Below are 72,089 nucleotides of genomic sequence, written 5' to 3'. Positions count from 1 at the left end.
CCTAGTGGAACAAGAGTTTCTTAAGGGCCATGGATAATCCTTGTTTTTCTTACCATTTTCTGCTTAGATAGGATTTACCATTTCTAATTCATTCCACTTTTTTTTACAGTAGTTTCTTTAGGATTATCTAGATGGGTGTGTCTAGGACTCATCTAGATGTGACATAACTATGTCATATCTAAGTATGACATCATCATTGTTTGTGGCCCATTTTATTAGTTTGTTTATTTTTGTTTGCTTTGGGTTTGTTTATTTGTTCCGGGTAATCACTCCAGCCTGACGGGACCCAGCCCGGACAACAAAACTAGCGCACATATTTCTCGCTTGAAGCGAGTTGTAAGAACAGGTTGTCCGCGAATCAACCTGTGGTTGAGTTGGTTAGGTGGACAGTGGTATTTCCAACCCACCAGGGTTCAAATCCTGGTGCTCGCATTATTTCTGGATTTATTTCAGGATTTCCGGCGATGCGCTTTCAGTGGGAGGAGACGTTCCCGTCGACGACGAGGCGCCTACGGTGACTTCGTAAATCTCAAGATGATATGCCGGCTCAGTCTCTCGGAGGTGCTCATAGGGGTAGAGTGTGCGTGTGTGCGTTCATAAAGGTGAGTGTATGCGCGTGTATATGAGCGCTTGTGTCTGTACTGATGCTAAAAAAAGAACAGGTTGCCCGCTACGCAGCAACACGATACAGTGCACGTTCTTACCCCAGCCAGCTAAGCTACACATTATTCTATCTCAGAAAAAAAGAAGCTAATACGTAACGTATTACCTCTTCTAGAACTGAAAGGGCTAGTTACGCATCTGGTAAAAAAAAGCGATGGAAGCAAGCTTTCCATTCCTTTACATTTAATTTTTAGTTTTCTCTGTTCTTTTGGGTGAATTACACATGTTAGAGAATATAAAGTGTCTGTATGGTAAAAAATATTTCTGGATAAAAAAATGTTAATACGTGCTGCTTGGTTATGTACATGTTGAATCGTTCGGTTATTGTTTTCCATACTTTTGTTTGTAGTTTCAGAAAAATATAAATACATATTTTCCAAAAAAATATAGTTTTGTTAAAAAATATAAAACATTCACCGCGCATTAAAACAATGTATGTGCAACTTAAAAATGATGATAGCACTTAAAAAAATGTTCGTCGTGGTATTTGAAAGATGTTTAACACGTACTAGAAAAAATGTACAAAAAATATGTGTCTGAAAAAATGTACAACCAAGACCCTACAAACATACGCCCTTAGTTGCAAGTCGGCGGTTGACTTACAACTAGGGCAACTATAAAAAAATTACAACGCGTTCCAATTGTGAGTCCATGACTGACTTGCAACTAGGGCTGCTACAAACATACGTCCCCTAGTTGCGAATAAATGGTTGACTTGTAACTGAAGTAACAACAAAGAAATACGATTCGCCCTAGTCGCGAGTCGATGGTTGACGTGCAACTGAGGACCCATGATAAAAAATACACACACACACACCTTAGTTGCGAGTCGGTCATCGACATGCAACTGGGGACCCTCGACAAAAACACACACACGCGCGCACACTCTAGTTGTGAGTGGTTATCGACATGCAACAGGGGACCCTTGATAAAAACACACACATATACTCCCCTTAGTTGCGAGTCGATGGGGGGCTTGTATCTTGGGACCCTCGATAAAACACACACCCTTCCCTAGTTGCAAGTCGATGGCCAAATTGCAACTAGCGGTCATTAACAAACACAGACACCCTAGTTGCGAGTCGATGGTTGAGATGCAACCAGGGGCCACACAAAACACATACGCACACCCCCTAGTTGTGAGTTGATGGTTGACGTGCAACTGGGGACCCTTGACAAGAACACACACATACACACACACACACCTAGTTGCGAGTTGATGGTAAACTTGCAATTGTGGGCCACGAATAAACACACACACATACACACCCCTAATTGCGAATCGATGGGCTACTTGCAACTGGGTGTCCTCAACAAAACACACACCCCCTAGTTGCGAGTCGATGCTTGACATGCAATTGAGGACCCCATGATAAAGAGACACACACACACCTTAGTTGCGAGTTGATGGTCAACTTACAACTGGGGACCCCTTGACAAAAAGACACACATACATCTCTAGTTGCGAGTTGATGGTCAACTTGCAACTCGGGGTTCTCAAACAAACACACACTTCCTAGTTGTGAGTTGATGGTCGACATGCAACCGGGGACCCTTGATAAAAAGACACACACACCCCTAGTTGTGAGTCGGTTATCGACATGCAACTAGTGACCCTCTACACACACACATCCTAAGTTGCGAGTTGATGAGTAACATGCAACTGGGGGTCCTCAATAAACACACACCCCTCTAGTTGCGAGTCGATGCTTGACATGCAACTGGGGAGCCCTTGACAAAAAGACACACACACACACACCCCTAGTTGCAAGTCGGTTATCGACATGCAAATTGGGGACCCTAGGTACACACACAAACACACCCTACTTGCGAGTCGATGGTCAACTTGCAACTAGGGGTCCTCAACAAACACACGCACCCCTAGTTGTGAGTCGATGCTTGACATGCAACTGGGGACCCCGTGACAAAAATACACACACACACACACACTAATTGCGAGTTGATGGTCAACTTGCAACTGGGGACCCCTTGACAAAAAGACACACAAACACCCCCTAGTTGCGAGTTGGTTATCGACATGTAGTTGCGGACCCTTGACACACACACACACCCTAGTTGCAAGTTGATGGTAAACTTGCAATTGTGGGCCACGAATAAACACACACACACATCCCCTAGTTGTGAGTTGATGGTCAACTTGCAACTGGGGGCCACGAATAAACATATACACACACACACCCCTAGTTGCGAGTTGATGGGCAAGTTGCAACTAAGTGTCCTCAACAAAACAAACACACCCTAGTTGCGAGTCGATGCTTGACATGCAACTGGGGAACCCTTGACAAAAAGAAACACACACACACACACCCTAGTTGCGAGTTGATGGTCAACTTGCAATTGGGGACCCCTTGACAAAAAGACACACACACACACACTCCTAGTTGCGAGTTGATGGTCAACTTGCAACTGGGGTCTCTCAACAAACACACACATCCTAGTTGTGAGTTGATGATCGACATGCAACTAGGGACCCTTGACAAAAAGACACACACACACACACACCCCTTGCGAGTTGGTTATCGACATACCGTTGCGGATCCTTGAGACACACACACATACATAGGCGCACACACACACACACACCCTAGTTGCGAGTTGATGGTAAACTTGCAATGGTGGGCTACGAATAAACACACACAAACACACACATCCCCTAGTTGCGAGTGGATGGTCAACTTGCAACTGGGGAAACGAATAAACACACACACACCCCTAGTTGCGAGTCGATGGGCAACTTGCAACTGGGTGTCCTCAACAAAACACACACCCTAGTTGCGAGTCGATGCTTGACATGCAATTGAGGACCCCTTGACAAAAAGAGACACACACACACACCCTAGTTGCGAGTTGATGGTCAACTTGCAACTGGGGACCCCTTGACAAAAAGACACGCACACACACCTTTAGTTGTGAGTTGATGGTCAACTTGCAACTGGGGGTTCTCAAACAAACACACACCTTCTAGTTGCGAGTTGATGGTCGACATGCAACCGGGGACCCTTGATAAAAGGACACACACACCCCTAGTTGTGAGTCGATTATTGACATGCAACTAGTGACCCTCTACAAACACACACACACACACACACACACACATCCTCAGTTGCGAGTCGATGAGCGGGTTGCAACTGGGGGCCACAACAAAACACACACACGCACCCCCTAGTTGCGAGTTGGTTATCGACATGCAGTTGCGGATCCTTGAGATGCACACACAAACACAAATAGACACATACACACACACACCCTAGTTGTGAGTTGATGGTAAACTTGCAATTGTGGGCCACGAATAAACACACACACACACACAAACACACATCCCCTAGTTGCGAGTGGATGGTCAACTTGCAACTGGGGGCCACGAATAAACACACACACACACATAGACACACACACTCACACACACACGCACCCCTAGTTGTGAGTCGATGGGAAACTTGCAACTGGGTGCCCTCAACAAAAGACACACCCCCTAGTTGCGAGCCGATGCTTGACATGCAATTGGGGACCCCTTGACAAAAAGAGACACACACACATCCTAGTTGTGAGTTGATGGTCGACATGCATCTGGGGACCCTTGACAAAAATACACACACACACACACACACCCTTGCGAGTTGGTTATCGACATGCAGTTGCGGATCCTTGAGACACACACACACACCCTAGTTGCAAGTTGATGGTAAACTTGCAATGGTGGGCCACGAATACATACACACACGCATCCCCTAGTTGCGAGTGGATGGTCAACTTACAACTTGGGGCCATGAATAAATACACACACACACACGCACACACACACACACCCCTAGTTGCGAGTCGATGGACAACTTGCAACTGGGTGTCCTCAACAAAACACACACCCCCTAGTTGCCAGTCGATGCTTGATACGCAATTGGGGACCCCTTGACAAAAAAAGGCACACACACACACCCTAGTTGCGAGTTGATGGTCAACTTGCAACTGGGGACCCCTTGACAGAAAGACGCGCACACACACCCCTAGTTGCGAGCTGATGGTCAACTTGCAACTGGGTGTTCTCAAACAAACACACACCTCCTAGTTGCGAGTTGATGGTCGACATGCAACCGGGGACCCTTGACAAAAAGACACACACACACACCTAGTTATGAGTCGGTTATTGACATGCAACTAGTGACCCTCTACACACACTCACACACACACAAACACATATCCTTAGTTGCGAGTCGATGAGCGGGTTGCAACTTGGGGCCACAACAAAACACACACACACGCACCCCCCTAGTTGTGAGTTGGTTATCGACATGCAGTTGCGGATCCTTGAGACAAACACACAAACACACAAAGACACACACACACATACCCTAGTTGCGAGTTGATGGTAAACTTGCAATTGTGGGCCACGAATAAAAACACACACACACACATCCCTTAGTTGCGAGTGGATGGTCAACTAGCAACTGGGGGCCACGAATAAACACACACACACACACACACACACACACACCTAGTTGCGAGTCGATGGGCGACTTGCAACTGGGTGCCCTCAACAAAAAATGTTAATACGTGCTGCTTGGTTATGTACATGTTGAATCGTCCAGTTATTGTTTTTCACACTTTTGTTTGTAGTTTCTGAAAAATATAAATGCATATTTTCCAAAAAAAATATAGTTTCGTCAAAAAATATAAAACATTCACCGTGCATTAAAATAATGTATGTGCAACTTAAAAATGTTGATAGCACTTAAAAAAATGTTCGTCCTGGTATTTGAAAGATGTTTAACACGTACTAGAAAAAATATACAAAAAATATGTGTCTGAAAAAATGTACAACCGGGGCCCTACAAACATACGCCCCTAGTTGCAAGTCGGCGGTTGACTTACAACTAGGGTAACTACAAAAAAATTACAGCGCGTCCCAATTATGAGTCTATGGCTGACTTGCAACTAGGGCCGCTACAAACATACGTCCCCTAGTTGCGAGTAAATGGTTGACTTGCAACTGGAGCAACAACAAACAAGTACGATTCGCCCCAGTCGCGAGTCGATGGTTGACGTGCAACTGAGGACCCATGACAAAAAGATACACACACACACGCACACCTTAGTTGCGAGTCGGTCATCGACATGCAACTGGGGACCCTCGACAAAAACACACACACACACGCACACACTCTAGTTGTGAGTCGGTTATCGACATGCAATAGGGGACCCTCGACAAAAACACACACATACACTCCTCCTAGTTGCGAGTCGATGGTGGGCTTGTATCTTGGGACCCTCAGTAAAACACACACCCTTCCCTAGTTGCGAGTCAATGGCCAAATTGCAACTAGCGGTCATCAACAAACACAGACACCCTAGTCGCGAGTCAATGGTTGAGATGCAACCAGGGGCCACACAAAACACATACGCACACCCCCTAGTTGTGAGTTGATGGTTGACGTGCAACTGAGGACCCTTGACAAGAAGACACACACACACCTAGTTGCGAGTTGATGGTAAACTTATAATTGTGGGCCACGAATAAACACACACACACACACCCTAATTGCGAGTCGATGGGCAACTTGCAACTGGGTGTCCTCAACAAAACACACACCCCCTAGTTGTGAGTCGATGCTTGACATGCAATTGAGGACCCCTTGACAAAGAGACACAAACACACACCTTAGTTGCGAGTTGATGGTCAACTTGCAACTGACCCCTTGACAAAAAGACACACATACACCTCTAGTTGCAAGTTGATGATCAACTTGCAACTGGGGGTTTTCAAACAAACACACACTTCCTAGTTGTGAGTTGATGGTCGACATGCAACCGGGGACCCTTGATAAAAAGACACACACACCCCTAGTTGTGAGTCGGTTATCGACATGCAACTAGTGACCCTCTACACACACACACATCCTAAGTTGCGAGTCAATGAGCAACTTGCAACTGGGGGTCCTCAATAAACACACACCCCTCTAGTTGCGAGTCGATGCTTGACATGCAACTGGGGAGCCCTTGACAAAAAGACACACACACGCACACACGCCTAGTTGCAAGTCGGTTATCGACATACAAATTGGGGACCCTAGGTACACACACACAAACACACCCTACTTGCGAGTAGATGGTCAACTTGCAACTAGGGGTCCTCAACAAACACACGCACCCCTAGTTGTGAGTCGATGCTTGACATGCAACTGGAGACCACGTGACAAAAAGACACACACACACACACACCCTAGTTGCGAGTTGATGGTCAACTTGCAACTGGGGACCCCTTGACAAAAAGACACACAAACACCCCTCCTAGTTGTGAGTTGGTTATCGACATGTAGTTGCGGACCCTTAACACACACACACCCTAGTTGCGAGTTGATGGTAAACTTGCAATTGTGGGCCACGAGTAAACACACACACACACACACATCCCCTAGTTGCGATTTGATGGTCAACTTGCAACTGGGGGCTACGAATAAACACACACACACACACACCCCTAGTTGCGAGTCGATGGGCTAGTTGCAACTAGGTGTCCTCAACAAAACACACCCCCCTAGTTGCGAGTCGATGCTTGACATGCAACTGGGGACCCCTTGACAAAAAGACACACACACACACACACACCCTAGTTGCAAGTTGATGGTCAACTTGCAACTGGGGACCCCTTGACAAAAAGACACACACACACCCCTAGTTGCGAGTTGATGGTCAACTTGCAACTGGGGTCTCTCAACAAACACACACATCCTAGTTGCGAGTTGATGGTCGACATGCAAGTAGGGACCCTTGACAAAAATACACACACACACCCCTTGCGAGTTGGTTATCGACATGCCGTTGCGGATCCTTGAGACACACACACATACATAGACACACACACACACCCTAGTTGCGAGTTGATGGTAAACTTGCAATGGTGGGCCACGAATAAACACACACAAACACACACATCCCATAGTTGCGAGTGGATGGTCAACTTGCAACTGGGGGCAACGAATAAACACACACACACACCCCTAGTTGCGAGTCGACGGGCAACTTGCAACTGAGTGTCCTCAACAAAACACACACACCCTAGTTGCGAGTCGATGCTTGACATGCAATTGGGGACCCCTTGACAAAAAGAGAGAGACACACACACACCCTAGTTGCGAGTTGATGGTCAACTTGCAACTGGGGACCCCTTGACAAAAAGACACGCACACACACCTTTAGTTGTGAGTTGATGGTCAACTTGCAACTGGGGGTTCTCAAACAAACAAACACCTTCTAGTTGCGAGTTGATGGTCGACATGCAACCGGGGACCCTTGACAAAAGGACACACACACACCCCTAGTTGTGAGTCGATTATTGACATGCAACTAGTGACCCTCTACAAACACACACGCACACACATCCTCAGTTGCGAGTCGATGAGCGGGTTGCAACTGGGGGCCACAACAAAACACACACACACAAACACCCTCCTAGTTGCGAGTTGGTTATCGACATGTAGTTGAGAATCCATGAGACACACACGCAAACACAAATAGACACACACACACACACACCCTAGTTGCGAGTTGATGGTAAACTTGCATTTGTGGGCCATGAATAAAACACACACACACACACACACACACACACACACACACACACATCCCCTAGTTGCGAGTGGATGGTCAACTTGCAACTGGGGGCCACGAATAAACACACACACACACACTCCTAGTTGTGAGTCGATGGGAAACTTGCAACTGGGTGCCCTCAACAAAAGACACACCCCCTAGTTGCGAGCCGATGCTTGACATGCAATTGGGGACCCCTTGACAAAAAGAGACACACACACATCCTAGTTGCGAGTTGATGGTCGACATGCATCTGGGGACCCTTGACAAAAAGACACACACACACACACACACCCCTTGCAAGTTGGTTATCGACATGCAGTTGCGGATCCTTGAGACACACACACACACACCCTAGTTGCGAGTTGATGGTAAACTTGCAATGGTGGGCCACGAATAAACACACATACACACACACATCCCCTAGTTGCGAGTGGATGGTCAACTTGCAACTGGGGGCCACGAATAAACACACACACACACACACACACACACACACACACACCTAGTTGTGAGTCGATGGACAACTTGCAACTGGGTGTCCTTAACAAAATACACACCCTCTAGTTGCCAGTCGATGCTTGACACGCATTTGGGGACCCCTTGACAAAAAGGGGCACACACACACCCTAGTTGCGAGTTGATGGTCAACTTGCAACTGGGGACCCCTTGACAAAAAGACGCACACACACACCCCTAGTTGTGAGTTGATGGTCAACTTGCAACTTGGTGTTCTCAAACAAACACACACCTCCTAGTTGCGAGTTGATGGTCGACATGCAACCGGGGACCCTTAACAAAAAGACACACACACACCCCTAGTTGTGAGTCGGTTATTGACATGCAACTAGTGACCCTCTACAAACACACACACACACACACACACATCCTTAGTTGTGAGTCGATGAGCGGGTTGCAACTGAGGGCCACAACAAAACACACACACACGCACCCCCTAGTTGCGAGTTGGTTATCGACATGCAGTTGCGGATCCTTGAGACACACACACACACACACACACACACCCTAGTTGCGAGTTGATGGTAAACTTGCAATTGTGGGCCACGAATAAACACACACACACACACATCCCCTAGTTGCGAGTGGATGGTCAACTTGCAACTGGGGGCCACGAATAAACACACACACACACACCCCTAGTTGCGAGTCGATGAGCGACTTGCAACTGGTTGCCCTCAACAAAACACACACACCCTAGTTGTGAGCTGATGCTTGACATGAACTTGGGGACCCCTTGACAAAAAGAGACACACACACATCCTAGTTGCGAGTTGATGGTCGACATGCAACTGGGGACCCTTGACAAAAAGACACACACACCCCTTGCGAGTTGGTTATCGACATGCAGTTGCGGATCCTTGAGACACACACACACACACATAGACACACACACACACACACACCCTAGTTGCGAGTTGATGGTAAACTTGCAATGGTGGGCCATGAATAAAACACACACACACACACATCCCCTAGTTGCGAGTGGATGGTCAACATGCAACTGGGGGCCACGAATAAACACACACACACACACACCCTAGTTGTGAGTCGATGGGCAACTTGCAACTAGGTGTCCTCAACAAAACACACACCCCCTAGTTGCGAGTCGATGCTTGACATGCAATTGTGGACCCTTGACAAAAAGAGACACACACACACACACATACACCCTAGTTGCGAGTTGATGGTCAACTTGCAACTGGGGACCCCTTCACAAAAAGACGCATACACACACCCCTAGTTGCGAGTTGATGGTCAAGTTGCAACTGGGTGTTCTCAAACAAACACACGCCTCCTAGTTGCGAGTTGATGGTCGACATGCAACCGGGGACCCTTGACAAAAAGACACACCCCCTAGTTGTGAGTCGGTTATCGATATGCAATTAGTGACCCTCTACAAACACACACACACACACACACACATCCTTAGTTGCGAGTCGATGAGCGGGTTGCAACTGGTTATCAACTACAAGTCGATGAGCGGGTTGCAACTGGTTATCAACTGCGAGTCGATTGTCGGCATGCAATTAGGGACCCTCGACAATTGACACCTAAATAGTCACGAGTAGATAATTGACAACTAGATAGTTGCACCAAAATATCCAACTGCAAAAAACTAGTGGCAAAATGATGATGGAAAAACTAGTGGCGAAACACTTACAAAAAAATTATAATATAAAAAAAAGAATAAAAAACACAGTGACATAACAAAAATATCCAAAGCACACAGACAAGTCATGTCGTCTTCTTCTTTAGATTTCGAAACAAATTAGTGGCGAAACTCTTACAAAAAACTAGTAGCGAAATGATGGTGGAAAAACTAGTGGCGGAACACTTACAAAAAAATTATAGTGTAGAAAAAAAAGAATAAAAGAACACAGTGACATAACAAAAATTTCCAAAGCACACAGACACGTCAGGTCGTCTTCTTCTTAAGATTTCAAAACAAATAGTGGCGAAACTCTTACAAAAAACTAGTGGCGAAACGATGGTGGAAAAACTAGTGGCGAAACACTAACAAAAAATTTATAGTATAGAAAAAGAAAAGAAAAAAGAACACAGGGCCATAAAAAAATATCCAAAGCACACAGACAGGTCAGGTCGTCTTCTTCTTCAGATTTCGAAACAAAAACAAATAGAAAAATGGAAGAACAATGGAGGGAACGGGAGAACTGGGGGAGCGGAACAGGTGAAAGGAGAGGGGCGACTCGGGTGGTGGCTAACGTATCGATCTAATGTACTCTTGTACTCTTGGGCTAGACTTCGTATATAGCCCATATCAAACAAAGGAGACGCCGGCCCAACAAAAAAACAAAAAAAAACAATTCCTCTCCGCTGTAGGCCTCCCGGCCCGACAAGAGGATACGAGGATCGATAGTGATGCGAGCAAACACTCGATCAAAACAAAGCAAACAGATCGGACGGCTGGACATTTAGATGTGAGATCACTAAAAAACATCTAGATGTGAATTTTTTTTTAAAGGGAAAGCCTATCGGTGTTTTATTTCACAGTCAAAAGAGTTACATCATTTATTACATAAGGAAGAATTAGTCATTCTGTATCTGGATTATCTGTTATAGTTTTGCCTTGGCTATTGCATTTTCTTTTCTTTTCTTGAGAAGACCTCGGCTGGTTGCATCTTTGCGAATTGGACCGAGAGGAGTCAGCCCATTCCCGTGGCCACACGAGCCCATCGTACTCCCTCTCTCACTCTCTCTCAATAAGACCTAGACGCGGCAGCTCAAAAAACAAAACAAAAAGACTAGACGCGGCGGCGCCCCAATCGAGTTCCGCTGCCGAATGCGCCCCCAAAATCCCTCGACAAAATCCCCAATCCTCAAGGCGCCGAGCCTGCCTCCGCCGCGCCGCCGCCGCCACCGGACGCCGTCGCCGGTGGACAACGCCATGCGCGAGATCTTCATGCGCCTACCGGCGGACGAGCCCGGTAGCCTCGTCCCCGCCGCCACCGTCTGCAGGAGCTGGTTCCGCATCCTCTTCGACGCCGCCTTCGCCCGCGACTACCGCGCGTTCCGGGGGGTGCCGCCCATGCTAGGCTTTCTCCACAACGAAAGCCCTGTGTACAAACGACCCTATTGGGTCTCCCACTTCGTCTCCACCACGGCCTTCAGCCCGCCGGAGTTCGAGGACCTCGAGGAGTACCAAGTCCTCGACTCCCGGCACGGCCTCGTCCTCCTCTACTCCCCTGAAATGGGTGAACATTTGTTGTCTCCCACCTCCTCACCCATGAGGGCTGGGAGATTCACGTTGACCCCAAGTGCCACGGCATCATGCGGTGGGAGGACGACGGCCCCGACGATGCGTCCAAGGGCATACGTTGTAATGCGGCAGTGCTCTGTGACAAGGACCAATGTGACCACCTCGACTGTCACGGCGGTCCTTTCCTCGTCGCCTTGGTGGGCTCCGACAATGCAGAAGGGTCAACGGGCCTCGCTACCGTCTACTCTTCAAAGACTCGTGAGTGGAGCGACGTGATCTCTGTTCATCTTCATGAACCGGATTTAATCTATGAGAGGGCGCACAGTGCTGTTGTGGGAAACAAGGTCTATGTCCCCTGTGTGGAGAGTACCTGTGTCTTGGAGTACGACATTGGTGAGCAAGAACTATCAGTGATCAGTGTGCCATATGAGGACCAGGACGAGAGCCAGCGTTACGTCGACCTCATGGGGGTGGAGGACGGCATGCTGCTGTTTGCGTCTGTGATGAAGCCTAGACTCTATCTATGGTCAATGGAGGCCGGTCCCAACGGAGCTACAGGATGGGCGCGGCGCAGGTTCATCGAGCTTGAACCATTGCTCCCTCGTTCTGTCCTCCTGGACAATTGGACCGTGTCAGCGGTTGGTTTTGTAACACATAGAGTTTGGGAAACTGCTCGACACCCTAAACGGGGTGTGGCTATCTCATTATATAGGAGTACCAAAGGGTACAATACAATTACAGATGTGTACAACGGGTCCATGTATAGATATACAATCTAACACCCTCCCTCAATCTTAACTATGCCCCGAAGTACAAAGTAAGTTAAGATTGCGCCTACAGCCTACAAACTGTGGTTGTGGAAGAGGCTTCGTGAAGATGTCAGCAAGTTGATCTTTTGATGAGATGAACTTGATACTGAGGAGCTTCTGTGCAACACGTTCTCGAACAAAGTGATAGTCTACCTCAATGTGTTTCGTCCGAGCATGAAACACTTGATTAGATGAGAGATAGGTAGCACCAATGTTGTCACACCAAAGCACCAAAGAACGAGCAGGAGGGACTCTCAATTCTCTCAACAAGGACTGAACCCATATGATCTCAGCAGTCGCATCAGCAACTGCTTTGTACTCAGCTTCAGTGCTGCTGCGAGAAACCGTAGCCTGCTTACGAGCATTCCAGGCGATCAAATTAGGACCAAGAAACACTGCATATCCCCCCGTGGATCGCCTGTCATCAGGACACCCGGCCCAATCTGCATCTGAGAAGGCTGAGATCTCATAAGATGGTGCAGGCTGGAGAAGTAAACCATAAGAGGCAGTGAAACAGACATAATGCAGAATGCGTTTCACAGCTGACCAATGAGACATCCTGGGCGCATGAAGATACTGACAGACACGGTTGACTGCATAAGAGACATCTGGCCTGGTGATAGTAAGATACTGCAGACCACCAACAAGACTACGATACTCAGTAGCATCATCAGGTGAAAGAAGATCTCCATCCAGGGCAGACAACCGATCAGTAGCAGACATCGGAGTGATCGCATGTTTACACTTCAGCATACCAGCACGACGCAATAGATCCAGAGAATACTTCTTCTGAGTAAGATTCAACCCAGCAGAAAGCGTGAGACCTCTAGACCAAGGAAAAAATGTAGAGCACCTAAGTCCTTGACAGCAAAATCCCCACTCAAGGCAGCCACAAGACGATCCGCAGCAGCAGCAGAGGAACTGATGAGGATGATATCATCAACATAAACCAGGAGATACATCGTAACCTCAGGACGCTGAAGAAGGAACAAGGGCGTGTCAGCAGTGGAGGGAAGAAAACCAAGAGCCCGAAGAACAGAGCCGAGACGTGCATGCCACGCACGGGGAGCCTGTTTAAGTCCATATAGCGCCTTAACAAGACGACAAAGATGATGGGGACATGCAGGATCCACAAACCCCGGTGGCTGACGCATATAAACGTCTTCCTCCAAAACGCCGTGCAGAAAAGCATTCTGCACATCAAGCTGACGAAGAAACCATCCACGGGTAACAGCCAGAGACAGCAGCAAACGAATGGTAGTAGGCTTGATAACTGGACTGAATGTGTCTTCATAGTCAAGACCATACCTCTGTTTGAAACCCTTAGCCACAAGCCATGCTTTGTAGTGCTCAATAGAACCATCAGCATGTCTCTTGGCTTTAAAAACCCACTTGGAATCAATGATATTAACACCAGATGTCGGGGGAACAAGATGCCATGTGTCATTCTGAAGCAAAGCCTGAAACTCATGTTCCATCGCAGCACGCCAATGAGGTATACCCAGTGCAGCTTGAAAATGGCGAGGCTCAGCAGTGGGATCTGCAGCAATATGAGCCATGCAAGCGGCAAGCCACGCAACAGTCCCGTCAGTGCGTTTCTTAGGCTGAAAAACCCCTGTCTGGCTGCGCGTGCGAGGACGAAGAACAGCGGCAGCCGGTTGTGGTGATGTGGCCGGGCTCAGCAGAGGCGACTGCAGAGGCGAGGCCTCAGCCAGCGAGCCAGCGCCCGAGCCAGCGTCAGGGCCGCCTGGCTCCAGAGAGAGCAGCGGCGTCAGGCCAGGCGTGGTAGGCCGAGCCAGATCCGGCGTTGGACTGGGTGAGGCCAGCCCAGCCGGCGCAGAAGGCCCAGCGGCTGGGCCAGGTGTCGCTGCAGACGACCCAGCCAGGCCAGGCGCGAGCGATGCCCGCGAGGCGGGCGAGGGCGATTCTGGCGAGGCGGGTGAGGGCGGCGCCCGCGGGTCGGGTGAGGGCGAGGGCGGCACCCGCGGGGTGGCTGCACCCGATCTGCATGGGACATCCATATCCACATCCCGCTCCGGATCATCATCATCCGGCACCTGTTCATCAAGTAGCTCAAGACGAGCACCACGTCCAATACCTGCAGCATGATTAGGAAGCAACACAGGTGCATTTGTAACATCCACAAATTGATCAGGCACAGGTACGGAAGAGTGGACAGGTGGCATAGGAGTTTCAGAGTTATTCGGAAGTGCATGAAAAGGGAAAACATTCTCATCAAAAACAACGTCACGAGAAATGTAGACGCGATTGGTGGGAACGTGTAGGCATTTGTATCCTTTGTGAAGGGAACTATACCCAAGAAACACACACTTTTTAGACCGAAACTCTAACTTACGCTTGTTGTATGGACGCAAATGGGGCCAACATGCACACCCAAACACTTTGAGAAAAGTGTAATCTAGAATTTCGTTGAGCAAGAGTTCAAGAGGAGTTTTCATATTCAGAAGTCGTGAGGGTAGCCTGTTTATCAAGAAACAAGCGGTGGAGAAGGCATCACTCCAAAACCGAAACAGAACGGGGGCATGAGCTAGCAAAGTAAGACCAGTTTCTACAAGATGACGATGCTTACGTTTGGCGGTGCCATTCTGCTGATGTGTATGAGGACAAGACACACGGTGCGAGATCCCAAGCCTGTTGAAAAAAGTGTTGAGGTTGTGATATTCACCCCCCCCCAGTCGGATTGGACATGAATAATTTTTTGCTTAAGAAGACGCTCAACATGTGCTTGAAACTGAATGAAAACATCGAACACATCAGATTTTCTCTTAATAAGATAAAGCCAAGTAAACCGGCTATAAGAATCAATGAAACTGACATAATAATTACGGCCACTAACGGATGTTTGGGCATGACCCCATACATCAGAAAACACAAGCTCAAGAGGATGGTTCACAACACGACTAGACTCTAAAAACGGAAGTTGGTGACTCTTGCCCTGCTGACAGGCATCACAAATTGTTTCAGCAGTTTTATTGGACACAACTGGTAGTTCATGACGATGTAGCACATGACGAACTATAGGAGCAGCAGGGTGACCCAGGCGTGCATGCCAATGTGTAGACGACACACGAACACCGTTGAACGCCTGAGGAGAAGAGTGCATAGGAGATGTAGGTGGCGCGTCAAGTGCATATAAGCCATGGTGAAGACGACCACTAAGCAGAATGACCCTCGTGTCCCGATCCTTGATAAAGAAACGAAAAGGGTGAAACTCAGCAAGGACATTATTATCACGAGTAAGTTGAGGAATAGACAACAAACTACGTGTAGCAGTGGGAACACGAAGAACATTAGAAAGATGCAGTTTGCGAAAGTTATGTGTGAGGAGTGAGGCCTGACCAACATGGGAGATGTGCATACCTGCTCCATTGGTTGTGTGCACCTGATCATGACCGCGATATGGTTCCTTGGTGGAAAGCTTGGCCATCTCGTTGGTGAGGTGGTTCGTGGCTCCCGTGTCCATATACCACGTAGGATCGATGGAGTAGGACGGGGTGCGCCCATGATCATGACTCATCACCGCGGCAGCCTGTTTTTCATTCCCCTTGCCATTGTTACCCAGGTCGAGGAAATCTTGCTTGTAGAGTCGATGGCACCGGGAGGCGATGTGACGCTCAAGGCCACACAGCTGGCAGGCCTGCTGAGCACCACAGCAGGGGCAGCAAGCCACCGGACGGGTGCCGCCAGTGATGGAGGGCGGGGCAGTGCGGGCCTGCGAGGATGAGGCTGCCGGTTTCCCGCCAGGCGATGGTGACGGCTTCTGCGGCTTACCGCGGGTCGCGGCGTTGGCAGAGATGAAGCTCGGGGAGGCACGACGCGCTTTGATGCGCTGCTCACGACCAAGAAGACGTGCATATAGCTCTCGTGGCGGAAGTGGCGCTTCACGACCATGAATATTCTTGACGAGATTGTCATAATCATCATCAAGACCATTGAGCACGTGGGTGCTAAACTCCTCATCTCCAAGAGGCTGACCAATTGAGGCCAATGTGTCCGCGAGACCCGACATCTTGTTAAAGTACTCGGTGATAGAGAGACCATCAAGTTTAGTCTCCCCCAACTCGGTGCGTATGGCATGAGCACGCGCCGTAGACTATGAGGCGAAGCTGCTGTGAAGTGCCGACCAAGCATCTCGGGATGTCGCGGCGAAGATGACCAGCGACGACACGCTCGGAGTGAGCGATGACTGGATAGCGGAGAGAATCGCCTGATCCTGAGCCACCCACACATGGTGCGCCGGATGATACGGCGGCGGGCACGGGATGGAGCCATCGACGTACCCCTCCAGGTAGCGGCTGCGAAGGAGGGGTAGCACCTGAGCCCGCCAGGACAAATAATTATCCGGCATGAGCTTCACCGGAAGGAGGTGTGAGAAGTAAAACGACGTCGGTGCGGTCATGTGATCCGCATGAGGCTGTGCCGGTGGCGCGTAGCAGCCCATCATCGGGTCCGTCTCCGGGTTGGGGGCGAGCGCCAGTTGCGCACCAGCGTACGGAGACACGGAGTAGGCGCCTACAGGGGCGGAGCCAACACCCGAGCCAGCCGGAGCTCCGGGGGGCACAGATGGCGCAGCCCTGTGAAGCAGTGCAGACGGCTGCACACCGTAGGGCTGGGGATGTGACGCCCCAGTGCAGCCAGACGCCGGCGACGCGCCATAGGGCAGCGGCCAGGCGGACGAGGATGGAGGCGCGGCGCCGAGGGTTGAGGCAGGGGCGCCGAACCAAGGGGCTCCATAGAGTAGCGACGACGGAGGCGCGGCGCCGAGTGGTGAGGTAGGGGCACCACACGGAGGTGCAGGGCCGCGGAACCCCGGCGGCCCAGCGGCAACGGCTGAGGAGAACCCGCCAGATGGGATCGGCGGGGGCAGGTCGCCCGTCCCGCTCGACCCGATCGGGGAGGCTGCGGGCGGCTGCCGCCAGGGCGTAGCCAGCGGGCGGGAGGCCATGAAAGGCGACGAGGAAGCGAGCGTTGGGGCCGACGCGGCGTCAGCGATGGCAGAGGCCGAGGAGTCGGCGGTGGCAGGGGCCGAGGCGGCGGCGGCGTGAGGGGCAGCAGAAGACATCGAAACCCTAAACTGATACCATGTAACACATAGAGTTTGGGAAACTGCTCGACACCCTAAACGGGGTGTGGCTATCTCATTATATAGGAGTACCAAAGGGTACAATACAATTACAGATGTGTACAACGGGTCCACGTATAGATATACAATCCAACAGGTTTTGCGGAAGGTGTCGGTGTCATCTTCGTGAGCACACAATCTGGGTTGTACACAATTGAGCTCAGTTCAAGACGATGCAACCACGTAAATGTAGAGGGACACATCAAAAAGGCCATGCCCTACATGAGCTTCTACATTGGAGGTACAGACTAGCAAACACTGAACACACCACTTACTTAGATTACAGTGTTTTTGCTTGTAGCTTAGATTGTTGAATAATTTAAGTCTAAGAGCTCCCAATGTTGTATGTGATTCCTAAATGTTGATGCCTATGCACAGTCTTTTCTTTCAAGTTTTCTGCATAACTAGATGGATATCTGTATGTAGGTCTGCTCGGGTTTTTTTCTTCCGGTTTTTGGGTGATCTGTAGAGATGTAGGAACCCATCCTTTGTGCTGTTATACTATTCAGGTGTTGAGGCGTGCTGCAGACCTGGGTGATTGTAGGCAACAGTAGCTTGTGATTTTTCATTCCATGTTGTCTTTGTGTTGAACTGTTGATACAAGCCAGAGAACAAATTCAGTAGCTGTGAGGAATTGGCAGATTAACTAGCAACTGACAAGTTAATTTCACGGTGAATGTATAGTTGGTGATTTATGATTCGTTGGCTGCACTAGTATATATGTTGCGATGTTTCGGCTTTACAAGCCGGTTAACCTTAGTCAAAGATTTGCTCATCAGGTCCTAAGGGCAACTCTAGCACAGTCATTATGTCCACCGAACTGCATAATAACTGCCATATGGAGCACAAAACCACAAAAAAAACAGCTTTAATAGAGTAGCCATCCACAATTCAATCGACATATTTTTGGGAGCTCCCTCCATAAAATGGCCTCCCAGCCTCCATATTTGGATGCCATGGTGGCCTTGTTTGAAGCTCGCTCCAAACCCAACTACCAGCGGGGGAAGGAGTTTCATCTTCCTCCTCCTTGCACCCCGGCCAGGTTTTGAAGCTCCCTACGGCCAGTACATGCACCACCGCTCACAGATAATCTACGGCGAGGGAGGGACCGACCGCTGACCACCTGTCATATTAATGGCGCAGCTGCTCTCTTGGATTCCTGTGGCGGCCCGTCGGATGGTCGCCATGCGGCGTCATCTCTTGGCTTGCTTCTGAGTCCGGGAGGTGTGTGAGCAGCACGGCCACGTGTTCCTCATCGAGAAGCGCGTCCCTTGATGGCCACCCACCTCCCCATCTGCCCCCCTTAATGGTGCCCGTGGCGGTCTATAGAAGACCAGCGCCCTCCCCTCTCTAGCTTATCCTTTCCACTCTCCAGTGCCCCCTAGTTCCCTTTCGCCCGCCTGCAATCCACCACTTCCTCGTCAATGGAGCAGCGGAAGGAGCTCCCCCTCATCTTCAATTTTGGAGTTATTTACCCAAAACCACCACACTTGGGGCTAGGGTAACAGATTGGTACCACATATGAGCCAGGGCACAAAGAACCACCAAATTTGCGCCTAATGACTAACACGGAGCACTGATTGTCTCATTTACTCACGAAAACAACGAAACCAACAGGTCGCGTCCACCGGCCGGGCTGATGTGCCATGCCTTCATGGATAATTTGGTGAGGTGGCCAAAGGCCCCACCTGCCGGCCTCTCATCTGTTCCACTCTCCTCCTCCCCTCTCTCTCTCCCCCAAATCCTCTCTCTCCTTGCCCCATGGCCGCGTGGTCGTCCGACAGGTCCTTCATCGGCGAGCTGTAGGAGGGAGCACGAGGTTCTCGCTGTGCTCGTCCCACTGCCTCCCCTGCTCTAGCAGATGCGGTGTCGTGCCGCTCCGTCGAGAGGCGCTAGTCAATTGGCCAGATGCAGACATGGGAGGGAGCGGCGGTGCCGTGCCACGTCGGCGAGCTGTAGGAGGGAGCTCGCTGGAGTGACTGGTGTTGCCGCCAGAGGTGGCGCTCAACGATGGCGAGGTGCGCGGGTAGGGCCACGCGAGGGTACGACTATAGGCGTGTGTCCGTGCGGTCGAGGTTAGCCATGGCCTCGGGCCTCGGGCATGAGTGGGACGAGCGGCTGCCGGATCTCGCGGGAGTGGTGCGGGGCTAGCTTGAGCAGGGGCTCGTCTGCCATGGCCATGGAGCTCCCGGCTCGCACGGGCGCAGATGGCTCGGGTGTCCACACCGACAGGAGCAACATCGGCCTTCGAGGACTCATGGTGCCCGTCCCCCCACCACCATGGTGCTTGCCGCTGAATCGCCGGTGCTCGATGTAATGCCCCATAGAAAGACAAATAGGAAGAAGATGATCATGTAGTCATTGACATGCGGGGTCCGCGTCTCATTTGCCACCTCAGTTGTTTAATGCTTTTTTTGTGCTTGGTCTTTACCATGTCAGCCCGACCGGTGGGCCCGCCGTAGGTTTTGTTGTTTTCATGAGTAAATGAGACAATCAGTGCTTCGCGTTAGTCGGTAGGTGCAAATTCGGTGGTTCTTTGTGCCCTGGCTCATTTGTAGTATCAAGTTGTTACTCTAACCTCAAGTGTGGTGGTTTTGAATAAATAACTCTCAGTTTTGAAATAAGGAGAAGCGGAAGAAGCCGGATCCCCTGGCTCCCTTTTGGAACTTGTACGACGAGGCCATGGATGAGGGTCGGAAGTAGGACACGAAAAGGGAGCAGCGGATTTGGGACCACGCGCCCGCCCTACCAACGCATGGCCGTCCTGGAACGAGTGCGCCGAGGCCCTTTTCCGGGCCAGCGAAGCCCGCAATGCCGTGACGCATGGCCGGACTGGGACGACGCTGTCGAGGCTAGTTTCTGGGCCATTGAGACCCACATTCCATGCCGCCCCCACTCGGGTGTCCAGCCGTGGCCGCAACTGGTTAGCTACTTAGTTTAATTAATAACTAGTTGTTCTATGAATGTGAGTCGCAGTGTGACTTATTTTCTGCCGGAATGAAATCAATGCTTCAAGTGACGAGGAGTAAGAGATTTAGGTCTATGGTCATTTTTTGATTATATGGAGCATTTGGAGAGAAAGAAACAGCAGGGTTTTTGACAGAAACTTTACCCATGTCCAGCAATTGTTCGATCAGATCATGGCTGATGCTAGACAGTGGCGGTAGCTAGTTCTGACCACTTTCCTTCGTAGATGATCAGGTCGGTTGCTGGGCCATCTTGCTTGTTCTTTCAGTCTTTTGGTCATTTTTGAGTCAGAATGCAAACCTGGTTGTATCTCTCCTTCTTTTGATATAATACATGCAGTCCTCTTGCATGGTTCAGAAAGGAAAAGATTGGCTAGGGCAGTTTGCTGTGATCAGAGCTTTGCCGTGAGCCAAGAGATCTCAGGCACCCAATCCAAACCTCCTTGGGGTGTTTTGGATAGGATAATCTAGTCCCATGTATGCACTAGGCACTTGCCAGCGAGCCTGCCCAAATTAATGAGATAATTTCATTAGTGTGTACCTCCAATATTGCAGTAGTTCCAGGTCGAATCATGTTGTGTTAGACTGTATATACGTAGCCTCTGTATATCTGTATTGTAACATTGTATTGTATCCTTTGGGTACCTCTATATAATAAGATAGCCACACTCCAGGTTAGGGATGTCGAGCAGTTCCCAAATCATATGTTTAACATGGTATCAGTTTAGGTTACGATGTCTTCCGCTGCCGCCGTCACCGCCGCTGTCGCATCGATTTTGGTTCCTCCCGCCGCCGCCGCGGTGCCGGCTCTCGCTACTGCCTCGCAGCCCTCTCGCGATGGCCCATGGTGTCTTGTCGTCGCCTCGCTCCCCGATCGGATCGGGAGACCGCGGCGCCACCCCGGTCGGTGCTCCCTCTGGCGCTGCTCCTCCTGCGGGCGGCCTTCCCGCGATCCATGGTGGGCCGCCGCCGCCGTCGTCTTGGCCGGCGCTGCCCCAACCCTATGGCGTGCCGCCCCTGCAGCAGCCCTACGGCGCCCCGCCACCTCACTCCTACTACGGTGTGCCGCCGCCGCAACCCTACTCGGCGCCCGCGCCGCCTCAACCCTACCTGGCGTCTTCCCTGCACCTGCACGGAGCTGCGGCTGCATCGCCGCCCGTGGCTCGGCCGCAGCCGACCACGGTGCCCTCGCGACACCCTACCACGGTGCCCCTGCGGCACCCTACGGCGCCCCCGCGACACACTATGGTGCTCCCAGGGCGGCGTCCCCCGGCTCCTACCCGCCCTACCCGGTGTATCCCTTGCATCCTGGGGCGGCCTCGTCGATGGGCCTGTATGCATCGCCGCATGCCCATGTTGATTCGGCCACGGTGCCTGCGCCGTTCTACTTCTCGCATCTGCTGCCGGTGAAGCTCGCGCCGGACAACTACCTGTCCTGGCGTGCCCAGGTGCTCCCTCTTCTGCGGAGTCGCTATCTGGAGGGCTACGTTGACGGATCCACCCCGTGTCCGCCCCCTCATCACCCGGCGTACCACACCTGGGTGGCTCAGGTTCAGGCCATCCTCTCCGCCATTCAGTCCTCGCTCACCCCGAGCATCTCGTCGCTGGTCATCTTCGCCGCTACATCCCGGGAGGCGTGGGCGGTGCTTCACACCAGTTTTGCCTCTCAGTCTCAGGCGCGTGCTCACTCTATATGCACCGAGCTGGGTGAGACGAAGCTTGGTGACCTCAGTATCACCGACTACTTCAACAAGATGCGGGGTCTCGCCGACACGTTGGCCTCAGTTGGCCAGTCGCTGCAGGATGAGGAGTTCAACACCTTCATGCTTAATGGCTTGATGATGATTATGACAATCTCATCGAAAATGTTCATGGCTGTGATGACCCGCTTCCACCTCGTGAGCTCTATGCACGTCTGCTTGGCCGTGAGCAGCGCATTAAGGTGCGCCGAGCCTCCCCCAGTTTCGCCTCCGCCAATGCCGCAACTCGTGGCAAGCCCCAACGGTCATCATCTTCAGGAGGCAGACCGGCGCTGCCTTCACAACCGGCCTCGCGGGGCAGTGCTCCGACCATCATAGGTGGTAACCGGCCGGTGGCGTGTTGTTCTTCTTGTGGTGCCCAACAGGCCTGCCAGTTGTGTGGTCTTGAGCGCCACATTGCCTCTCACTGCCATCATCGCTACAAACAAGATTTTCTGGGCCTCGGCAACAATGGCAAAGGGAACGACAAGCAAGCCGCCGCTGCCGTGACGAGTCATGATCATGGCCGTACTCCGTCTTACTCTGTTGATCCTACATGGTACATGGACACTGGAGCTACCAACCACCTCACCGGTGAGATGGGTAAGCTCTCCACTCAGGAGCCATATCGTGGTCATGATCAGGTGCACACCGCCAGTGGAGCAGGTATGCGCATCTCCCATGTTGGTCAGGCCTCTCTCCTTGCACACAATTTTCGCACATTACATCTCTCTAATGTCCTTCGTGTTCCTTCTGCTACGCGTAGTTTATTGTCTATTCCTCAACTTACTCGTGATAATAATCTCCTTGCTAAGTTTCACCCTTTTCGTTTCTTTATCAAGGATCGGGACACGAGGGCCGTTCTGCTTAGCGGTCGTCTTCGCCATGGCCTGTATGCACTTGATGCGCCATGTCCACCTTCCATGCTGTCCTCTCCTCAGGTGTTCAGTGGTGTTCGTGTGTCGTCTACACACTGGCATGCGCGCCTTGGTCACCCGGCGGCTCCCATAGTTCGACATGTTTTGCATCGTCATGATCTTCCAATTGTGTCCAATAAAACCGCTGAAACTATTTGTGATGCCTGTCAGCTGGGCAAGAGTCATCAACTTGCTTTTTTAGAGTCTAGTCGTGTTGTGGAACATCCTCTTGAGCTTGTTTTCTCTGATGTATGGGGTCATGCCCAGACATCCGTTAGTGGTCACAATTATTATGTCGGTTTTATTGATGCTTACAGCCGTTTTACTTGGTTATATCTTATTAAACGTAAGTCTGATGTGTTCGATGTCTTCATTCAGTTTCAAGCACACGTTGAGCGTCTTCTTAAGCAGAAAATCATCCATGTCCAATCCGACTGGGGGGGTGAATACCACAACCTCAACTCGTTTTTTAACAAACTTGGGATTTTGCACCACGTGTCATGTCCTCATACACATCAGCAGAATGGTACTGCCGAGCGTAAGCATCGCCATCTTGTTGAAACTGGTCTAACCTTGCTCGCTCATGCCTCCGTCCCATTTCGGTTCTGTAGTGATGCCTTCTCCACAGCTTGTTTTCTCATAAACAGGCTTCCCTCGAGACTTCTGAAAATGCAAACCCCTCTTGAACTTCTGCTTAATGAGACTCCAGACTACACTTTTTTCAAAGTGTTCGGTTGTGCATGTTGGCCTCACTTGTGTCCTTACAACAAACGCAAGCTAGAGTTTCGGTCTAAGAAGTGTGTTTTTCTCGGGTATAGTTCTCTTCACAAAGGGTACAAGTGCTTGCATGTTCCTACCAACCGCGTCTACATCTCTCGTGACGTAGTATTTGATGAAAATGTTTTCCCTTTTCGTGCACTTCTGACTAACCGTACCACTTCTACACCACCGGTGCCTGTGTCCACACCTACGCCTGATCAATTTGTGGATGTTGTATATGCCCCTTCGTTACTCCCTAATCATGCTGCAGGTATTGGACGCGGTGCCCGACTCAAGCTACTTGATGAACAGGTCACCGATGAGCTCCCTGGTCGGGACGTGCATGTGCCATGCATGACGGGCGACACCCGCCAACCCGTCACCGTCTCGCCTGCTTCGCGGGCGCCGGGTCAGCCTGGCTCCACGCTGGCCCCACGGGCGCTAGGCTCGCCAGCGCCAGCCTCGCCTGGCTCGCTTGCCTCGTCAGCACCAGTGGCCTCGTCAGCGCCCGCTTCACCCGGCGCGTAGGCCTCGGCAGCGCCAGCCTCGCGTGGCTCGCCCGGGCCACTGGCGGGTCTCTCGCCCATGCCGGCTACTGCCGCCAGCCCGGAGGCCCCGTCACCTGCTCCGGCCCGGTCCGCCTCTGCGCTGCCTCGGTCACTGGCGTGCCTAACTCGTCCGACTCGGTGCTGGCCTCGTCAACATCCTCTGCTGCACCGACTTCGCCAGTTGAACCTGCTGTCACTCTTCGTCCTCGCACACGGAGCCAGTCTGGTGTCTTTTGTCCAAAGAAGCAGACGGATGGCACGGTTGCGTGGCTTGCTGCGTGCATGGCTCACATTGCTGGCGATCCCACCGCAGAGCCTCGTCACTTTCAGGCTGCACTGAGTATTCCTCATTGGCGTGCTGCAATGGAACAAGAGTTTCAGGCCCTCCAACAGAATGATACTTGGCGTCTTGTTCCTCCAGTGTCTGGTGTCAACGTCATTGATTCCAAGTGGGTTTTCAAAGTCAAGAGACATGCTGATGGCTCCATTAAACGCTACAAGGCACGGTTAGTTGTAAAGGGCTTCAAACAGAGGTATGGTCTTGATTACGAAGACACTTTTAGTCCCGTCATCAAGCCTACTACCATTCAATTACTATTGTCTCTTGCGGTTACTCGCGGATGGTTCCTTCGTCAGCTTGATGTGTAGAACGCTTTTCTGCATGGCATTCTGGAGGAGGAGGTTTATATGCGTCAGCCACCTGGTTTTGTTGATCCGACACGACCTCACCATCTCTGTCGTCTGGTTAAGACACTGTATGGGCTCAAACAGGCTCCTCATGCATGGCATGCTCGCCTTGGATCTGTTCTTCGGGCTCTTGGGTTTACTCCCTCCACTGCTGATACGTCACTGTTTCTCCTCCAGCGCCCTGAGGTTACGATGTATCTTTTGGTTTATGTTGATGATATCATTCTCATCAGTTCCTTTGCTGCTGCTGCTGATCGCCTTGTGATTGCTCTCCGTGATGATTTTGCTGTCAAGGATTTAGGTGCTCTTCATTTTTTCCTTGGTCTTGAGGTTTCACGGTCCTCTGCTGGTTTGACTCTCACTCAGAAAAAGTACGCCTTGGACTTGTTGCGTCGTGCTGGAATGCTCACATGCAAACATGTTAACACTCCGATGTCTGCCACTGATCGGTTGTCTGCTCTTGACGGTGACCCTCTCTCGTCTGATGATGCTACTGAGTATCGCAGTATCGTTGGTGGTCTGCAATACCTTACTATTACCAGGCCTGATATCTCCTATGCAGTCAACCGTGTCTGTCAGTTTTTGCATGCACCGAGGACGTCTCACTGGTCAGCTGTGAAGCGTATTTTGCGCTATGTCAGTCTTAGTGCCTCCTATGGTTTGCTTCTTCAGTCTGCACCGTCGTATGAGCTCTCGGCTTTCTCTGATGCAGATTGGGCTGGTAGTCCGGATGACAGGCGATCCACGGGGGGCTATGCGGTATTTCTGGGTCCTAACTTGATCGCCTGGAATGCTCGCAAGCAAGCAACTATGTCTCGCAGTAGTACTGAGGCTGAGTACAAAGCTGTTGCTGATGCAACTGCTGAGATCATATGGGTACAGTCTCTGTTGAGAGAGTTGCGTGTTCCTCAAGCTCGTCCTCCGGTCCTGTGGTGTGACAACATTGGTGCGACATATCTTTTTTCTAACCCGGTGTTTCATGCTAGGACAAAACACATTGAGGTGGATTATCACTTTGTTCGGAAACGTGTTGCACAGAAGCTACTATGTATCAAGTTCATCTCGTCAAAGGATCAACTTGCTGACATCTTCACGAAGCCTCTTCCACAACCACAATTTGTAGGCTGTAGGCGCAATTTTAACTTGCTTTGTACTTCAGGACATAGTTAAGATTGAGGGTGGGTGTTAGACTGTATATACGTAGCCTCTGTATATCTGTATTGTAACATTGTATTGTACCCCCTGGGTACCTCTATATAATGAGATAGCCACACCCCAGGTTAGGGGTGTCGAGCAGTTCCCAAATCATATGTTTAACATGTTGTGCTGTGGATGCGTCCTGCTCTTGCTTCATTGACTTGGACAGCTACAGTTGAAATTATTTTGAGGAGCAAAGTGCGCTCTTCTTCTGCTCATCACATCGTCTTACTAAACCCTGTGTTCTTACGGTGGTGCAGAACGGGGGCTGTTGGACTAAGCTTCACGAGCAGTTGCTGATGCTTCACCGGTGTGATTGGATGGCGTCAAGATGATGGATCTGCTTACTTTTGCCACCCAGGAAGGATTTGAAGTGAAGTTCGGCGTCTTTTGTTGTTGTTTGTGTTTGGACAGTTTGGTCTGGGTGGATGTGCGTTTGTTCTATTTGTGCTTGTGCCGAGACCTGAGTTTGTTAGTTGTGTGTACTATATCTGTAATCCCAGAGGGGGTATTTACGTTTTACCTAGGAGCGAACTAACGTAAGGAAGTTGTATTAGAAGGCATGCATGAACATGGTCTGTGCCTCTGTGGTGACAGTAACTTATGAGTGTAGACTTCAGTGGTTGAATTCGAAGCCTGAGTGTTGCCGTAGCAACTGCATAACCGCTGTAGTTGACATTCCAACATAATGCAGCCCTGCTTATCACTGGGTGTTTGAGCTATTTTTTGAGCAAGAACATAGCGCAGTGGCGCGGCTGGGAAGGGCCACATTGCAAGCTTTGCCGAGTGTCACATGACGGTTTTGTGACAGTAGTGTTATGAATTTTAGGTTTGCCTGCGATCGGTGGTGGCGAGATGATGGCATCGCCGTCGGCATGAAATAAGGTCTCTCCGCCTCGTCCGCATTCCAGTGATGCTTCGTCATATCGTCGGGGGCATATAGAGGATCGTGTGTCCCAGATTTGGTTTGTCTTTGGTTCACCAAGTCGAGTTCCAACCGAAAAGTTTAGCCAGCCTCGGTCTAGTTGGAGATGGTGTGAAATTTCTAGGTCTGTACGTGGACTGGGTCGTTCTACAAGCCCTCTCCGGAGTTTTCTTTTCCCGGGCGGTGATTTGCTATGTAGATTAGGGCCGCCGCTGGCCTATACTGATGATTTTTGATTGTTACTTTTAAATTCTCCTGGATTTCAACAAGTTTAGTTTGCTCTGACGGAGCCCAGAGACATCAACAAGCTTTGTTCACGCCGCAGCACCAATTTCATGATTTTTATGTTTTGTGTATGTAATTTCCTTACCGTTTTGAATGTCGTCTTTTTGGTATATAGCAAAAAACTAAATTGTTAGACGAATTTACTGAAGTAAAAAACTTATTTACATTTCTCAAGCAAACAAACATACAAGTAGTTGAGAGCATGTGAGTCCGTCTCTCTTGCATTGTCCAACATTCACACGTCCATGCACAGTTTTATATAGACCTCACTTCTATCCTTCACCAGGTCAGTAAGCAAAGGTGGTACTAAAGTTGCTGCCATTCGGTTCATATGCATACATTTGTAGGAAGAATACATAGGAGCTATTGGGTGGTACGTACGCTGCATGAATAAAATTGAGAAAAATGCAAGGAAAAATAAAAAAAATCTGAAATTTTAGGATACCAAACCAAGTCGTTCATCCTACCCATGTACGAAGTTTCGCGAAGAAATGGTATCTGTGCTATTCTTAGTGAAGACAATACAATGCGACCTACAATTTATTCAAACAATTCTTTCCTTTTTTGTCCTTTTGCTAAGAATTCCACGGATATCATTTCTTTACAAAACTTCACACGGAGTAGAACGGTCGGCCATGTTTGATACCTCAAAATTTCAAAAATAAATATTTTTTCCTAGTATTTTCTGATTGTACTATTCATATAGGGGTGCATGATACCTGAGAGCTCCTAACCCGATTCTTGCATTTATACTTACATATAGTTATATACTACTTACTATTTATATAAAAATGTATGTGTTTTGAGTTATAAATTCGTAAAATATTATATCATTTTCAAACTCGCATCAACTTTGGTTATTACGGTGTATACTGAAACCTTACCGAAATTATTTGATATATACTGAAATCGAATTGTATTTTAATTTCATACCATATCTACTAAAGTAAAAATACCATACAAACCGAAAACCCGTATAAACTGGCCATATAAACCAATTGCACAAAGTTAAGAATCTGTTCTACTTAATATATAGCCTTTGGTCTTTCCACAAGAAAAATATTTTGTAAGAGAAGGAGCGCCTGTTCTAATTAGAACGCCCACGCAACCACAAACTAGCCAGCCGCCGCCTAAAAAAATCTAGGTTTTTTTGCCTCCCACCGGCTCCGGCGCTAGTCCATCCCGTCTCCAGTGGCCTGAGGGCCATGGAAGCAGAGTGGATCTCAGCCCTTGCCGATGGGAGGGCTCCGTTTTTAGATCTTTTTTCGAGTTCTGTTAGGGTTTGTGTCTTACTCAGGAAGGCGAGACGGCGGCGGCTCTCTGAAGATGGAATAAATGTCTCCCCGCCTAGCCCCCGGTCCGATGATGCGTCTAGCATCATCGGTGGGCGTGTGGAGGTGTGTCTCCAGCGGATCTGTCTTTGGTGGATTTGCTTGATCTGTTCGTCGTTCATCTTCGTTCATGTGTTTTCAGGTTGGATCGGTTTGATCTACACTCTTCATCTGCGGCGGTTGCTATTCTGGTGCGTTCGTTCTATGGGGCCTTAGCACGACGACTTCCCGACTGTCTACTACAACAAGGTTTGCCCGACTCCGACGAGGAAGGGGCGATGACAGCGGCGCGCCTTCGGCTCGCTTCAGTGCTTGTAGTCGTCGCTAGGTGGTCTACAAATCTGGATGTAATTTTTATCATTTCTAGTGTTCGTTGTACTACCATGATTAAAGATGAATATATTGAAAGTTTTCTCGCAAAAAAAAGAAAAATATTTTGTAGAACACAGGGTTTACCATATAAACTGAATGTATATCTTCATTTTTTTCCAATTTTAATTCTTTTAGAGGATTTACCATTTATAGGTTTTGTAGAACTTTTCTTTGGATTTTTTAGAACTTCTAGGATTATTTAGTTCTTTTTAGGGTTCTAGGTTTATTTAGTTTTTTTAGGGTTCTAGGTTTATTTAGTTTTTTAGGGTTCTAGGTTTATTTAGTGGAATCTACAATTAGTTTGCACAGAGCAGGTTTTTCCTCCTGGACCCATTCGCGAGATGTAGCAACCCAGCAACAGCCCCCAGCCCATTTCCACAGAAAAGAAAATAAATAAATAAATAAGGTCTCATACAATGGGAGATGCTTAGAAAGATACTTAGAGAAATAAATCAGGATTTTTTTAAGCATCGATGTTCATTTATACAAGATAGATGCTTAACAAGCGTCTTTTCTATAGAAATAGACACCGATGCTTCAGAAAAAATCGGTTTATTTTTCTAATCACCTCCGTGAGCATCTCTCGACGCCGCGGCGCGGCGGTGCCTCGCTCGATTTCACTTCACCGCCGAATGTTGCAAAGGGTGGCCATTTGATTCGACCGATTTGGTTGGGTGGAACGGTTCAGCATCTTCATGGCATATTCTCTTTTTTTGGCTCGAACCATTCATGTGCTTTATAACCAAACATGTCTATTTTCTGAACGATCCCAACCCATTCATGACCGCCCTTGCAACCAAACGCACCCTAAGTCATGAACACTAAGCACACCTTCGACTACTATTATTGCTTGTATCTTAGATTGTTGAATAATTCAAGTATGAGATTTCCTAGCCCTAGTGTGGTATGTGATTCTTAAACGTCAATGAGTATGTACAGTTCTTTTCTTCTATTTTTCTGCATAACTTGTTAGATATCTGTATGTGGGTCTGCTCATTTGTTTTCAGTTTCTGGGTGATTTTTGTAGAGATGTAGGAAGTAGGAACCCATTCTTTGTGATTGTAGGCAACCATGAGTAGCCCGTGATTTTTCATGCCATGTTGTCTTTGTGTCGACAGAAGCCAGAGAAAAAGATACAATAGTCGTGTGGAATTGGCGTTGAGCATATTAACTAGGCAGCTGACTAAAGAATTTCATGGTGGATGTATAGTTGGTGATCTATGTTTATAGAGTATTTGATAAAAAACTACCACATTAGAGGTTCCCGTCCCACGAAACTACCACATTCAAAAAAGTGACTGATAACTACCTAAATTTTTTAATTTTGTGACAAAAAACTACCACTTTTGAAAAATGACCCGTTTAGACGATTTGAACATGTTTATGACAGGCGGGACCCGCCCGTCAAGGCTGACGTGGCGGCAAAGTCAACTACGTTTGTTTTGACCGTCAGGTTAACCGTTATGATAGTGGGGCCCACATCAACCTTCTTCTTCCTCCTCTCTCTCTGGCATTTCAACAAACATCTTATGTGCATGGGAGGAGAGCAGGTGAGCTTCGGCCCGACGACGGACGCGAGCATGCTCATCCAGCTGCTCCTGTGTCGATTTGGAGGAGGAGGTGAGGAAGCCAGGCACATCCCGCGTCGGTGGAGCTGAGCACGAGCGTAGGCTCCACTTCGCCGGCCGACTTGGTGCTGCGGGTGCTCTGGAGCAGTGTCGTCGAGGTGTACGCGGGCGTGGCTGCACCCAGCGGTGCTACTCGTCCTCCACCTAGCGTACTCGCCAGCAAGCTCGTGACGCAGGCCGCCTGCGCCACGCTTCGCGGCGACCGGTCGCGCTCGCTCTGCGAGCTCGTCCGCGGCATGCCCCGGCGCCGCGCTGGTCGCCGCCGCGGAGCCCGCGTCCACGGTCGTCCCGGCGTATTATCTCACCTCCTGGTACAGGTACAGCCGGAGTCACTCTGTCACCGGCGGCCTGGAGTCATTCGTGCAGGGCGTCGTGCTGTTCGTCTTCCTCGCCACACTCCTCTTCCTCCTGGTCTTCCTGGTCGTCATCGCCGCGTCGGCGACGGCAACGGCGGTGGCGGCGCAGCCGCTCATCTCCCGCGTGCGTGGCGGTTGTGACCACAGCCTCGAGCTGGAAGGGGGCGGGCGTGCAGTTGGTTGTGGTGAGCGTCGTGCTGGAGGTCGCTCTTCCCCTTGCCGTCGCCTCCTTCCCTTAGATGCACAGAAGGTGCTTGTTGAAATGCCTGAGAGAGACACGGGAGGAGGAAGGTTGATGATGACATATGGGCCCCACCTGTCATAACAGTCAACTTGATGGTCAAAACAAACGGAGTTGACTGGGCCGCCACGTCAGCCCTGATGGGTGGGTCCCATTTGTCATAATCACGTTTAAATCATCTAAATGGGTCATTTTCCAAAAATGATAGTTTTTTGTCACAAAATTAGAAAAAATTGGTAGTTATCAGTCACTTTTTTGAATGTGGTAGTTTCGTGGGACAGGAACCCCTAATGTGGTAGTTTTTTGTCAAACACTCATGTTTATATGTTGCGCTGATTGGTGTTACGAGTTGGTAAGCCTTAGTCAAAGCTTTGCTGATCAGGCCCTAAGATTGCCAAGAGTAGTTTGCAGATCAGTTAAGTGATCAGAGCTTTGCTGTGAGCCAAGAGGTCTCTGGCACCCAAACATCCTTGTGCTGTTTTGGATAGGATAACCTAGTCCCAGGCATGCACTAGGCACTTGCCGGGGAGCCTGCCCGAAGAAAATGATGATTTCATTGTTGCGTACTTCCAGCATTGTAGGTCCAGATTAAACCGTGTTGTGATATGGATGTTTCCTGCTATTGCTTCGTTGATTTGGGCAGCTAGAAATAAAATGATTTTGACGGCAGTGTGCTCCTCTCTGCTCATCATGTCATCTTATGAAGCCTTGTCTCTTATTGTGCAGTATGGGGGCCTTTTGCCGGCATCTGATAAAGCTTCACGTGCAGTTGTTGATGCAACGAAGATATAACCAAATGGCGTCAGGACATTTGGATTGGTTTACATCTTTTGCCCAAGAAGTGTTAAACGTAGGATTTGTGGGAACTGGCTCAACCCTCTAGGGGTGGCCTATCACATATATTTATAAGGTTACACAATATACAGATTACATAGTTGGGCTACGTTACAAAGTTTAACACCCTCCCTTAATCTCAACTCACTCCTGGTGAATCTAGAAGGTTGAGATTGCGCCTACAGACCTCAAACATGGGAGAAGGTAGAGGCTTGGTGAAGATGTCTGCAAGTTGATCCTTCGAGGAGATAAACTTGATTTGTAGTAGCTTCCGTGCAACACGTTCCCTCACAAAATGATAGTCAATCTCAATATGTTTGGTTCGTGCATGGAACACCGGGTTTGTCGAAAGGAATGTAGCACCGATGTTGTCACACCAAAGAACCGGAGGATGTGACTGGGAGATTCCCAGCTCTCGAAGCAAAGACTCAATCCAGATAAGCTCAACAGTCGCATTGGCAACAGCTTTGTACTCGGCTTCCATGCTGCTGCGAGAAACAGTGGCTTGCTTGCGTGCATTCCAGGCGATCAAATTAGGACCCAAAAATACAACATATCCCTTCGTGGATCGCCTGTCATCCGGACACCCAACCCAATCAGCATCTGAGAATGCAGATAGAACAGCAGAGGAACTAGGTCGCAGATGAAGACCATAGGAGACAGTGAGACGCACATAACGAAGAATGCGCTTCACAGCAGACCAGTGCACATCAGTAGGGGCATGAAGATACTGACACACCCTATTAACCGCAAAGGAAAGATCAGGGCGTGTGATAGTCAGATACTGCAAGCCACCAACAATACTCCGATACTCCGTAGCATCCGTAGGAGACAAAATAGTACCAGCAGTAGTCGAGAGCTTATCAGTAGAGGATATGGGCGTGGGAGATGGCTTACACTTGAGCATACCAGCACGGCGCAAGAGGTCAAGGGAGTACTTCTTCTGAGTGAGAGCTAAGCTGCCACGAGACTGATGTGCAACTTCAATACCCAGGAAGAAGTGTAGCTGTCCCAAATCTTTTACCGCAAAATCTCTGCCAAGTGCAGTCACAAGAGCATCAGCAACCGTTGCAGAGGAGCTGACCAGAATAATGTCATCGACGTACACAAGCAAATACACAGTCACACTGGGGCGCTGAAACAAGAACAATGAGCTGTCAGTTGTCGACGGAACGAAGCCATGAGTACGAAGAGCCGAAGCTAGGCGAGCATGCCAGGCACAAGGCACCTGTTTCAGTCCATATAGAGCCTTCGTCAGATGACAGAGATGATGAGGCTGAGCGTGATCAGCAAACCCTGGTGGCTGCCGCATGTAAACCTCCTCTTCAAGCAGTCCATGGAGAAAAGCATTCTGAACATCAAGCTGTCGAAGAGACCAACCACGAGATACTGCAAGAGACAGGAGAAGCCGAATAGTAGTAGGCTTAACAACTGGGCTGAATGTATCCTCATAGTCCAAACCCTGACGCTGTTTAAACCATCTAGCCACAAGACGCGCCTTGTAGCGCTCAATAGATCTGCCCGCATGTCTCTTGACTTTAAAACCCACTTCGAATCAATGATGTTGACACGAGGCGGAGGAGGAACCAGTGTCCATGTCTCATTATGCATAAGAGCATGGTACTCTTGCTCCATAGCAGCCCGCCAGTGAGGAATACTCATAGCGGCCTCATAGTTGCGTGGTTCATCATTGGGATCTGCAACAGAATGAGCAAGACAGGCAGCCAAATATGTGACAGTACCATCATGACGCTGCTTGGGTTGAACAATACCGCTGCGGCTGCGAGTATGCGGACGTTGCGGGGCAACGGGAACAGGAGCCGGCGGAGCCAATACTGGAGATGACGACGGTAGGTCGAGCGACGGGGGCCCAGACAAAGACCCAGGCGAGGCGATGGTAGGCCCAGCCGACCCAGGTGAGAGGGGCGGCAGGGACATACGACCAGGCGACAGCGGCAATGACGGAGGCGAGGCCGGGCGTGGAGACGGTGGCAAGGACCGCTCGAGCCGCCCAGGTGAGACCGGCGGAGACAGGGCCACGCCTCGGCTGGTGTGGTGGACCGCGCCTCGGCTGATGTGGGCGGCACCTCGGCCGACACCGACCCAGGTACGAAGGCCAACGCCGGTCCAGTGGCATGAGCGGGCGTGGCTCCAGAGACGGGGTCGACGACGGGAGTTTGTGCAGGCACGTGCACCAACCGATCAACATGCGTCACAGGAGTTGCATCCGGAAGTAGTTCCAGGCAAGCACCACGTCCAATACCCGCACCATGATTAGGTAACAACACAGGCGAATATGCAACATCTTCAAATTGGCCAAGCATAATAGGAGATGGATGCATAGATGGAGGTGTGGCGGGTTGCTGCGGCATGGCGGAAAAAGAAAAAACATTCTCATCAAAGACAACATCACGGGATATGTAGACACGATTTGTTGGCACATGAAGGCACTTGTAGCCTTTGTGAAGAGAACTATAACCCAGAAACACACATTTCTTAGACCGAAACTCAAGCTTTCTATGATTATATGGACAAAGATGGGGCCAGCAGGCACACCCGAACACCTTAAAGAAGGTATAGTCACGAGTTTCATGGAGAAGGAGCTCAATAGGAGTTTTCATATGAAGGACACGCGTAGGTAGTCGGTTAATAAGAAAACATGATGTAGCAAAAGTGTCGCTCCAAAAACGAAAGGGTACAGAAGCGTGAGTCCGGTCTCAACGACATGTCGATGCTTGCGCTCAACAACGCCGTTCTGCTGATGTGTATGAGGACATGATAAACGATGAGAGATCCCAAGCTTATTAAAGAAAGTGTTGAGGTTGCGATATTCGTCCCCCCAATCGGACTGAACATGGATAATTTTATGCTTGAGAAGACGTTCTACATGCACTTGAAACTGAATGAAGACATCAAACACATCAGCTTTGCGCTTAAGAAGATAAAGCCAGGTAAAGCGACTATAGGCATCAATAAAGCTAACATAATAGTTGTGACCACTCACAGACGTTTGGGCAGGACCCCATACATCAGAAAACACAAGTTCAAGAGGACTCGTTACTTGACGAGTAGAAGAAACAAATGGTAACTGATGACTCTTGCCTTGTTGACAGGCATCACACACGGATATCTCCTTATTGCTAGACTCGATAGGCAGCTCATGGCGGTGAAGTATATGGCGAACTATGGGAGTGGCAGGGTGACCAAGGCGAGAGTGCCACTAGGACGGCGACACACGAACACCACTGAAGACGCGCAGGGCGGATGGATCCTCCAAGTGGTATAGGCCATGGCTGAGGCGACCACTAAGCAGAATTTCCCGAGTGGCTCGGTCCTTAACAAAAAGATCAAACGGATGAAATTCACATAAGACATTGTTATCAAGAGTGAGCTTGGGAACAGATAACAGATTAAGAGTCACCGAGGGGACCCGTAAAATATTATGAAGATGAAGCTGCCTAGATGGATGACTAGTTAAGAGAGATGCTTGACCAACGTGAGAGATGGGCATACCTATACCGTTGGCGCTGTGAACCTTGTCGTGACCATAGTATGGCTGGTGGGTGGACAACTTGGCGAGCTCGTTCGTCATATGATTCGTGGCACTAGTGTCCATATACCACGCAGGATCAATTGGGTATGATGGTGTAACACCATGTTCAGCGCGTGTATCCTTTCCCTTGGCGGCAACATGAGCAGCAGGAGGGCCAAGATCCGCCATAGCAAGTTGACACTCATTACCTTTTCCATCATTGCCAATACCCAGGAAGCTCCGCTGAAAACGCTTGTGGCACTTGGAGGCGAGATGCCTCTCACGCCCGCAGAGCTGGCACCACACGGGGCCGCCACCCGAGGATGGCGCAGGGGGGTTGGCGACCCGGGCAGGCGACGAAGGCGCAGGGGGGCGCTGGCCACGCGGCGCCCAAAAGGCCGCTGGCTGGTCGGCGATGGTGGTAACGGAGCGGCGAGCTTCGATGCGTTGCTCGGTGAAGAGCAAACGAGAGAAGAGCTCGTGTGGAGGAAGCGGCGGCTTGGCGTTGTGGACGGCCTCGGCAAGGTTGTCGTAGTCGGCATCGAGACCCTTAATAACGTAGTCAGCGAACTCCTCATCACTTAGCGGTCGACCGATAGAGGTCAATGTATCCTCCAAGACCTTGATTTTGTTAAAGTACGTTGTGGCAGATGAGTCCAGTTTCTTGATATCATCAAGCTTGCTGAGAAGAGCCATGGAGTGGGCGGTGGAGGTCTGTGCAAACGCATGCTCCAAAGTCGTCCATGCATCTGAAGGCCTTCCTTCCCCCTTCTCGCAAGGCGGCTATGGCAAAGCCTCCCCCCTGGATCTTCGTCGGCGAGCCTGTGGAGTTGCCTCCCCTCTGCCAGCCGCTTCAGCGGTCTGTAGCAGGGAGAGGAATCTTGGTGTCTCAACTCTGGCTAGTAGATATGTTAGGATTTTAGTTCTTGCAGGGGCGGCAATTGGACGGATGGCGACTCTTCTTCATCGAGTCAGTATTCCGGGCTCATATCCTCACCAAGTTCGTCCATCAGAGCGGATTAGAAAGAAATCTGATGTAGACTCCTGCCAGTTCCTGTGTGGTGACTAGGTTAGGGTTTCTTGCCGTGCGTAGGGACAACAAGATTTGGTGTTAGGTTCACCAAATTGATTCAAGGTTCAACGACAATGACTGCGGCTCTGGGTCGCTAGTCCTTAGCGGCACGCACATGAAGACTTTATGGCTATCATCACAAGGTTAGGCCAGCTTCGGTATGTGAGCGGCGACATGTTCTAGCCGTTGCAGTGGTCGTTAGGTAGCTCACGGGCCTCAATATAATTTTTTATTATGTTTAGGTGTTTTTTTTACTTTAGAAGAAATTGCGTTAGTAGTAAATTCATATTTTTTTTTGAAAAGGAGGATTGCCCTCGGCATCCGAGTAATAAGCTCATATGAATTTACAAAAGAATAATAACTTTCCTGGGTAAAATTTTACTATTTCTGCTAGTAGTTTTTAGAGAACTTACCATTTCTATATATTTTTAGGAGAATTTAACATTTCTAGTTTTTGAGGGAATTTACCATTTCTAGTTTGCACGGAGCATTTCCCTCATTCGCAAAAAAAGAAGAAGCATTTCCCTAATAGAAAAAAAAACTTTGCACGAAGCACGACTTTGGCTCCTCCTCGATCCCACACTCACAGCCCAGCCCATTGCCGTAGGTGACCAGCCACCCACACGCGACACGAGTCCTCCCATCGAGGCGAAAAAGGAAAAACCCAACTCCACTTCTCTCCCAATCCCAAAAGAAGAGAAGAAAAGTGGGGAAGAAAAGTGCAGACCGCGGCGTCTGTCTTCCACCTCCGAATTCGCCCCCCAAACCAAAACCAAATCCCTCGACAAAATCCCCAATCCCCGGCCATGGCGCGCCGCGCCCCCCGCCCCCGCCGGACGCTGGAGCTGCCAGACGACGTCATGGAGGAGATCTTCCTCCGCCTACCGGCGGACAACCCCGCGAGCCTCGCCCGCATCGCCGGCGGCTGCAAGAGCTGGCGGGCCATGGTCTCGGACCCCAACTTCGCCCCCGCCTACCGCAGGCTCCGCGACGCGCCGCCCATGCTGGGCTTCCTCTACAACTACCGCTCCACCGACGACGAGGGAGCGCCCTACTGGACGTCCCACTTCCGCGCCGCCGCGGCCCTCCCCCCGCGGGTGCGCCGCGACCGCAAGCACTGGCGCGCTCTCGACTCCCGCCACGGCCTCGTCCTCTTCGACACCCCTGAGGGTGACGGGCACCTCGTCGTCTCCGACCTCGTCACCGGCGAGCGCTGGAAAATCGACGGCCACCTCACGTTCCCGGATGCGTGTAATGCTGCAGTGCTCTGCGCCAGGGACGGATGTGACCACCGTGATTGCCATGGCGGCCCTTTCCTGGTGGCCTGCGTGGACTCCGTCGTGGCAGGGGACCGGAGGATAGCCAGCGCCATGGTCTACTCATCAGTTACTGGCAAGTGGATCGACCCGACCTTCCTCGAGCACCCGAATGTCATCGATGGCAGGGGGCACAGTGCTGTGCTGGGAAATAAGGTCTATGTCCCCTGTGTGGAGAGTGGCAGTGTCGTGGAGTACAACACGCGTGAGAACAAGCTATCTGTGATCAAGGCGCCATTTGAGGTCCAGCACCACAAGATTGAGCTCATGGGGGTGGAGGATGGAATGCTGCTGTTTGCGTCTGTGGTGAAGCCTAGGCTCTACCTATGGTCGATGGAGGCTGGTCCCAGAGGAGCTGCGGGACGGGCACGAAGCAGGTTCATCGAGCTCGGGCCGTTGCTCCCTAGTACTGCCCTCGTGGACAACACCGAAGTGTCGGCGGTTGGTTTTGCGGAAGGTGTTGGTGTCATCTTCATCAAGACAAGGGTTGGGTTGTACACCATTCAGCTCAAATCAGAACAAAGCAATCAGGTGCACAGAGGGTACATCAATAAGGTCATGCCCTACGTGAGCTTCTACACTGAAGGTACAGATAATTGCTTCCAAACATGCACATTAAGTCAAGAACGCTAAGCACACCATCGACTACTATTATTGCTTGTAGCTTAGATAGTTGAATAATTTAAGTCGGAGAGTTCCTAGTGTGGTATGTGATTCCTAAACGTCGGTGACTATGTAGAGTTTTTCTGCATAACTAGATAGATATCTGTATGTGGGTCTGCTCGCATTTTTCTGGTTTTTGGGTGATTTGTAGAGATGTTAGGAAGTAGGAACCCATTCTTTGTGCTGTTATACTATTCATTCAGGTGTTGAGTCGTGCTGCAGACCTGGGTGATTATAGGCAACCATGAGTAACCCGTGATTTTTCATGCCATGTTGTCTTTGTGTCGATAGAAGCCAGAGAAAAAGATACAGTAGTCGTGTGGAATTGGCGTTGGGCAGATTAACTAGCCAGCTGACTAAAGAATTCCATGGTGAATGTATAATTGGTGATTTATGTTTCATTGGCTGCGCTATTATATGTTATGCTGATTGGCTTTACTAGCCGGTAAGCCTTAGTTAAACTTTGCTGATCATGTCCTAAGATTGGCAAGAGCAGTTTGCAAATCGGTCAAGTGATCAGAGCTTTGCTGTGAGCCAAGAGGTCTCTGGCACCCAAACACCCGTGTAGTATTTTGGATAGGATAACCTAGTCCCAGGCATGCACTTGTCCATGAGCCTGCTCGAATGAAAGAGATGATTTCATTGTTGTGTACTTAGAGCATTGTAGGTCCAGATTGAACCGTGTTGTGATGTGGATGCTTTACTGCTATCGCTTCGTTGATTTGGTCAGCTAGAAATGAAATGATTTTGAGAGCAGTGTGCTCCTCTCTACTCATCATGTCATCTTATGAAGCCTTGTCTCTACATGAGTTTCTACACTGGAGGTACAGACACGCACATTAAGTCATGAACGCTAAGCATACCATCGACTACTATTATTGCTTATAGCTTAGATTGTTTAATAATTTAAGTCTGAGAGTTCCTACTGTGGTATGTGATTCCTAAATGTCAAAGAGTATGTAGAGTTTTTTCTTCTATTTTTCTGCACAAGTAGATACATATCTGTATGCATGTCTGCTCCTTTTTGTCTAGTTTTTGGGTGACTTGTAGAGATGTACTAGGAAGTAGGAGCCCATTCTTTGTGCTGTTATACCATTCAGATGTTGAGTCGTGCTGCATACCTTGGTGATTGTAGGCAACCATGAGTAGCCTGTGATTTTTCCTGCCATCTTTGTCTTTGTGTTGATAGAAGCCAGAGACAAGGATACAATAGTTGTGTGGAATTGGCGTTGGGCAGATTAACTAGGCGGCTGACCAAAGAATTTGATGGTGGATGTATAGATTTATGTTTCATTGGCTGCTCTATTAGTCTATTATATATGTTGCGCTGATTGGTGTTACGAGTTGGTAAGCCTTAGTCAAAGCTTTGCTGATCAGGCCCTAAGATTGCCAAGAGCAGTTTGCAAAGCAACTAAGTGATGAGAGCTTTGCTGTGAGCCATGAGGTCTCTGGAACCCAAACATCCTTGTGGTGTTTTGGATAAGATAACCTAGTCCCAGGTATGCATTTGGCATTTGCCCACGAGCCTGCCCAAATGAAAGATACGGTTTCATTGTAGCATTGCACGTAGGTCCAGATCGAATCGTGTTGTGATGTGGATGCTTCCTGCTATCACTTTGTTTATTTGAACAGCTAGAAATGAAATGATGATTTACAATAAAGGACTGTGGGGTTTTTACCCTACAGTAAATATTCAAAAAAAAATGAAATGATTTTTGAGGGCACTCTCTTGTCATCATGTCATCTTATGAAGCCTTGTCTCTTATGGTGCAGCATGGGAGCCTTTGCCAGCATCTGATGAAGCTTAATGCGCAGTTGTTGATGCTACAATGATATGACCAAATGGCGTCAGGGCCTGGGTTTACTTTTTCTGCCGAGGAAGAATTTGAAGTGAACTTGAGCCTCATTCACTGCCGGTTGTGTTGAACAGTTTGTTTAGTGTGGATGCGCTTTTGTCCTATTTGTGCTTGTGCCATAAACTTGAGTTCGTTCATTCGTCCGGGTTGGGTGCGGCTCAAACTGTCCGTCAGGAGAAATTTTAGCGATCGGTTGACGGTTTTGTGGCATGAATTGGTGCAGATTTCTCCTTCTCTATCTTTGGCTGTTAGAGACGATGTTGGTGTCTTGAAAGGTCACTCTCCTGAGATTTATGGTGTGGAATCTCTCTATTCTATGCAGTAAGAAATTTCAGGGAAGCTAAAATCCCCACCAGGGTTCATTTGTTTCTGTCTGTGGCTTCACGCTATGGACAATTTCTCACTTGTTTGTTGAATGGCCTGTGGTGAAGCTGTTATTATGCCTTGTAGAGCTGTACTGTGGACTCTTTGGAAACATCGCAGTGATCTTCACTTTGATCCTTTGAGTAAGGTGGTGAACACAGGAGCATCGCGTACTCGGGAGGTGGAGGCCGCTGTGCCTGGAGAAAAAAAGGCGGCCCCTGACTCTGATGAAGATGGAGAAAATGCCCTGACGAGGTGAGTCGAACGCGGTTGTGGATTCAGTTTTTCTTTTTCTTTTCTTTTTGAGAATAGTTTCTGCAGTAGCAATTCCCCGCGACATTGAATCAGCTGAACCTGTGTTCTTTCTGGATGTAAAGACAGATTTCATTCAAAGGATGGTCCTTTGAGTAAGCAAAAAAAATATCGCATTAGGTAGCCTTTCGTTTCGTCCTGCAACTCTCCTTTTTCTTTTGCGAATAACTGTCCGCTAGTGCTACTGCACAACCAGGCATCATCAGGAAATAAGCCTCCGTTTCTGTTGGCATGTGTAAACATGTTATGTTTTCCTGCTTAGCCACAAACACATTTTTTTTTAATTTCTTCAACTTTGTTAAACGAAGATCATATATCAGATACTACAAGGATAGAGTTAAGGAATAAGAGCAACTCCAACAGGCCGACCCACGGACGACGATTTCGTCCGCTTTTTATCCGTTTGGGTCGGCCAGACGGACACGGATGTCCGCTTCCGCATTTGGGTCAGCGCGTGTGCCCAACGCTAGCCTGAACCCATTTTGACGGCGAAAAAAAAATGAAAGCATGCATATTAAAAAAGAGAAACAATATTAATTAAACATTAAAGTCGGCCATGAAGGCTGGCGAGAGTCCACGCGTTCACATTTGCATTTAAAAAAAATAAAAACAACCTAAATACGAGGCGGCGCGCTGCCCTAGGCGTCGTCGTCGTCCTCGGGGTACGTGAGGTCGATGAGCGTCGGCGCCGGCCTGGCCCAGACGAACGTTGTGTTCCAGAGCGCCGTCATGTCGGGCAGTGCCGGCGCAGGCAGTGCCGACGCGGGGGGTGTGCGACCGCCTGGGCAGCCGTGGCCTGGCGCGCCTCCTCGGCCTCGCGCTGCTCCTCCTCAAGGTTGCGCTCGAGCATCTCGAGGTACTCGTCGTCGCGGTGCTCCTCGGCCACCCTGATCTTGCGTCAGTGCTCGAGGTACGCCTGCTCCTGCGCCGGCGTCGCTCCCATCCGAACCGGCGGCGCGTGTACCCACTCGCGCACTACTCCCGTCCAGGAGTAGCGCTCGATGGGGGACGGCTCCCGCTCCGGCTTCGGCTTGGTGGGGGACGGCGGGGCCACCGGCGGCACCACGCTGTCGCCCGCCGCGGAGAGGGCAAGGGCCTGCGCCATTGCCGCCTCATACCGAGCCTCCTCTTCCGCCTTCGCCTTGCGCCGCTCGTCCTCCTCGCTCTCCCGGCAGACGGCCGCAAGGGCCGCCTGGTAGGCGTCCTTCGCCGCCTAGTCCTCCTTGCGGACGACGAGCGCCGGTGGCGGCGACCTCCGGTCGACCTCGCGCACGCCCCGTTGCCTCGCCTCCTCGTGCTCGAAGGCGAACCACCTCGCCCAGTTGGGTGAGTCGGTTGCGTGGGCGGGTTCGCGGCGCTGCTCCGGCGTCAGCAGCGCCCGCCGGCGCCGCACCTCCTCCGCGTGAGCACGAGCCGACCGCGGCGCCGCTGGCACTGGGCTCCTATCTGGATCCAGATGTCAGTCGTGCGGCAGCGTCACGTCGGGATACGGCAGAGGCTGGTGGTGCTGCCAGTGCCACTCCGTCTGGTGCACTGGCACGTTCACGCGCTGCCTCTGCCGGCGAGGCGCCGGCACCGGCGGAGGCGGAAGGAAAGGGGTGGCGGGGGACTTGTCCTTGGCCTTGCTGCCGCTGGCGCCGGAGAAGAGGCCCATCTCGGTGTGGTTGTGGTGGCTAGGGTTTGCCGGCGACGAGGGAGCAAAGGATGGCAGATGTGGACAGTGAGTTTGGATGAGGACGGTCCCGCCGCACGGTCGGCTTAAAAAAGGACAAGCGCCGACATTGACGCGTGGGCCCCGTCGTCATAAATTAAGCTGACCGCGTGGGCAGCGGGTAGTTGGATGGCCGTCATGTGGGGACGCGACGGACAGTGAGAAGGCGCACGAAGCGTCCGTTTGGCGTCCGCGCCGACGCATTTGGGGCGCAAATTTGGGCCGCAAATGCGTCGGCGCGGACACGACGTGGACGTGATTTGGGTTTGGGTCGGCGCGTTGGACCGCCACTTTTATCCGCGTCGACCCAAACGGACGCAGGCGGACGAAATAGGTCTGCCCTTTGAAGTTGCTCTAATGGTGGTTGATCTGTCCGCACCGTATCTACCCTCTACTTGGAACTGAAGCTAGCAATGGCGTGTGCTGCTCCATTTGCTTCACGTTCATGTATAGCGTTGAATAGTTGATGTGCCGAACTCGCTCATTAGCGCTCGGCAGTCATCTATGGAGCACCGGGCCCGATGGTCCATAGTCGGAGGAGGTTCAAAATTGCTTGTACCACTTCCAGGGAATCACTTTCAATCATGACGGGAGTTGACACCCACTTCTTGGCCCAGTCGTAAACCGAGTAACAGGGACATCAATCACGTATTGCTTGGAAGTTGAAACCACAGGAAGCTGCCACAAACCCGCCAGATAAATCACGCAGGTTATAGCCACAAAGGCATCTTCTTCGTCTTATGAGTCGGCGATGATCGCTGCATCTCAGGAAGGAAGTATGGATTGTCGCAGAGCACAAATAAAATTCTGCACTTGTAGAGTGAGGACGTCCTGAACCCAAATGCATTATGAACCTGCTTTAAAAAAATGCATTTTAAATGCGTTTTAAAATGTCAAAAAAAAAATTCAAAGGTTTAGAGAAAACAATCGTCAAACTTTCATAATTCTATCGCTAGCCATCTGATGTTCTGACCTCAACACATAATTCTATTACAGTATTAAATTTAATTAATAAAAATAAAGGTTAGAGAAAATGTGGCAACACTTTTATTTTTGAGAAACATTCTTTTGAGGGAGAAAATGGCAACACTTTTTTTTTTTAGAGAAACATGATGGCAACCTTCTGAACTGTGCGGCAGAGAATGGGCCATCTGCAGTTCTGCACTCGACCAGGATGTCCCTGTTACTCGGTCCTCTTCCCCTCGTCCCTTTCCAGCCCAGCCCATCACTACCGTTCTCCAAAAAAACCGAGAATAGAAATCCGCCACCCCACGCCGCGGCGGCGCTTCTTCTCGACTTTCACCGCAGCTCGCCCCCAAATCCCCGGCCGAAACCCCATTTCCAGCGACGCCGGCCCAACCCCTCCCGCGATGAGCCCGCGCCCTCCGACACAGCGTGGCTGCAACTCGCCGCCGGCGCTGGTCGACGACGCGATGCGCGAGATCTTCAAGCGCGTCCTCCCGGACGACCCCAGGAGCCTCGTCCGCGCCACCGCCGTCTGCACGAGCTGGCACGGCATCCTCTCCGACGCCGACTTCGCCCGCGAGTACCGCGCCTTCCACGGGGCGCCGCCCGTGCTGGGCTTCCTCCACAACACACGCCACAAGAGGCCGTGCGAGAAGGGGAGAATCAGAGACTACGAAAAGGAGCACGTGGTCTCCAACTTCGTCTCCACCGCGTCCTTCCGCCCGCCGGCGTGCCACGAGCGCCGCCACTGGCGCGTTCTCGACTCCCGGCACGGCCTCGTCCTCTTCCACACACCTAAAAGGGACGAGGACTTCGCTATCTGCGACCTCGTCACCGGTCGCCGGTGGGGAGTCAAGGCTGACCCCGACTGCGCTGACATCATCTGGAATGATTGGTCTGAAGAGGATGAAGACGAGGGCATAACCTGGAATGCCGCGGTGCTATGTGCTAAGGACGGCTGCCATCACATCTACTGCCATGGCGGCCCTTTCCTGGTGGCCCTCGTCGGCTCCGACGAGGAAAAGACCTTTGCCACCGTCTACTCATCGAAAACTCGTAAATGGAGTGACATTGTCTCTGGTGAGGAACCTCATGCCATCGAGACGACGGGGCACACTGTCGTTGTGGGAAACAAGGTCTATTTCCCCTGTGAGGAGACCGACAGTCTTGTCGAGTATGACATGGCTGGGCAAAAATTGTCGGTGATTGCGCTAGCTGAAGAAGAGGATGATGACCTGCCGTGGCTTCACCTCATGGGTGTGGAGGACGGGATGCTGATGTTAGCGACTGTGATGAACTTTACACTCTGCCTATGGTCAATGGAGGCTGGTCCTAGCAAAACTGCAGTATGGGTGCGAGTGTGCGACACAGGGTCATCGAGCTCGTACCGTTGCTCCCTGCTAGTGCCCTCATTGGCGTGTCGGTGGTTGGTTTTGCGGAAGGTGTTGGTGTCATCTTCGTGACTACAAAGGCTGGGCTGTACACAGTTGAGCTCAGTTCAGGCCGAAGCAAGAAGGTGCACGGGGAGACTTTTTTCAGAGAAGTGATGCCCTACACGAGCTTCTACACTTGAGGTGCATACTAGCCTCATACTGTTTTTCAAACATGCACATTAAGTCATCAACACTAAGCACACCATCGACTGCTATTACAGTTCTTTTGCTTGTAGCTTAGATTTATAGATCATTTTAGTTTGAGAGTTTCCAAGACAATGTGCGATTTCTAATCATTGATGAGTATATAGTTTTCCTTCTCATGTTTCTGCATAACTAGATATATATTTGTCTGTAGGTCTGCTGATTTTTTTGGTTTTCTGGGTGATTCTAGATATGTAGGCATCCTCCTTTGTGATGTTATACCATTCTGATATTGAGGCGTGCTGCAGACCCAGGTCATTGTAGGCAACCATGACTAGCTACCATGTTTTCTTTGGTGCTGAATGCTGATACATACAAGCCAGAGGGAAAATAAATACAGTAGTTGTGTAGAATCAGCCTTAGGTAGGTTAACTAAGCAACTGACCAAAGACCTTCATGGTGTTGGGGATTTACGCTGCACTGACTGCTCTAGCATAGATGCTGTGCTGATCAGGTTCAATGGGTAGGTTAACTTTATCGGAGCTTTACTGATCAGGCCCCTGTAACACTAGGTCATTACTGCCTAGAACAGTTTAATTATCAGAGCTTTGCTCCAAGAGGATTAGTGTACCCATAACCTAGTCCCATTGCTGATAAAATTAACTGAAGGAAAAAAGATGGTTCCGTTGCTATGTACCTCCAACGGGATGCATGCTCAGTTGCTCCTATGGCTCGGTTGATTTGGCCAGCTGAAAATGAAATGATATTTTCTCGAAACATAGGTGACTTTTTGACTCATCCATTAATTAACAAGAAGAGAGTTTCCCAGTTAATTGACGGAAAACCGGGCGAGAACCGTCATAAACTTGCCCACTCATGGGAACTACTCCCGAACTATGGAGCCACAGGACCCCCCAACAAACACACCCAACATAGAACAACTGCAACCCCCAAAGACTTGGGTCACACTAATTGAACCCCATCGACCAACAACAACTCGAGAAGGACATAACAACAGAGACAACAAACACATCTGATCTGAGCCCACGTTTGCAGCCTAGACAATTATGTCATGGAAGCACCTGCGCTTCCCCATTACCGCTCTTGCCATTGCACTTGCTAAATTTCTTCTTGCGGATGCCAAAGTGAGGGCGAGCATCATCCTTCTTGCATTTGTCCCTCGATGTCTTCTGCTTCAAGAGACATCCAATCATTTTTCCGATTTAGCATCCAAGTTAGATAGCTATTCAACAAGCTTGATGGCGAAAATGTTTCCGAGGTTAGGCACTGAAGCTCCGACCACAAGAACAGCATCCTGCCCGATGGACCCAGGCGACTGCGTGCCAGCAACTTCTAGAGCAGCACCGTCCTCATTAGTGGCGGCCACCTAGCAAGGCTCCAGAGGAGGTGAAGTGGGCGCCCAAGCCACGAGTGAGGGCACAAGTGAGTCCACCTTGGTGAAGTTGTCATCAACCAAGCGGCTCTCAGAAGCAAGCAGTACATGCCGGCTGCAACAAAATCATGAACAACATATACTACAACCACGATCAGGCGCCTCCAGTTGCTCACATGACAGAGGCGAATAATCTCCCTCGCACGAGGTCGTCGGTGAATTCACCTTCATATGCTCCACTTATGGAGGCGTAGTAGGGCTTAGACATAGCTCCTGAAGTTCAGGCATGACTGCAGCACCAAAGCCACGAGCACAGCGATGGGCTCACCCTCAGAACACAGTGGACAAGGCAAACATTGACGAATTATCGCCAAGACGAGGGGGAAACAACCATAAAGCCTTGCCTCCTTGTCTTCCGTAGAGCCAACACCGGTAACACCAGGAGTACGCGACGTTGGAGCAGTTTACAACATAGCCGGCATGGGGGAGAGCCTGCTCAGAGTAGCCCCCACCCGCTCCAGAATGCTCCCAACCTAGGCTAGAAGCCTCACAGCAGCTTGGACTGATCTTCAAGACCCACAGTGAAGCGCGTCCGAGGGAAGCGTGAACTTCATCGGACCTTCACAGGAAGCTGGACCTTGACGATGTTCGATGTCGATGTTAAGGCGGGACATGCACACAACAAGGAATGCCAATGAGCTAAGTGGACACTAGGGGTTGCGGCACTCGCGCGCATGGTGACCGTTCTCCAAACAGTGGGAGCACCGTAGGCTGTAAACAACCGCACGGTGCTCAAGAGCTCTGCAGCATCTACCATGAAGCCAAGCGAGGATGGGATGCGGAGCCATTGTCAGGGCCGGCGATGCCAGACGCCTCGGACCATGCCGTGACAGCACATACCGCCAACGTCCGCTTGTCACGGTCTCATGTCTCATGCCCCATACGAAGCTGAGCGGATGGAGCAGAGTATTTGGTAGTTGGTGGCGTCTGTGGGACTAGCTCCTCGTCGTCACTAGCGAGGGAGTGCGAGCCGCAGCTGAGGGCGGCGTGGCAGGCGGTGGAGCTGGGTTGGCTGTCACCGGAGGGAGATGGTCATGGGGCCGCTGCTGGAGGGCAGGCGGCGGCGCTGGGATGGCTATTTGTTGGAGGGGGCTGTGTGCCGGGCTTCTTCATCCGCCCTCCGATTGCATCAAGTCGGCCAACTACAGGGTTCTTGATTTTAAGTTAGGTTACCCCATGTAAGACTCCAAAATCTAATCCCTTGTAGCTACTTTCATGCATACTGACATTGAACAACTTTCATGCACACTGGTATTGGACTTCCAGAATATGTGTAGTGTGTGCATACATTGGTGTCCACCAGATGTCGTAACTTTTTATCTGAAATTTGACTTCCCTAGAATGCACCATGATAAATGCTTATGGGATGAGAATTCCAATAGCTGTACACCATTGATACTTCACCCTCTGTTACAGTCAACTATTTTTACAGTAAGCTACACATATTGTTATTGAATAGATCTAAGCATCTGCTATGTATGCTTACATTCAGTGACACATATTGAACACTAAATTGTTGAGAAGATACTACACATATTAAACTGATAGCTTGGTGGGTTTATTTCACAAGCAACCAATGAACAAGACCTGTATTCGGATATGTCAGTTCTATCTATCTATTTATTTATTTAAGCAAGTAGCATATGGAAGGAAGGTGGCATGGATCCTCTTGATGCCATCTTTTGGTACTAGTTGATCCACTGATTATTGTGCTTGTTAATCCAATTTGGGAGGTTACTGAGTAAAAACATGCCATTATTTGGTATTAGTCGATTAACTGATTATTGGTGATAGAAAAAATGTTCCATTGTTTGTTTGTTGCTTTTCTTGTTGGGATGCAAGTAGATATAGTAGATAACAAATCAGAAGTCCATTTTTAACTTTGGTTGTTGATAATAATAAAACCAAGTTATGTAACTGCAACTTGTTAACAACTGCTCCTCCTAACTTTGGTTGTTGATGCCTCTGATGTTGTGTTGGTATGTATGCCTGCTGGTTTGGTTGCTGTATGCATATTGTATAAAATGCCATATTTAATAACGGCTTGTTTGTGCCACTATTTTTTACTTTGTGGCTGTCACTTCTCTTTGAGATCACAAACATGTACTACCTCTGTACACTAATCTAAGACGTTTTTACGTCTTACATTAGTTTACAGAGGGAGTACTACATAACTTGCCTGTATTCCTTTCAAAATATGTAGTGGGCGTCCTTTGTGAGAAACCAACTGCTAATGACTGTTTAATTGCATAGCAGCAGATAAACCGAAACTATCTTCACATCTATTCTCCTACACGAGGATGTTGCAGAAGAAGGGCGAAAGTGCCGCAACCTAGATCGATTCTTGTGTACTTTTCGGTGGAGAGGCTTCATATTTATTTGCTGGATTTTTGCCCATGTCATGGTTGCAGAGATATTGACTCTAGTTTGAAGGATCTGAGAGTTTTTCACATGGTTTCGTTGCTATTTGACACTCAGAACTTGAGATATTGTCGCAATGGTCGCATGTCGATTATGTTCAAAGTTCGGAGCTTTAGCTTGGAGAACAACAGTTCTGATTGCTATGCTCGCTTATTGTGAACCACTTATTATGCTGCTGTTGTTCCGAACTGCTGCTATTGATGCCGAAATACAAGAGGATTAAATGCATTATAAGTGACATGAATTGCATGTTGAGAGGTATTTGGTCCCCAAGGGGAATGGGTGTAGGGTGAGGGTACTCTGCAGCCGAACGCAGCCGCAGCATGGGGGCGATTTCCAGCCTCCGATGAAGCCTCACGCGCAGTTGGTTGTGGTACAACGATATGACCAAATGTGGCCGAGACCGATGGATCTCTCTACTGTTCCTGCCAAGGAATGTTTTGAAATGAACTTGGGTGTCTTCTGTTGCTGGGGGTGTTGGACGGTTTGGCTAGGGCGGATGTGCATTTGTACTCCTATTTGTGGTTTTGTCTAAACTGAAGTTTGTTAGGCTTTAACCCCATGAGGGCATCTCAGTTTCACCTTGCAACACGATCTGAGTAGCATACAAGGCTGGCTACAGTGGCGTGGCTGAGATGGCTATTTATTTTCAAGGATTACCAATTTTACTAAAAGAAAGAATCCTTGTTTTACAAAAGGCTCTTGAAAACAAATCATGAGCATAATCTTATTGTTTCCGTTCCATAATTCTTGTGGTAGTTTTAGTTCAACCATCATCTTTGTCTCACAGTGATAAATTCCGAACATCGCCTAATAGAGGTTGTGGCCAAGTTGGTCATGCATTGTTGATAATTGCATGTGCATCCGCATGAGTTGAGTCGACGATGAGCTCCACCGTGTTGGGTTGGTTCTCCCATTTCAAGATCGAGGGTGGATCGACTCGACTCACCTTTACAGATTCAGGATATTGTCAGTGGATAGAGCTGGCATGTCAAGAATTTACTCAACAAGAGGATGCGACGGGGATCGACACTATGCTATGGTAGAGTAGCACCGTAGCCCGTAACCGGCATGCAGAACGTTGTAAGCAAACCAAACCCTTGAGCCGTGATTGCTCCATTGATTCCTCCTTGGTATCGGCCCAAATTTGGATCGTGTTTGCGTCGGCGCGGACACTGCATGGACGCATGTGACGCCCGCCCTTGTCCCCTCTGACCCGCTCGTCGGTGGCACAACACCCATTCTCCCCTTCCCCATACACACCTGACACCTCCAGCCACGCTGCCACCGCTGTCGCCTCCCACTGCAGGCCGCACCGACGCTGCCCAGGCCGTCGCTGGCATCCACACATTTCCCCCACCTCGACACCGCATCTGATGCCCGCTCTTGTTGGCGTTGGTAGTCTCTTTTCACCACCGCCGTAGCACCTCCACGGCCATGCCACCACATCGACTTCACAGCCGCCTACCTAGCTCCAAGCCTGTCGGCTATGCTCCACGACAGCCTCCACTTTGACAGACGTGCTGCTTGTGCGGGGGAGATGCGTGGGGCTCTTCACCGTCCGGCTTCTCGACCACTATTTTGGGGATCAGGGTAATGACACCAAAGTTCAAGCGCACCATGTCGAGAGTCCCAATATAAAATTCATGGAACATCGGCTTGACCAGAAGCTAAAACTGCATCCAAAACTTCTGGAAGAAGGCCACTGACAGGCTGCCTGGGCCAGGTAGCTAGACTTCATGTCAGCAATCCCCTACCCATCTCCTCCGGCAAGAAAGGCAGAGATAGTTCCAAATTCTCAGTGCCAGAAACTTTGGCTGCTATTGGCCAATAATCATCCGCCGGAGAAATCCATAGCAGGGTTCCGTCGTGAAGAGCTCCTTATAGAAGGAGTAAATGTGCATCACGATATCTCCTAACTACTCAACGAGGACATCTCCCTTCCACAAACAAGGAATAGAGCATTTGCGACATCGCGCATTAGCAATAGCTTGGAAATAGGCGGTATTAGCGTTCCCCTTGTAAGAGTCAATTCCGACACCCCCGCCCCCACCGCCTGATGCTGCCAAAAAAGCTCTTCATCCTTGAAGATCTCCATAAGAGAGGCTTCGAGGGTGTATTGCACGAGCCAGTCATCGACAGAGATGTCAACGCCGCCGACAATCACATCCAACGCCTTGATCCGGTCAAGCACCAAGATTGCCCCCACCAACGCGTGAATTGTCACACTGATTTGTCATAGTGATGCCAAATGTCGACAACACAGAACACCCTTGGCGGAGCGGCAGCCGCCTTCGCCCACCTAAGCCGCATTTCTTCCACAAAACCTGATGCAATAGCCCCAAGGTTTCAAAGTGGAAACACTTCGATCTAGGAGGCACCATCCCCGATGAGAAAAGCAGGGGTGAGTGATCAGAACCAAATTCTGGTAACCACCTTTAGGGAGCTTAGCGGAAAAGCCACCTCGCACTGAACGGACACAAGGACCAAATCCAATACACTCTGGATTGGGTTGAGCTCTTTATTAGTCAAGAAAACCTAGCCCCTACGCGAGCGATCTCGCGAAGAGCCATCTCCACAATGTAGTCATTGAAAAGATGCATGTGCGGAAGGGCCACAATAGTCGAGCTTCTGTCCATGCGCTGCCAAATCAGGTTGATGCCCCCCGCCATTACCACCAAGATGGGACTTCGATCAACCTTGGCCTTCAGCTCCGATAAAAAAAACTGAAGACTGCCTGTGGTCAGCCGGGCCATAGACAATTATCACCTTGCAACAAAGGTTCAAAACATCTCTAGGCCAGGGACATGCTAAGAAAGAACTCCCCACGATCCATATCCTCCACTACGAAAGTGACCTCCTTGACACCCAGCAGAATGGCCCCCGCCCCGAGTGTGAATATCGAAGTCGATAATTAATTAATAAGTCCTCGATTTATTTTCCAAATCAACGGATGACCTTCACTTTATCTTACATACGCTAAGATCGCTCGGTTGTTTTGTTTGTACTATATGCTAGCATATATAGCACAGCTAAAAGGAAGTACGTACTATCTGTCAGAAAGTGCCTATGATGTCCAACAACGAAGTGTAGGTGCCAGTGATGGCAACAAACGCCCCAAGCAGCAGGATGCCGACGATCGCCGCGACCTCGACACGGCGCAGGCCTTTGGCTTTGTAGATCTTGAGGTAGCAGAGGCAGGGGAAGAAGACTGTGGCCATGACGCTGAGGAAGGAACCGATGAAGGACATGAGGAACCCGAAGAACGGCACCATGCACGCCACCGCGACCGTGCTGACGAGAACGGCGGTGCTGACGGCCACCCTCGCCGGCCCACTCCCCATGAGCGAGAACCTCTCCTCGATTGCCGACGTGATGGGCGCGACGAGCAGCGCGTACTTGGTCAGCGGGTTGATGAGAGTCATGACGATGGCGATCTTGGTGTAGAGCCTCCCTGATGGCAGGTTGAGCGTCACCTGCGACTGCACGTCCTCTCCGTAGATGAGGTAGCCCAGCACCGCCGTGAACCCGTAGTTGAGGCCGCAGAGCACCGAGGAGATGAGCAGCACTTGGGAGAAGCGCTCGCGGTTCTTCATGGACGAGTATATCGTGGGAAAGACGACATGGCCGGTGAAGCAGACGAAGTAGAGGCCGAGGGAGGCGGGCAGGCCGGCGAGGTTGAGGACGTTGCCGTTCGTGCGGAACCCGGATTCAGAGACTCCGGCCCAGACCAGCGACGCCGTCAAGGCCGCCGACGCGACGAGCCCGAGCGCCGACACGTAGGCGAGCACGCCGAGGTTCCTGAGCCAGGTGGTGGGCAGCACGACGGCGCCAGCCAGGACGATGAAGAGCTGCTTCCCGCGCAGCCGGTAGCCGGGGAGCAGCTCCACGCCGGCGCCGGGGAAGAGCTTGTCGAGGTTGTCGCCCTCGAGGACCAGGAAACTGATGGCGACGAGGTAGAGCTCCACGTACATGAACACGGCGACGGTTCTTCGGCCGGCGGCGCCGAAGGCCAGCTGGCCGATGTCCGGGTAGGTGGCGACGGAGCCGTCGGCGCGCATGCAGCGCGCCATGAGCGTGCCGGTGTAGTAGCAGACGGCGCCGACGAGGGCGAAGAGCGCCAGGCTGAGCCACCCGCCCCGCGACACCGCGTACGGCATGGTGAGCACCCCGATGCCCGAGACGGCGTTGGTGAGGTTGAGGCACGTCCTGGAGAAGGAGGCGCCGGCGCTGCGATACGGAGGGAGCTGCGCCTCGGCGTCGCGGTCAGCTCGCTGCCCGGTGGCCGTGAGAAGTGGCTCGCCGAGGGGGCTCGCCGTCGCAGCGAGGCGGCTCGTCGTGTGGTCTTCCATCTCTGAACAGCCACAAGATGCAGTCGATCGTTCGGACGATTGATGCTGCTGTGCTGCCTTGCCAGGCTACGCGCGGCCGGGGCTGTTTATAGTGGGTGCTGGTTTATGAGACTTTGGCACGTGACGGTCTGCCGGCAGTTTGCCAACGCATGCAACGATGACTCCAACATCGGCCAGTCAAGAGATTTTGACACGCCAAAGTTACACAATCTATCAAGAGTTTTTCACCTTTGCTCCACTCATGTGTGGTCCATGCAACCACATGTGAAGGAGTACTTCACCCTCGTCGCGCCGCTACATTCACGTACGTGCTAGGACACGGTCGATACATATGCATGTGGGCGGACGCTTGCATGTTCGTGATAACGGTGCGTTTTCAATCCGGGCACATGCATGCATGCAGGACAACCGTGTAACTCCTTGTACCCACAAAAGAGACCTAGCCCGTTTTAGAGAGGACGTGAACAATTTATGATTGGATCCCTATAAAGGTGGTTGTACCTTTAGCCCACGGTGCAGCAAAATCTGTCTTTGCTTAGTGTTCGGCTATTCGTGGAGTGTTTTCTTACGGGTACGCAACATTGAGGCTCTCTGCTGGGTAGAGTACCTTCTAAAAACCACTCGGCCTATTTACTGGTACACGCGGTGCCGCCGGGTCTTTGCCGATTATCGCTAGAACAATACTTGACATAGGCAACAAACTCCGTATAAATTCAAATAGAATACCCAGCACCCTTTCAGCTCACGCCATGTTCCTACCTCCCAGTATATATCTATTAAGCTACTAAGCACCATAAGTTTGAAGCCTCTTGTTTTTTTTTTGAGAAAACTCATCAAGCTTTTTATTCCAAAGCAACGTTCATAGATACAACTGTTGGGTCATGAGGATTTTCCAACCACACATGTCTACCTAATTGTAGGTTACAAGAAAACTTGGCAAGTTTATGAGCCTCATAGTTATAGTTTTTGTGCTCATGAATGAAATTACATAACTGAAAACTACTTTTACGACCTATTATTTCATGTACTATAGCAGCATGGAGTCTTCCCGTCCCCCTGTTGATGTCGTAAACCACTCCTTGACAGTCAGACACAACTGTGATCTTATGCAGATTAAGATCCTCTGCAAGAGATAGAGCTTCCCTGCAGGCGAATGTCTCGAGCATCACTGGGCCAGTCACTCCCGGGTACACCACCGATGAGGACCCAAGGCATAGACCCTGACTGTCTCTACAGACAGCCGAAACTGGTCCTCCTCTTTTGTGGCGGGTGACCGCGCCGTCAACATTAATCTTCATACAGTCTTGAGGCGGGGCAAGCCACCTTTCTTCAGTGAAACGGGGAGATCGACAGACTGCAGTAGGCGGCATGGTCGGCTTTTGTAACTGCTGCAGCTCATGTAAGTAGGAATCCACAAAGGTGGTTGTTTGGACCGGGCTCTGGAATATAGCCTCGTGGATTGCTTTTCGCCGAACATACCAAACTGACCAGAGTGTTACTACCATCCTTGTGAACGGGTCATGACTCATTGTAGCATATAGTTCGAACATCTAGTGCTTGGCGTTTGGTTCTTTACTGGCTGTCATCTGTGACACGAGTTGCTCATCTGAGAGAGCCCAAATATAGCGTGACATGGTACACGAGAGGAGCGCGTGTCTCCATGAGTCCTCGCAGCCACTCAGGGGACATGCATCTTGGACGGCCATGTTTCGCTTGTGTAAGGCATCCGTAGTCGGAAGCGAATGCCTCGCCAGCCTCCACATGAAAACCTTGACCTTGGAGGGCACTATTAATTCCAAAGTGATGTCCAGGATTTACCTTCAGCTATTTCGTTGGATGTTCCACTTCTTAGCTCGAGCCAACTCTCTCGCTGAAGCTTTGTTTTGATCATAAATTTATACGCTGAACTCACCGAGAATCTGCCCTTGCTGTCCGGTGCCCATGCCCAAAAATCTTCAGTGTTTCGAGTGCATACTGGAATGCGCAAAATCGCCTCTGCATCAATGGGTAAAAATATGGAGCAAACCAACCCTACATTCCAGGAAGCGTTGGCTGGCTGTAGCAGGTCTGAAACCCTCTTTGGAGGATTTGGTATAAGCGAGGTTATCGGCCTTGGCGTTGTTTCTTTGGGATCTAGTTGTCTTGCCAAATACTTGTGCTTTGGCCGTTACCAATTCTAAGTATTACACCCTGCTTGAGCATATCCCGACCGTCAAGAATAGCTCTCCATATTTGGGACAGACGCGCTCCAAGTTCAGCCTCGAGAATTGATGCTTGTGGAAAATATGACGCCTTGAGGATACTTTCACTAAGAGATGAAGGTTCTTGCAGCAACCTCCATGCTTGCCGTGCCAATAGTGAAAGATTGAACAATTCCAAGTCCCTAAAGCCGAGACCCCCCCAGGTATTTAGGCCGTGTCATCACCTCCTGTGAGACCCAAGCTGGTTTTCATTTCCCTTGCTTGCATCCCCACCAAAATTTGCGTATGATTGACTTGATGTGATCACATAAACCACAAGGGAGTTTGAAGCAAGACATCGAGTATACGGGGATGGCTTGAGCTACTGATTTTAAAAGAACATCTTTACCTCCCGTCGACAGACACTTGCTCATCCATCCCTTTACTTTGTCCCAAACACGATCACTCAAGTACTTGAAAGTGCCTTTTTTTTTGGAATGCCCAACATCTGTCGGCATCCCTAAGTATCTATCACTCAAAAGACTCATTTGGCACTTGAAGATAACCCTTGATAGCATCCTTCACAATCCGTGGGGTCTTCTTACTAAAAAATATAGACGACCTCTCCTTGTTAATTCGCTGCCCTAAGGCCATACAATATGTATCCAACAGGTTTGATACCTCCTCAGCTCCATTAATGCTTGCCCTGAAAAATAGCAGGCTATCATCTGCAAATAAAAGATGGTTCACCTCCACTGCCGTCGGTGCCACCTTAATGCCGCAAAGTTGGGATGACTGATTGTGTGAATTTAACAGGCATGAAAGGCGTTCTGCTGCCAACAAGAAAAGATATGGAGAGATAGTGTAACGCCTGGATAATCATGCTACAGTAATCCCACGCTAATCATGCCACGTCACCTCGGTTACTGTTGCTAACCTCGCAATGATTTGAAACATTTCAAATTTAAATTCTAAATAAGTCAAACGACAAAAGTTTTCAAAATATTAAACTAAAATGTTCGGAGGGTGCAAATAAATGCTTAGGTATTTATGGTGAGGGAACCGTGCTTTTATAGGAAACCTAAATCCATAAAATGAAATAAAACGGTAAAATAAATAAAAGAAAATGCAAAAGAGAGAACAAAAGGAAAAAGAACAAAAAGGAGAGAACCCTCCCCCCTGGACCAGATGGCCCAGCTCACAGCCAGGCCGGCCCACCTGGCCCATCTGGCCGACCCGGCCCCGCTCCCCTGCCTCGTCCCCTTCCCTGTTCCCCCGACCCAGGTCGGAACAGGGCGCGTTCCCGCCGCACCCCCCTCGCCGACGTCGAGGAGGGGATAAGGCCGCCACGCCTTCGCCTCCTCGATCCCTCCTCCCACTCGCCCCGCTCTCTCCCTCGGTTCCTGCACCCTCCCCTCAGATCCACCTCGCTCCCCCCTCGTTCCCCCACCACATCCGACGCCGCCATGAACCCGCCGCCATGAAACGCGACCACAGCCCTCGCCTCGCCTCGTCTGCATGCCCATCGTCTCCGCCTTCGTCTTCCTCGTCCACTGGTGGCCGCAGTTGGAGCTCGGAGCCACCGCAGCACCCACGATGCCGCCGTTTTCCTCCTTTGCTCCGACAAGCTACGCCGCCGCTCTTCACCAACTCCGGCGACGCCCCTACAGCTACTAAACCCACCAAGGGCCACCGTGTGTGCCGCTCGGTGAGCCCCCACTGCTTCCTCTCTCTCTTTCGCGCCATACCTAGTTGGCGCCGATGCACCCGAACGTCCCGCCGCGGATCTCGTCGCCGACGAGTCTCCGGTGACCAAATGGTCACGGGCCCGTGCCAGTTACACTCATCACGCCCCGCAGATCCTCCCCAACCTCTCCATTTCTTCGCTAGCTCACCCCAGCTCCACTCTTCTCGAGCTCCCGAACACGTCGCCGCACGCGCTCGTCGCCGACAGCCGTCCGGTGACCCTTTTGGTCCCGGGCTTGTGTCGTTGTGCTCGGGTGCGCACGTAGGCCTCACCCCGCCCTTCTGTTTGCCCAATAGCACGCCGCAGCGCCCATCCCTCTCACGGCCGAACTCCGGCGTCCGCCTCTCTGTTCGCCATCGCTGCTCCGGTGCGTCTCCGGCCACACCACCGCCACCACTAGATGCGGCTCACAGCACTCGTTCGAACGCTACCTCCCGCGCTTGAAACGGACCACCGCCGCGGATTTCTGGCCACCTCCCGAGCCGCGCCGCCGCGTTTTGCCTCGTCGGCGTCGTTTCGGCGCCGTCCGCCGACGTGGCTAGGCGGTCCCCACCCCTGGGTCGCTGCCTGTGGGCCTGGGGGGCCCAACTGGCCACGTTGACCGAAGTTAACTTCGTTGACGTGGCAGCTACTGCCACTGACATGCGGGCCCCATGCCATAAAAGAAATAAAAACAAATATATAAACTGCTAATTAATTAAGTTAATTAACTAAAACCTAATTAGACACTAACTGCTGGGCCCACCCACTAATTAACCTATTTAGTTAGTCTAAACCCCCTATTATTGCCCCCTGACAATGACATGTGGGTCCCACTGGACCCACCTGTCTGGTTTGACTGGTCAACCGACCAGTTGACCTGCTGACATCACTCTGATGTCATGCTTGCGTCATCATTCACTGTTCTGAATAATGTTGGATTTAAATAATTAATTAAATTCCAGAAATTAATAAAATCTTTAGAAAATCATATCTTTTAATCCGTGACTCGGATTAAAATACTTTCTACATGAAAGTTGCTTAGAACGACGAGACAAATCCGGATACGCAATCCGTTCGTCCGTCACACATCCCTAACATATCAAACACGCAACCTTCCCCCTCAGGTTCATCTGTTCGGAAACGCAAAACACCGGGGGTACTTTCTCGGATGTTTCCCCCCTTCACCGGTACCACCTCGTACCGCGTTAGGGCACACCTAGCAACACGCCTTGTCATGTCATGCATCGTCATGCATTTGTTTGCATTATATTTATTGTTTCTTCCCCCTCTTCTCTCGCTAGACATCGAGACCGACGCCGCTGCTACCCAGTACGACTACAGTGTTGACGACCCCTCTCTCTTGCCAGAGCAACCAGGCAAGCCCCCCCCCCCTTGATCACCAGATATCGCCTACTCTCCTCTATACTGCTTGCATTAGAATAGTGTAGCATGTTACTGCTTTCAATTAATCCTATCCTGATGCATAGCCTGTCCTTGCTACTACTGTTGTTAGCTTTACCTGCAATCCTAATGCTTAGTATAGGATGCTAGTTTATCATCAGTGGCCCTACATTCTTGTCCGTCTGCCATGCTATACTATCGGGCCATGATCACTCGAGAGGTGGTCATGGGTATATACTTATATACATAATATATGATACTTGTGATGACTGAAGACAGGTCGGCTCGTAGGAGTACCCGTGAGTGATTCACGGATTGGGTCCGAAAGGACGTTTGTCCCGACGGCCCTATGAGTGGATCTTTATGGCGGAGCGACAGGGTAGGTTGAGACCACCTAGGAGAGAGGTGGGCCTGGCCCTGGTCGGCGTTCGCGGTTATTTCAAGATAACACATTTAACGAGATCTGGGTATTTGATTTGAGTCTGGCTACTGGCCTATACGCACTAACCATCTACGCGGGGACAGTTATGGGCACTCGGTGTCGTGGTATCAGCCGAAGCCTTCGTGACATCAGCAACTGAGCGGCGCGCACCGGGTTGGACTGGAACGCCTACTCTTGTATAAGGGAGGCTAGGTCTGCTCACCGGCCGCGTACGCAACATGCAGGTGTGCAATGGGCGATGGGCCCAGACCCCTGCGCCATAGGATTTATACCGGCGTGCTGACCTCTCTGTTGTGCCTAGGTAGGGCTGCGACGTGTTGATCTTTCGAGGCCAGGCATGACCCAGGAAAGTGTGTCCGGCCAAATGGGATCGAGCGTGTTGGGTTATGTGGTGCACCCCTGCAGGGAAGTTAATCTATTCGAATAGCCGTGATCTTCGGTAACAGGACGACTTGGAGTTGTACCTTGACCTTATGACAACTAGAACATGATACTTAATAAAACACACCCTTCCAAGTGCCAGATACAACTGGTGATCGCTCTCTCACAGGGCGACGAGGGGAGGATCATCGGTTAGGATTATGCTATGCGATGCTACTTGGTGAACTTACCATCTACTCTCTTCTCCTGCTGCAAGATGGAGGTTACCAGAAGCGTAGTCTTCGAAAGGACTAGCTATCCCCCTCTTATTCCGGCATTCTGCATTTCAGTCCACATGTGTTATCCTTATTCCATTTGGTACCGACGCATACATATGTAGTGTAGCTCCTTGCTTGCGAGTACTTTGGATGAGTACTCACAGTTGCTGTACTCCCCCTTTCCCCCCTTTCTATACCCGATTGCTGCGACCAGACGTTGGAGCCCAGGAGCCAGACGCCACCGTCGATGACGACTACTACTACTCGGGAGGTGCCTACTACTACGTGCAGCCCGCTGACGACGACCAGGAGTAGTTTAGGAGGATCCCAGGCACGAGGCATGCGCCTCTTTCGATCTGTATCCCCGTTTGTGCTAGCCTTCTTAAGGCAAACTTGTTTACTTATGTCTGTACTCAGATATTGTTGCTTCCGCTGACTCGTCTATGATTGAGCTCTTGTATTCAAGCCCTCGAGGCCCCTCGCTTGTAATATGATGCTTGTATGACTTATTTTATTTGTAGAGTTGTGTTGTGATATCTTCTCGTGAGTCCCTGATCTTGATCGTACACGTTTGCGTGTATGATTAGTGTATGATGGAATCGGGGGCGTCACAAGTTGGTATCAGAGCCGATTGCCTGTAGGAATTCCCCTTCCACACTCCTTGGCCGAAGTTGAGTCTAGATATTACAAAAACTTTTACTAACATGGTTGTGTGCCTTACGGGCCCACGTCGCCATCTGGGTAGTATTAGGATCTTTTACTCCTCGATCCTTACTCTGGGACTCTGAACTCTCTCCTACTCGGGTTAAATGATTTTACTAAGTCTAACATTAGGATCTCGTGACCACGTTCACCCCAAAGTTGGATAAGCCCTAGTTATTCTTTAGAGTAGTATTTGAACATTATCCACATTGTCATTTGACTCCTGCGAAAACATTTTTGTTTTCAGATGGAACCCACGAGGCAGGTCGTGCACCACACGACGGCCATTGGTGCCTCAGGATCACCTGCTGTGTTGGTTGATATGATGACCTATCTGGGTTATCGCTGGCACCCTGAGTACACCGTCTATGAGGAGTATCAGGACTTCAACCAGGAGCAGTACCGTGCCATCGTCCACCTCTACTCTCAGGAGTATGACTCCACTACCGTGTTGCACACTGCTCATGGTGTTGGAGTGACTATCGATATGGTGGTCCAGGATGCTGATTATGCTGCTCTGACACGTCTTCATGGAGAGTATCAGGAGTTGGACACCTCCCTCTTCAGGCACATTGCTATCGCATCCGATGTTGGTGCGGAGGGATACTACACTACTGCCTACTCCACTGTAACCCGAGAGCCCTTCTACCATCAGAACCTGGTTCTGCATGCTGATGGGCTGGATAGAGCTAACCGAGCTCTTCGCCACGAGTTGTACACCACCCGTCAGCACCTGTATCATGCTCTGACGCTGTTGCACCCCTCTGTCCGATCTGGTGATCTGTCGCGTTCTGCGATCTACCCTGCCAGTACCGTGATGCCCCAGGGCGTCGGCTGGCCAGATGTGGGAGGCTACTCTCCTGCACTTGGTCCTCTCCTGCCACCTGCACATCGGGTTCCGCACCAGAGTATCCGTGGACCCTAGGCTACTCGCGTGGAGGTCTTCCCTTCGTGTCACTACCAGCTGTCAGGCTACACCTACCTCCACAGTTCCTCCTGGGACTGATGTAGGCTTGCTTGTTAGTGTTAGATGCCTTCGCCGCGAGCCTGCGTGCCACCTATGATGTTCTTAGTCTGTGTACCGAACTCTATGCATGATCACTTTTGTAAGATGTGCCAACTACTATGTAGTATCTATCGTGTTCCTTTCATTATGCATGTTTCATCATGAATGATTCTTGTCCTCGCAATTTCTCAATGCTGAACTACTCCTGTTATATATTAGCAGGATGGTTAGACCAGGTGGTCGTGGTCGTGGTGGCAATGCCCCACCACCGCCTGAGTACATGGCTGGTATGATCCAACAGCTTGAGATGAATCGCCAGTTCATGGAGAATATGATGGCTCAGTTTCCTCGCCCCAATATGAACCAGCAGCCAACCCCAGTAACTCTACAGGATTTCATGCGCCTGAACCCAACTGTGTACCGCAGCTTAACTCAGCCTCTGAATGCTGATGACTGGCTCCGTGACATCATCTATGAGATGGAGTCTGCTGATGTAGCCCCCGCCAGCTATGTCACCTTTGCTTCCTTCTTCCTGAAGGGACCCGCAACTCAATGGTGGGACAGCCACAGGCATACTCTGCCAGTTGGAACAATCATCACCTGGCCAGACTTCCAAGCTGCCTTCCGTGCTCGCTTCATTCCTCAGGGAGTCATGGACCGTAAGAAGCGCGAGTTCCGCAGCCTCACCCAAGGCAACAAAACTGTGGAAGCTTATCAGCGGGAGTTTCTGGACTTGTCCCGCTATGCTGAAGAAGACATTGCAACTGATGCACGCAGACATGAGAAGTTCCGTGATGGCCTTCAAGCTGATATCAAGCTCGCACTTCTAGTGCATGACTTTGCTGATTTCGCCACCCTGGTGAACAAGGCCATCAATGTCGAAACTTGTCTGCAGGAATACCAGAGCTCTCACAGGCACAACCGTGACACGGGCTCATCTTCGGGCCCGTCTTCGCAGAAGCGTAGGATATGGATTCCCAACAACATGTATCAGCCAACCGCACCTGCTCCAAGGCAGTCATATGCTGCACCGCGTCTGCCTCCCCCACCAACTAGGCAGCCAAGACTTCCAGCTCCACCACCACAAGCTCCTGTTCCTACTCCCAATAATGGTCTGTGCTTCAGGTGTGGTCAACCAGGACACCGTGCTAGGGAATGCAACCAGAACCAGAATCGGCTGGCCCTCCCTGCAGCTGGCCATGGAAACAACCAACCTCGCAACAACAATGCTAGGTCTTATGGTCGTGTTCATGCCAACCACGTTGATCTTAATGAAGCTCAAGACCAGCCTGCTACCGTGATGGGTACACTCCTCGTAAATTCAGTACCTGCATCTATTTTATTCGATTTAGGAGCATCGCATTCATTCATGTCAGAAGATTTTGCATACAAGCATGACGTTAAATGTGAGGAGATGAACACTTCGGTATTGGTAAAAAACCCCGTGGGACAATGTCAAACCTCACTGGTTGGCATCGACGTCCCTGTGGAAATCGAAGGGCTGGAATTCTATGCCTCTCCCATTATCCTGAAGTCGTCTAACATCGACCTCATTCTGGGGATGGATTGGTTGAAAGCGCATACTGCTTCTATAGTTTGCGCCACTAAGGTCCTCCATCTGCTACACCCTTCTGTTGAAATAATTGCTTACCAAGCTCATCTAGTTCGGAACGCCGAGGCACGACTTTATGCCTTGAATGCGTTGAACGCTGCACAACTCGAGGGCATTGAAAACATTCCTGTCGTTCTTGAATTCCAAGACGTCTTCCTAGAAGAACTTCTAGGGATTCCCCCTGCTAGAGCTGTCGAATTCATCATCGACTTGAAACCCGACACTCCCCTATAGCCAAATGACCCTACAAGATGCTGCCGCATGAACTCACTAAGCTTAAGGAGGAAATCGACAAATCTCTTGTCAAAGGTTTCATTCGCCCAAGTTGCTCTCCTTGGGGAGCACCTTCTCTCTTTGTTAAAAAGAAGGATGTGACAAACCGATTAGTCCAAGACTACCGTCCTATAAACCAAGCTACCATTCAGAATAAATACCCGCTTCCTCGGATCAATGATCTTTATGATCAACTGGCTGGCTCATCAGTGTTCTCCAAACTCGACTTGAGGTTGGGTTACCACCAGATCCGTGTTCGTGAAGAGGATATCCCAAAACCGCCTTCGTGACTCGGTATGGGTCATACGAGTACACCGTCATGTCATTCGGCTTAACGAATGCTCCCGCCACTTCTCTCGCCTGATGAATTATATATTCTTGGATTACCTCGACAAGTTCGTCGTGGTTTATCTAGATGATATCCTTGTATTTTCCAAGAACAAAGAAGAACATGCTGAACATCTTCGTCTTGTGCTGGAAAAGCTTCGAGAGCATCAACTGTATGCTAAGTATTCCAAGTGTGAATTCTGGCTCCCCGAAGTAACCTATCTTGGGCATGTCATCTCCAAGGATGGTATTGCCGTCAACCCTGAACGAGTTCAGGCTATTCTCGATTGGACTCCTCCGAAGAATGTCAAGCAAGTCCGAAGTTTTCTCGGTCTCGCCAGCTATTGCCGTCGATTCGTCGAGAACTTCTCCAAGATTGCCAGGCCTCTGACTAATCTGTTGCATAAGGGTGTCAAGTTCGAATGGACAGACAAGTGTCAGGAAAGTTTCCAGGCGCTCAAAGACAAGTTGACTTCTGCCCCAGTGCTTGCTCCACCTGATACTAAGAAGGACTTCGTCATTTACTGCGACGCTTCCCGTCAAGGATTAGGCTGTGTCCTAATGCAAGAGCGCAGAGTGATTGCTTATGCCTCTCGTCAACTGCGCCCTCACGAAGAAAACTACCCAGTTCACGACCTCGAGCTTGCTGCTGTCATTCATGCACTGAAGCAGTGGCGACATTACCTTCTCGGTAATCGTTGCGAAATCTTCACCGACCACCAAAGTCTGAAGTATCTGTTTACTCAGCCAGATCTGAACCTCCGTCAGCAGAGATGGATGGAGACTGTTGCAGACTTTGACGTGGGTATATCCTATACCCCCGGCAAGGCTAATGTAATGGCTGATGCCTTGAGCCGCAAGTCTTACTGCAACCACCTCCAGGTTCACAAAGTTCAGCCCTCGCTTGTCGAAGAATTTAGAAAGCTGAACCTTCATATTGTTCCTCCTGGAGCACTCGCTCCCCCTCCCCAGAGTTCCAAAGATGAATCTTCTTGTTGTTACTAAGGGTTCTCTAAATACCCTGGCTGTCGTACCAGATCTCGTAGCTGGTATAAAGACTATTCAAGGTTATGACTCTGAAGTCCATAAGATTAAACGCCATCTAGCAGAAGGAAAGCCCTCATTCTTCACTATCGCCGATGATGGCGCCTTGTACTTCAAAGGCCGCCTAGTGGTACCATGTTCGAAGAAAAACCTGGATAAGACTAAAAGGGTTATGAAAGAAGCTCATGATACGCCTCTATCTATCCATCCTGGTAGTACCAAGATGTATCAGGATATTCGTCAGGGATTCTGGTGGTCTAATATGAAGCAGGACATTGCTCGTTATGTTGCTGAGTGTGACATTTGCCACCGTATCAAAGCAGAGCATCAAAGGCCTACTGGAACTCTACAACCTATCTCTATTCCTGAATGGAAATGGGACCATGTTGAAATGGACTTCGTCACTGGATTTCCCAAATCGCAGAAGGGTAATGATGCTATTCTTGTCGTCATTGACCGGCTTTCTAAAGTTGCACATTTTCTGGCGGTCAAAGAGACAATCACTGCTAGTCAGTTTGCTACTCTCTACATATCCAGAATTGTTTCACTTCACGGTATTCCACTCGTTATCAGTTCAGACCGTGGCAGCTTATTCACTTCAAGATTTTGGGCAAGTTTCCAAGAAGCTATGAGAACTCATATGTCGTTCAGTATGGCGTTTCATCCTCAGTCACAAGGACAGGTTGAACGTGTCAACCAAGTTCTCGAAGACATGCTTCGAGCTTGTGTAATTTCCTTCGGTAAGAAATCGGAGGAATCTCTTCCATATGCCGAGTTCTCTTATAATAATAGCTATCAAGCTAGTCTGAAGATGTCCCCCTTTGAAGTGTTATATGGACGAAAGTGTCGAACCCCTCTGAACTGGTCAGAAACTGGGGAACGTCCACTCTTCGGTCCGGATATTATCCAACAGGCCAAAGAACAAGTTCGCATTATTCGTGAGAATCTCAAGACTGCTCAGTCACGTCAGAAAAGTCAGTATGATCGTCATCACCAAGACATGGTCTATCAACCTGGTGAAAAGGCTTATCTTCAAGTTACACCAATGAAGGGTGCTCACCGCTTCGGGTTCAAGGGCAAGCTAGCTCCTCGCTATATTGGTCCCTTCACTATTCTCGAAAGGTGTGGAAAAGTGGCATATCAACTGGATCTTCCGCCGAACCTTTCCCAGGTTCACGATGTGTTCCACATGTCACAACTCCGCCCTTGCTTCAAGGATCCAATCCGAGCAGTGGATCATGAAGTGCTCGAATTGCAACAGGACCTCTCCTATAAAGAGCATCCGGTCCGCATTCTCGACCAAGCTGAACGCCGCACACGTCAGAAGGCGATCAAGTTCCTCAAAGTCCAGTGGCCAAATCACTCTGAAGACGAAGCCACTTGGGAACGCGAGGACCGCCTGCGTGATGAATACCCCCCTGTTTCCTTCTACCTCCTAAATCTCGGGACAAGATTTCCTGTAGTGGAGGAGATTTGTAACGCCCGGATAATCATGCTACAGTAATCCCATGCTAATCATGCCACGTCACCTCGGTTACTGTTGCTAACCTCGCAATGATTCGAAACCGTTTCAAATTTTAATTCTAAATAAGTCAAATGACAAAAGTTTTCAAAATATTAAACTAAAATGTTCGGAGGGTGCAAATAAATGCTTAGGTATTTATGGTGAGGGAACCGTGCTTTTATAGGAAACCTAAATCCATAAAATGAAATAAAACAGTAAAGAAATAAATAAAAGAAAATGCAAAAGAGAGAACAAAAGGGAAAAAAAGGAGAGAACCCTCCCCCTGGACCAGATGGCCCAGCTCACAGCCAGGCCGGCCCACCTGGCCCATCCGGCCGACCCGGCCCCGCTCCCCTGCCTCGTCCCCTTCCCTGTTCTCCCGACCCAGGTCAGAACAGGGCGTGTTCCCGCCGCACCCCCTCACCGGCGTCGAGGAGGGGATAAGGTCTCCACGCCTTCGCCTCCTCGATCCCTCCTCCCACTCGCGCCGCTCTCTCCCTCGGTTCCTGCGCCCTCCCCTCAGATCCACCTCGCTCCCCCCTCGTTCCCCCACCACATCCGACGCCGCCATGAACCCGCCGCCGTGAAACGCGGCCACATCCCTCGCCTCGCCTCGCCTGCGTGTCCTTCGTCTTCCTCGTCCACCGGTGGCCGCAGTTGGAGCTCGGAGCCACCGCAGCACCCACGACGCCGCCGTCTTCCTCCTCTGCTCCGACAAGCTACGCCGCCGCTCTTCACCAACTCCGGCGACACACCTGCAGCTACTAAACCCACCAAGGGCCATCGTGTGTGCCCCTTGGTGAGCCCCCACTGCTTCCTCTCTCTCTCTTTCGCGCCATACCTAGTTGGCACCGATGCACCCGAACGCCCCGCCGCGGATCTCGTCGCCAACGAGTCTCCGGTGACCAAATGGTCACGGGCCCGTGCCAGTTACACTCATCACGCCCCGTAGATCCTCCCCAACCTCTCCATTTCTTCGCTAGCTCGCCCCAGCTCCACTCTTCTCGAGCTCCCGAACGCGTCGCGGCACGCGCTCGTCGCCGGCAGCCGTCTAGTGACCCTATTGGTCCTGGGCTTGTGCCGTTGTGCTCGCGTGCGCACGTAGGCCTTGCCCCGCCCTTCTATTTGCCCAATAGCGTGCCGCATCGCCCATCCCTCTCACGGCCGAACTCCGGTGTCCGCCTCTCTGTTTGCCGTCGCCGCTCCGGTGCGTCTCCGGCCACACCACTAGATGCGGCTCACCGCACTCGTTCGAACGCTACCTCCCGCGCTCGAAACGGACCACCGTCGCGGATTTCCGGCCACCTCCCGAGCCGCGCCGCTGCGTTTTGCCTCGCCGGCGTTGTTTCGACACCGTCCGCCGACGTGGCTAGGCGGGCCCCACCCCTGGGTCGCTGCCTGTGGGCCTGGGGGCCCCAACTGGCCATGTTGACCGAAGTCAACTTCGCTGACGTGGCAGCTACTGCCACTGACATGCGGGCCCCATGCCATAAAACAAATAAAAACAAATATATAAACTGCTAATTAATTAAGTTAATTAACTAAACCTAATTAGACACTAACTGCTGGGCCCACCCACTAATTAACCTATTTAGTTAGTCTGAACCCCCTATTATTGCCCCCTAACAATGACATGTGGGTCCCACTGGACCCACCTGTCTGGTTTGACTGGTCAACCGACCAATTGACCTGCTGACATCACTGTCATGTCATGCCTGCGTCATCATTCACGGTTCTGGATAATGTTGGATTTAAATAATTAATTAAATTCCAAAAATTAATAAAATCTTTAGAAAATCATATCTTTTAATCCGTGACTCGGATTAAAATACTTTCTACATGAAAGTTGCTCAGAACGACGAGACGAATCCGGTTACGTAGCCTGTTCGTCCGTCACACATCCCTTACATATTGAACACGCAACCTTCCCCCTCAGGTTCATCTGTCCGGAAACGCAAAACACCGGGGGTACTTTCCCGGATGTTTCACCCTTCACCGGTACCACCTCGTACCGCGTTAGGCCACACCTAGCATCACGCCTTGTCATGTCATGCATCGTCATGCATTTGTTTGCATTATATTTATTGTTTCTTCCCCCTCTTCTCTCGCTAGACATCGAGACCGACGCCGCTGCTACCCAGTACGACTACGGTGTTGACGACCCCTCTCTCTTGCCAGAGCAACCAGGCAAGCCCCCCCTTGATCACCAGATATCGCCTACTCTCCTCTATACTGCTTGCATTAGAATAGTGTAGCATGCTACTGCTTTCCGTTAATCCTATCCTGATGCATAGCCTGTCCTTGCTACTATTGTTGTTACCTTTACCTGCAATCCTAATGCTTAGTATAGGATGCTAGTTTATCATCAGTGGCCCTACATTCTTGTCCGTCTGCCATGCTATACTATCGGGCCGTGATCACTCGGGAGGTGGTCACGGGTATATACTTATATACATAATATATGATACTTGTGGTGACTAAAGACAGGTCGGCTCGTAGGAGTACCCGCGAGTGATTCACGGATTGGGTCCGAAAGGACGTTTGTCCCGACGGTCCTCTGAGTGGATCTTTGTGGCGGAGCGACAGGGTAGGTTGAGACCACCTAGGAGAGAGGTGGGCCTGGCCCTGGTCGGCGTTCGCGGTTATTTCAAGATAACACATTTAACGAGATCTGGGTATTTGATCTGAGTCTGGCTACTGGCCTATACGCACTAACCATCTACGCGGGGACAGTTATGGGCACTCGATGTCATGGTATCAGCCGAAGCCTTCGTGACGTCAGCAACTAAGCGGCGCGCGCTGGGTTGGACTGGAACGCCTACTCTTATATAAGGGAGGCTAGGTCTGCTCACCGGCCGTGTACGCAACGTGCAGGTGTGCAATGGGCGATGGGCCCAGACCCCTGCGCCATAGGATTTAGACCGACGTGCTGACCTCTCTGTTGTGCCTAGGTAGGGCTCCAACGTGTTGATCTTCCGAGGCCGGGCATGACCCAGGAAAGTGTGTCCGGCCAAATGGGATCGAGCATGTTGGGTTATGTGGTGCACCCCTGCAGGGAAGTTAATCTATTCGAGTAGCCGTGATCTTCGGTAACAGGACGACTTGGAGTTGTACCTTGACCTTATGACAACTAGAACATGATAATTAATAAAACACACCCTTCCAAGTGCCAGATACAACCGGTGATCGCTCTCTCACAGGGCGACGAGGGGAGAATCATCGGTTAGGATTATGCTATGCGATGCTACTTGGTGAACTTACCATCTACTCTCTTCTCCTGCTGTAAGATGGAGGTTACCAAAAGCGTAGTCTTCGAAAGGACTAGCTATCCCCCTCTTATTTCGGCATTTTGCAGTTCAGTCCACATATGATACCCTTATTCCATTTGATACCAACGCATACATATGTAGTGTAGCTCCTTGCTTGCGAGTACTTTGGATGAGTACTCACGGTTGCTTTGCTCCCCCTTTCCCCCTTTCTATACCCGATTGCTGCGACCAGACGTTGGAGCCCAGGAGCCAGACGCCACCGTCGACGACGACTACTACTACTCGGGAGGTGCCTACTACTACGTGCAGCCCGCTGACGACGACCAGGAGTAGTTTAGGAGGATCTCAGGCAGGAGGCCTGCGCCTCTTTCGATCTGTATCCCCGTTTGTGCTAGCCTTATTAAGGCAAACTTGTTTACTTATGGCTGTAGTTAGATATTGTTGCTTTCGCTGACTCGTCTATGATCGAGCTCTTGTATTCGAGCCCTCGAGGCCCCTGGCTTGTAATATGATGCTTGTATGACTTATTTTATTTGTAGAGTGGTGTTGTGATATCTTGCCGTTAGTCCTTGATCTTGATCGTACACGTTTGCGTGTATGATTAATGTAAGATTGAATCGGGGGCGTCACAAGTTGGTATCAGAGCCGACTGCCTGTATGAATCCCCCTTCCACAATCCTTGGCCGAAGTTGAGTCTAGACATTACAAATTTTTTTACTAACATGGTTGTGTGCCTTACGGGTCCACGTCGCCATCTGGGTGGTATTAGGATCTTTTACTCCTGATCCTTACTCTGGGACTCTGAACTCTCTCCTACTCTGAACGTCTGGATGTCGGGTAACCTCCATATTTTATACCCATTGTCAAGTACATATCCCGCCCGTACTGACACCTGATAAATGGATGAAAATTGTCCTCCGTTTCCACTCCACACTGTAGGCATCTGCTTGTAAGCTCTAAGCCAATTATGTGCTTGTTCCTCCAAGTTGATAGTCCATCCGTTGCCACCCTCCATGCAAAGTTGGTCACTGTTGGCGGTGCACCATACTTCCAAATAAAATCCCAACAACTCCTTTGTCCCGACGGCCACGTGCTAGACGAGACCGTACTCCCTCTGTGTAGCTCCTCAAACGCCATATGATAAGCACTTTTAACTGTAAAATTACCCATCTTCTACAGACCCCATGCAATAACGTCCTCACCCAGCCTTGGGGATGCTCTTATTTTCAAAATCTCGTCAACATCCATTGGAACAAAATATAGGGCGAGTAGCTGACTATTCCAAGAGCCATTGTTATTCAACAAGTCTGAAACAAAATGAATATGACATAACCCTTGCCGTGAAATAGGTTTATACGAGAATGGCCGAGGTATCCAATTGTCGCGCCACACTCTTCTGCTTCTTCCATTACCAACTCGCCATATTAGCCCTTTCTTTAGTAACTCTAGTCCATGACCGATGAGCTGCCAAGATGATGAAGCATTACCCACGAAAACGGTATCCTCAAGTTTACCTGCAAGATAGTATCTTGCTTTAAGTACTTGAGCGCATAAGCTGTCAGGCCTAGAAATAAGTCTCCACGCTTGGCGAGCGAGTAAGGCTTGATTAAATAAGCGAAAATCC

The 72,089-nt window shown here is 50.2% G+C and overlaps 2 protein-coding genes and 2 pseudogenes across 2 annotated transcripts; 3 read left to right on the top strand and 1 right to left on the bottom strand.

The window, feature by feature from the left end:
* Nucleotides 1–11,590: 11,590 nt before the first annotated feature.
* Nucleotides 11,591–18,497, top strand: LOC123083693 (uncharacterized; annotated as a pseudogene).
* A 19,481-nt stretch (nucleotides 18,498–37,978) lies between these two features.
* LOC123084782 (uncharacterized) lies at nucleotides 37,979–41,984 on the top strand. Its single transcript, XM_044506294.1, has 2 exons — nucleotides 37,979–39,250; nucleotides 41,101–41,984. The coding sequence occupies exons 1-2, from the start codon at nucleotides 38,155–38,157 to the stop codon at nucleotides 41,133–41,135; spliced, it is 1,131 nt and encodes a 376-aa protein (XP_044362229.1). The 5' UTR covers nucleotides 37,979–38,154; the 3' UTR covers nucleotides 41,136–41,984.
* A 2,871-nt stretch (nucleotides 41,985–44,855) lies between these two features.
* LOC123081576 (uncharacterized) lies at nucleotides 44,856–46,229 on the top strand (annotated as a pseudogene).
* Nucleotides 46,230–52,904: 6,675 nt separating this feature from the next.
* LOC123081575 (amino acid transporter AVT1I) lies at nucleotides 52,905–54,388 on the bottom strand. The gene has a single exon (XM_044504136.1). It carries the CDS (start codon nucleotides 54,336–54,338, stop codon nucleotides 53,043–53,045), a length of 1,296 nt encoding a protein of 431 aa, XP_044360071.1. The 5' UTR covers nucleotides 54,339–54,388; the 3' UTR covers nucleotides 52,905–53,042.
* Nucleotides 54,389–72,089: the final 17,701 nt, after the last annotated feature.

The sequence above is a fragment of the Triticum aestivum genome, chromosome 4A (genome assembly GCF_018294505.1).
Source record: "Triticum aestivum cultivar Chinese Spring chromosome 4A, IWGSC CS RefSeq v2.1, whole genome shotgun sequence".
Lineage (NCBI taxonomy): Eukaryota > Viridiplantae > Streptophyta > Magnoliopsida > Poales > Poaceae > Triticum > Triticum aestivum.
This window is presented reverse-complemented; position numbering and strand designations above follow the sequence as displayed.

What these genes read in the sequence shown, in the direction of transcription:
- LOC123084782 (XM_044506294.1), top strand. Translation starts at nt 38,155, where the DNA reads ATGGCGCGCCGCGCCCCCCGCCCCCGCCGGACGCTGGAGCTGCCAGAC. An exon ending in CGTGAGCTTCTACACTGAAG is followed by an intron (nt 39,251 to 41,100) that starts GTACAGATAATT and finishes CTTATGGTGCAG; the next exon opens with CATGGGAGCCTTTGCCAGCA.
- LOC123081575 (XM_044504136.1), bottom strand. Translation starts at nt 54,338, where the DNA reads ATGGAAGACCACACGACGAGCCGCCTCGCTGCGACGGCGAGCCCCCTC.